We start from the raw sequence: 72,089 nt of genomic DNA, 5'->3' as shown, positions 1-72,089 counted from the left end.
TTAATAAAAAAAATAAAAAACCCAAAAAACCAAAAATAGCCAAATTATTGTAGCAGTAACCAAATTATGAAAAGTTGCTTGACGTAACTGATACAAAAAGTTCACCAATTTGAAATCTGAAACAAACCCATTACCAATCAGGTGACTTTGGTTTTGTTAAATGCATTTCCAAATTACTATACACAGAGAATTAACATCTCATCATTAACAGTTAAGACTACAACTTTAAAAAGAGCATGCTTACCCAAGTTCAGAGGCTAGCTTCTTTACCTTGAACAGGATGTACTGAACCTGGGCAATGCTTCCAGGCAAAGGTTGCCCCCAGGTTCCAAGGCCATTGCAATGGGACCCATGCTGTAGCTGCTGCCCCTTCCCCTTCCTTCCTTTCCCAGGTGGGGGAGGGCAAAATCAAAGGTGAGGGAAAAAGGGTGAAACTCTCTTGTCCTATGAAAGGGGTTAACAGAGAGCCTCTTGACTCAAGGGAAGGTAGTGGGAGAAAAGAGTGACCAGGGTTGTAAGGAGGAGTTCCAAACTCCTTAATGATCAATCACAAAACCTCCATAATCTGCCAAGACATGTTTAGCTGTTCTAACTTTCCCTTGTAACCTCCATGCAGGAAAATTCAGGGTTGTAGAGGGAAGGGAGTAAGTAAGCCTTAGGAAACCAAAAAGCAACTGCAGTTTTCCCCAACTGACAGAATTGGGCATACACTTCCAGATAGGGCGTCTGTCCTTGTCTTCTATGCTGTGGAAGGTGTACCCAGGTCCATGGCCTTGAACTGACCCAGTGGACTGCGAGCTTGAGAGTGTCAGGCTGAGTGCAAGACAGCTTCGTACCTGTCTGCCTGAAAAGCACCTCCAAGCCTTGGTGCTTGGAGAGCGACTCCGACTGCAGAGCAAAAAGTGTGTGTGTGGGAGGCTTACATACCTTTCAGTCTTGGCTAGAGAAGAGCTTGAGGTTAGGCAGTTTCCCCATATGGGCCACCAAAATTATGAGATTTAAGGGTTCGGGGTGCTGGACCCAAATATCACAACACATGGGTCCTGTCCAAAAGAATTTGACCCAAGCCTTCTTTCAGCCAAAGACAAGGTTTATTAGAACATCTGTTATATTGGGCAAACTCTTAAGGAATCTGAGTGTTAGTGCCAAGATATTGGCTAGATTTTAAGAATCTAAGCAAAAGACCTTAATTTTAAAAGGCCAAGGTCTTCCACCCCATCTGGGGCCATCTCCAGTTGTCCTGATGTGTATCTAGCCACTGGACCCAGATGGCTCCAGAAGAGAATGTGAGGCTGTTGACTTTACACAGTCCTCCCTCACTTAAATCCAATTGACTTGCATGTCATGGCATCACCTCCATGATGTCATGGTCCTTTTCAAGAATGAAAGACAAAAAACAACAACTAGTTGGGCAGGTCAGTTAGCCTACCCAAGGCTCAGTTTCCACATCTTTAAAATGGTAATAATATATAAAATTAGAGCAAGTAATAATTGTTCTGTTTACCTCCTAGAATTGTTATGAAAGTCAAAATGAGGTACTATACATACAATGTTTTGTAACATTCTTAAAGGACCATAGGGGCAGCTAGGTGGTGCAATGGATAAGAGCACTGGCCCTGAAGTCAGGAGGACCTGAGTTCAAACCCGGCCTCAGACCAAACACTTGACATTTACTAGCTATGTGACCCTGGGCAAGTCACTTAACCTCAATTGCCTAAAAAAAAAAATAAAGGACCATAAAAATGTGACACTTAATTGCTATCTTGAGATCAGGGATTTTCAATCTTTTTGAATGTGAAGCTTCTGTAAATTATCATTTGGTCAAGTGTTTCCATTCATTCAACATATTTGTTGAGTACCTACTCTTTATTTATTTTTCTATTGTAATCTGTATTGCATTAACACGGTAGGAGGAATAAAGGAAAAAACGATGATTAGCTGCTTAGTATGTACCAGACAATGTAAGCACCAGGAAAACTAATTAAAAAAATCTCTGCCATTAAGGAGTTTACATTCTAATACAGAGAGGCAGTACTTATGTATAAGACAATCCTTTCTGTGGAGGAGCTTATAGTGTACTTGGAGAGTAAGGCATTATATAATAACTGACATTATATAATGAGGTTCCAGTTCATTTGGCCTGTCCAATATACTCTGCTGGCTGTTAATCCTAATGGAAATTCAGTGAACTTGTTTCCAGAAATGCACAATGAAAGGGATGGGGTCCTTTGCCTTCCTCATTCAAAATATTCAGCAAATATTCCATTTCCTTTTAGGTTACTGTGGAGTGACAAAAGCCTTTTTAACTGGCTGATGACTCAGAACTGAATCTGAATACAAAAGATTTGAGCAAATGAAAGCTCTCTCTCTTTCCCGTTGGCTTTTGAGTGAAAAGGGAAAAAAGCCCCTAGAGGAGAGAGTGGGTATGTTGAGTCAGCAACCAAGGAAGTGGCAAAGACATATTGCCTACCATTGGCTGCCCTCTCTCCAACCAGCCACCATGTGGCAGTGAACTTACGGTGTCACTTGTTGTTATTGTTGTTGTTTTTGTTTGTTTGTTTCTTTTGAGTGTAATCTTTCTTCATTTTAGGTGAATAATATCAGAGATGGAATAGAGCAGGTTATGCCCTTGTGAGCTTTGAAAGGCCTCTAGTTGCTGGAGCTATGGTGGCTCTTCTGACCTTTATGATATAAAATGTATTTTTTTCTCATCCTTTACTTTTATTCTTGATTTTACCACCAAAGGTATTTGCAAACACTCCATTATAGTATTATAGAAAGAGTATTCAAAGAGGAAACAAGAGACTCGTGTTTCTCTACCAGATCTCTCACCAACTTCCTCCTTGACTTCAGCAAAGTCATATAACCTCAGATTCACAGAATTTCAGACTTGGAAAAGATCCTAGAAAATATCTAGTTCAAACTGTTGCTAAACAGGGATCACTGCTACAACAGCCCCCAGAAAGTGATCAGCCAGGCTTTGCTTGAGGATTTCTAGTATGTAAAGGGGAACCCATCAACTCTGGAGACAACTCCTTTCATTTTTAAACTGCTTCAATTAAAAATTTTCCATTGCATGGAGCTTAAATATATCCTAATTCCCCCCTTTTGCTCCTAGTTCTGGCCTCTGATCCCAAGTAGAACAATTGCAGTATGTTTATCATATGTTAGCCCTTCAAGTGCTGGAAAGCTACAGTTACCCTCTTTTCCTTTCCACTATCAACAATCTTTTCCTTTTCTCAATCCTCACTCCCCTTGACCTCTCTGCAGCCTCTGACACTGTTGATCACTCTCTCCTCCTTGATAGTGTCTTCTCTCTAAGTTTTGGGGACATCTCTGTCTTCTGGTTTCCCTCCCATCTATCTGACCACTCCTCTGTCTCCTTTGCTGGTTCTTCCTTCACATCATGCCCTTTAACTGTAGGTGTCCCTTAATTTTGTCCTGGGCCCTTTTCTCTTCTCCCTCTATACTACTTCACTTGGTTATCTCATCAGCTCCATGGATTACTGCAAGAGCCTGCTGATGGGTCTGTCTGCCTCAAGTCTTTCCCCACTTCAATACACTTTTCAATCAGCCACTAAAATGATTTTCCTAAAGCACGGTTCCAATCATGTCACCTCCTACTCAATAAACTCCAGTGACTCTCTATTACCTCCAGAAGCAAATTCAAAATGCTTTGTTTGGCTTTCAAAACCCTTTTTAAACTAGCCTCTTCTTATCTTTATAATCTTCCCACACCTTTTAACCAATACATACTCTCCAAACCGGTGACACTGGATTCCTGTTGTTCTATGAAGAAAACATTCCATCTCTCAGCTTTGGGCATTCTGTCTGGCTGTACCCCTTGCCTAGAAAACTCTCCTCTGCTCCAACTACTAACTTCTCTGGCTTCCTTTAAGTCCCAACTAAAATCCCACCTTCTACAGGAAGCCTACACTTATCCCTCTTAATTCTAGTGCCTTTCTTCTGTTAATTATCTCCTATTTATCTGGTATATAATTTGTTTTGTATATATTTGTTTGCATGTTGTCTCTCTCATTAGACTATAAGCTCCTTGAGGGTAGATACTGGTTTTTTCCCTCTTTTTGTATCTCTACTGCTTAGTACAATACCTGGCACATACTAGGTGCTTAATTAATGTTGATTGGTTGATTGATTGATTCTTCTGCCTGGACTAAATATCTCTAGTTCATGAAACCAAAGATCATTCACACACATACATACTACACATATCCTATATATAGGATATGTATACACACATACACATATATTGTATATATGTGTATGTATGTATGTGTGTGTGTGTGTGTGTGTGTGTGTGTGTGTGTGTGTGTGTGTATATATATGTATATACTGGTGCTCATTAATAGATATAGCCTATATGTAATATAATATTCATTATATAGGCATATATGTGTATATGTATGTCCTATTTTAAGTCAAGGGTCTTTTTATGCTTTACCATTGGGTCAGGGAGCAAACATTGTTCCAGATCACCTTCTTTGTGCCTCCCTCCTGAAGATGCTAGTTTTTCCTATTCTCAGTAATATTTAAGAAAATCATTCTGATGTATATACTAGACTTTGTCTAATCTAGCTAGGTAGCACTTCCTATCAACCACCAGTTGGCCATTAATGTGGGCCATAATTCTTCCCCCGTGAATCTCAGCATCTTTATTTCTCTCATTTTCTAAAAAGGTTAGGCTTAAAAGGTTGCACTACAAATTATGTATCTTTAACCATGAATCACAAAGTTATCAGTTGTTTTTAAGATATTTTCTCTTGATGCGATTGAAATTATATTCCTGGCTTTTTACCCTTTACTTTCTGTTCTATAATCATCTTAACCCTTTATGGGATTGAAGCCCATTACTGAGTACCTTCTCCCACCATCCATTCTCCAGGTTCAGAAACTAATCAGCTTTTCAGTAGGAAGTAAGTGTGTGTGGGGTGTGGGGTGTGGGGTATAGCTGCCATGGCAACAGATACCATTTGGAAAATGGAGATCTCTAATTTACAACTAGTTATATGTGTGCTTTTCAGTGAAGGTAGTCTCTAGGAAAGGAAATGTCTCGATGAAAGCCTCAGGTGATGATAATGATATTAGGATTTGCTTTTAAGATCAGGTTTTTATCAAAATGAAGTGAAGATTTATAGGAAAATAATTTTGCCTCAACGCTTTCAGTAACTGAATTAAAAACTTTATTGCCTCAATTCTCTCTATTTGGCTAGGTAGTAACTAGGAGAACTAGGCAGGGAAAATACTAAATTAGAAACACATGTATACCTGGAAAACCAAATATAGCTGGCTCAAGACAATGTGAACTATTTATCAAGCCACATTTTTCAGACCTCAACAATCTTTTTAGGCTAAACTGTTTTGTTAATTTTTTTTTGGATGGGCAAATATTGTGACTGTAAAAAACTAATACTAGTATATTTTTTGTTGTTGTTGAAGCAATTGGTGTTAAGTGACTTGCCCAGGGTCTCACAACTAGTAAGTGTCAAGTGTCTGAGGTTAGATTTGAACTCAGGTCCTCCTGACTCCAAGGCCAGAGCTCTATCCAATGTGCCACCTAGCTGCCCCCAGCATATTCTTAATATGCTGTTAATAATAAGGAAAGGAGTGTTTCTTAGGGATCATAAGTAAATCCTTCCAAATCTCTCTCTTTTTGACCTGGAGGGATTTAACTTTGCTTCAGTTTACCCATTAGATAATTAAATAATGCTAATAAATTCTTAACTATTATGCTCCAGAGAATGATTGCTTAAATATTTTTGGAGCCTTTTGAAATTACAACCTTGTAAACAAAGAATGACCTTGTGACGTATACTTCCTTGACTTCAAGTATAATAAAAACAAAGGTTAGAAGAAGATAAAATTATATAAAATTGCCCCCCCCCCCCCCCCCCCCGACTCCAAATCCTAATAGACATGGACTATGGATCTGTCTTCTTCTATCCCTTCCATTCCTTAGTCTCTTAGGGTACTTTATTTTAACTACTTGTAAGATAAAAGATAGTAGGTTAATCAAGTAAACTGAAGTGTCAACTACCTAGTGAATTTTCTCTCCCATATAAGGAATAGTACTCTTTGAGGCTGATACTGACTTGTGGCTCTTTCACTTTTTACCTAGTGGGGCTTTTTTTTTTTTGGCTAGGCAATGGGGTTAAGTGACTTGCCCAGGGTCACACAGTTAGTAAGTGTTACGTCTCTGAGTCTGGATTTAAATCCAGGTCCTCCTGAATCCAGGGCCGGTGCTCTATCCACTGCTCCACCTAGCTGTCCCCCTAGTGAGGATTTCTAATGAGACTTCTTTGGCATGTCCATAAACTGTCCTATAGGCATCAATAGAGCATGGTCCTGGAACTGGGCTAGTTTATTCCTAAGCTAACAGCCACGAAGCTAGTTGCCCTCTCTGTCCAAAGCATGAAGTTGTTAAGCCCAGGAAAAAGAGAACATTTTAGTTGGTGTTGATTTACCTACCTTTGGTTGCCCACTGGTGAAAGATTCTATTTTGTTGCCCTTGATTAAAAGCCACATTAAGTTTAAAACTGTCAGCTAAGCCCAGAGATAACATTTTCATAATGACTTTTAATGAACATGGAAGAAATTGTTTCATAGCATTTATAAATTTGATTAATGATCTTTTCTATTCCCAGAACCAAAATAAATGGGCAGCTCATTTGCATGGTTAATTGCTGTCAAGGTAAATTTTCTTAGAGCACATATGATTAGAGCAGACATTTAGATAAGGGTGCAGGAAAATTCTCTACAGAGCGATCCCAGGAAGGAATCTGAAAATAATTACATTTTTATTTGGAAAAATAAAAGGGAATTTAAATCTATGAAGTTTTATCGTTAATTATTAGACAAATGAGTGGCGTCCTTGATCTGGAAAGACGGATAGATTTTAACGATAGTTTTGCTGAATTTGCATTCTGGGGCTTTCCCTTTCTTACAGGCAATGCTACTAATGTGGCATTTACAATATGCTACCTTGTAGTACCAATTATTTTCTTTTAAAAGTATGTTTTTATTGATGTCTTCCATTTTTTACATTATCATTATTATCCTCAGTATTTCTTTTCCTGCCCCTCCCAGAGAGCCTTCACATATAACAAGTAATAGTTTTCAAATAGGAAAAACAATCAGCTTAACTGATTGATACATTGAAGAAGTCAGAAAAAATATATAATGTATAACACCTGTAGATTTCTCACCTCCATGAAGGGGTGGCTTGAGGGTGTCCTCTCATATCTCTTCATTTATCATGCTCGATTTGTATATATTTTATTACATTTGCTTTTGATTTGTTGTTGTGCGATTGTTATTTTCACTTGCATTGTTTTAGCTATTGTTGGTATTATTTTCCTGTCTCTGCTTATTGCACTCTGTATCAATTCATGTAGATCTTTCCATCTTCTTTATAGTTATCACACAACTCATTTCTTATAACAAAGTAATATTCCATTACATTCATGTAACACAATTGATGGGCACCTGCTTTATTTCCAATTCTTAGTAATTACAAAAATGATGTTATAAATACTTTGGATTATATCAGAACTTCATTCTTATTAATGGCAAGACTCTGATTCAAAGGATGTGAATATTTTAGTCACTTCATTTACATAATTTCATATTGTTTTCAAAGTGGACGTGCCATTTCACAGTTCCACCAAAAATGTATTGGTGTGCCTTCTCAGACTGCATTGCCAGTTATAATTAATATCTTATCTTCTAATTTATGGGCATGCCTCTTAACTCTATCTTAGATCCCCTTCTCCTTTCTCTCTATTCTTTAACTTGGTGACTGCATTAGCTCCCGTGAGTTAAATTATCATGTCTTTTCAGATGACTCCCATAAGTATATCTAGCCCCAGTCTCTCTTCTGAGATCCAGTCCTGCAACTACATTTGTCTACTGGGTATCTAAAACTGGATGCCCCAGGTGTGTCTCAAAATCAACATGTTCAAATGAGAAATAATTTTATTTTTCTCCAAACCCATCCTTCTTCTAGACTTCTCTATCTCTACTCTATTTCTTCTCTATTTCACCACTATTCCTCCTATTACTAGAGTTTGTCATTTTTGACTCCTGTCACTCACTTCATATTTCCAAACCACTGCCAAATCTTGCCATCTTTATCTCTACAACATCTTTCATACCCACGTCCCTCTCTTTGCTTATAAAGCCACTGTAATAGTTCAGGCTCCCATCACTTCTTCCCAACTATTGCAATAGCTTACCTGCTTGGCATCTGCTTCAAGATATAGAATTTCTACCCTTTTTCCACACAGTGGCTAAAATGATTCTTCTAAAGCTCAAATAGACAATGTCAGTCAGTCCCTTTATTCAATAAATTCCAGGGGCTCCCTATCACTTCTAGGAGCAACTATAAAATCTTCTTTTTGAATATTAAAACTCCTCATAATCTTGTCCCAACCTACCTATCCACATTACTCCCCTCTACACACTTTACAGTTTGGTCTTGTACTCTGTTCTTCACTCATATATTCAATCTCCCACCTCCATGTCTTTGCACTGCCTATCCCTCATGCTGGGAATGCTTTCCTTTCTCATCTATGTCTTTTGGAATTCCTTGTTTCCTTCAAAATTCAACAAAACTCCCACTTGTGCATTAAGGCTTTTGTAGTCCTCTCAGCTTCTAGAGCCTCTCCTTACTTGTACAATGTTACCTTATATCCTCTTAGTATGCATTTTATAAATATCTCCTGTATATGTACAATATGGGCTTTCAATTATACCTTACATTATGCCATTTTCAAATAATTACTATATTTGAAAAAAATTATTTTATACCACGAGATCTTTTTAATCAGTATGTATATGTGTGTGTGTGTGTGTGTGTGTGTGTGTGTGTGTGTGTGCATGCATGGGCATGTGCATTTTGTCTCTCTCATTAGAAGGTGAGGTCCTTGAGGGCAGAAATCATTTTGCTTTATGTCTTTGTATCCTTAGGACCTAGCACAGTGCATGGCACATGGTATATGATTAATGACTATTTTTTTAATTGATTGATCAGAGAATTAGCTCTGGTGTAGGGTCTTTTCATCTAGATAGAATACAGACAGACAGGTGAGGAGGAAGAGGAGGAGCACAACTACAACTACAATAACAACAACAATCAATTAACAACAGCTAACTTTTACATGGCATTTTAAGGTTTGCAAAATATCTTATACTTATCACATTTGATTTTTACAACACCCTATGATATAGATTCACTTCATAGAAAGAAGTCTAATAAAAATAATAACATTTATAAGTTACTTCAATGTTTGCAAAGTAGTTTACATTTATTATCCCATTTTATCATAACAAGCCTGTGAGATCGTTGATATTATTATGCCTACTTTACAAATGATGAAGCTGAAGCAGACAAAAGTTAAGTGACTTTACCAGGGTCACATAACTGATAGGGTCTAGGGTAGGATTTGAACTTGGGTTTTCTAGACTCCAAGTTCAGTCCTGTATCTCAAATCTTTTTTTAAAGTAGTATTTTTCCCCAATTACATCTTAAGACAATTTTTAGCATTCATTTTTACAAGATTTTGAGTTCCAAATTTCTCTTTCTCCCTCCACTCCTCTATTCCAAAAATGGTAGGGAATTTGATATAGGTTACATATGTGCTATCATATAAGACATATTTCCAGATTAGTCACAGTTGTGAAAGAATGAACAGAGCAAAAGGTAAAAGAATATGAAAAAAGAATAAAGTGAAAAAATATTCTTTGATCTGTATTCAGAGTCCACCAGTTTTTTTTTAATCTGGATATGGGTAGCATTTTCCTTCACGAGTCCTTTGCACTTGTCTTGGATCATTGTGTTGCTGAGAAGAGCCAGGTCATTCATAGCTGGTCATCACACAAGATTGCTGATACTGTGTACAGTGTTTTTCTGGTTCTGCTCATTTCACTTTGTATCAGTTCATACAAATCTTTCCAGGTTAAAAAAAATTCTTGCATTGAGTAGGAGGCAGGATTAGAACTCTTTTCACTCTAGAGAGCATTTTAACTCTATAAGGTTATGGTTAAAGAGCTGTAGATCTGGAGACTGAAGATTTTTATTTTAATCTCAGCTTTGCTAATTACTGTCTGATTTCTGAAGTTCCTTTCAGCTCCAAAGAATATGAATCTTAGGTTCTTTGAAATTGTCAGTGCAATTTGGAGAGGGTCAGTGGTCTGAATTCAAGTCTTCCAGTTTTTCCTGGAATCTGGGTGTTAGTCCTCCTGTCCTCTCTTTGGTTCAGCTTCTTTTGGCTCATCTTATTTCTAGGAAAGAATTGCACTGCATTGAGGCAGCCAACTTTCTCTCCCTGCCTTGTCACCAGGAGGCACTGAGGCATTGTACTCATCAATATACTAGGGTAGCATGTGTGTTGAGCAAGGGTCCCCAGTAGCACCAGCTCATGGGAATGGACAGACGCATGAACTGGATGTCTGTATGTGTTCAGTGTGGAAGACCCTCCTGGGAGAGAGATAAACTATGTATGGAACCATGAACTCAAGCTATGGGTCTGGGTTTCAGTGCCAACAGATATCTCAGAGAAAGGGAAGAGAAGAGCTAGAATAGAATAAGACTCTGATGCTTTTCAGGTCTCTACTACAGGGTACCTCTCTATCACTCTTGTTTATAGTACCATGCCCAGAGAAGGTAAGTTTTATGAGGACACTTTGAAAGAGATTGAGAAATCCTGAGAATCATAGAATCCAAGCTGAAAGTGACTTTACAGATCATCTGCCTACAATGGTGGTACAGTGGTAGAAAGGAAACAGAATTTTGTTTCTGGGTTCAAATCTTGACTCTGTTAACTATTAGTTGTGGGGCTTTAGATACGTTATCTAACCTCTCTGGGCCTTGATTCATCATCTGAAAAATGAGGGACGTTAGACTAGATTACGTATCAGCTTTAAAATTATGATCTAGTACAACTCTTATCTTATAAGTGAGGAAAATTAGGCCTAGAGAGGTGAAGGGACTTGTCCCAGGTCACAGAGTAGCAAATGGCAGAGTCGGTACTATAGCTATTCTCTGTCTCTGTCTGTCTGTCTGTCTGTCTGTCTGTCTGTCTGTCTGTCTCTCCTTCTGGCTGTTTGAAGTATTTTCTCTTTGACCTCAGAGCTCTGGAATTTGACTATGATATTCCTGGGAGTTTTCATTTTGGGATCTCTTTCAGGAGCTAATCAGTGGATTTTTTCCAATTTCTATTTTACCGTCTGGAACTAGAATATCACGGCAGTTTTCCTTAATAATTTCTTAAAATATGGTATATGCTCTTTAATCACAGCTTTCAGGTATTCTAACAATTCCTAAATTATCTCTTGAGCTATCTTCTAGGTCAATTGTTTTTCCAATGATGTATTTCACATTGTCTTCTATTTTTTTCATTATTTTGATTGTGTTTTATTGTTTCTTGATGTAATTAGCCTCCACTTGCCCAATTCTAATTTTTAAGGAATTATTTTCTTCAGTGAGATTTTGTATTTTTTTTTCAATGGGACAATTGTTTTTCAGGAGTTGTTTTTTTTCCAGTGAATTTTTGTACTTCCTTTTAAATTTGACCAATTGTGCTTTTTAGGGAGTTCTTATTTTCAGTGATTTTTTTGTGCCTTTTTACCATTAGGTTAATTCTGGTTTTTTAAAGGTGTTATTTTCTTCAATATTTTTTGTGCCTCTTTTACCAAGCTGTTAATTCTTGTTTCATAATTTTCTTGCATCACTCTCATTTCCTCAATTTTTCCTCTACCACTCTTATCTCCTCCTTTAAGAAGAATTCTTGTTGGGTTTGGATCTAATTAGAATTTTTCTTTGAGGCTTTTTTTTGGGCAGCTTTTTTCATATTGTTGTCTTCTAAGTTTATGTCTTGGTATTTCCTGCCACTGTAGCAACTTTTTAAGGTCAATTTTTTTTGGTTGCTCATTTTCTTCTAGTCCATTTCTTGACTTTGAACTTTATGCCAAGGTTACACTCTGCTCACCTGAGAGTGGGGAGGCACTATCTCAAACTTCAGGGCTTTTTTTTTGTGCTGCTGTTTTCAGAGCTAGTTCTAGGGGTATGCAAGTTTTGGGTGCTTTCAAGGTGGTGTGATTCTGAGAGAGATGTGATCGCTGCTGTCCTGGTTTGTGCTCTGGTCTTTGCCCAGGAAGGGCACCTCATCCCCTGAAGCTACAAGCTCTTTTCCCTAGAACTTTGGCCAGGGCTCCTGCTCTCTTGTGACCAACCACCAAGACTCTTCTGCACCCTAGAACTATGACCCACAACTGTATATTGTCAATAAAGTTGCCAAGTAGTGTCAACTGTACCCAGTGCCAGCACTTTAATCTTTCTGACATTTTCTGACCCTCTTAACATCTCTGGGCTGACAGCTGCAGCTGCTGCTACTGCTGTAGCCACTGTTGCTTGGGACAGGCTTCAATCCCACTGTCACTGACTTCTCCTTCCAAATTCTTAAGTTTCCTTAGGCCAGAAAAATGTCTTACTTTGACCTTTTGTTGTCTCTGTTACTCAACAATTTGATTGGAGGTGTTATTTTAGAGTTGTTTGGAGGGGAATATTGGGAAAGTTCAAATGGGTGGCTGCCCCTAATCTGCCATCTTGGCTCAGCCCCTATCACCAGGTATTTTTCATGAGAAATGACCCAGGATCAGAAGCTGTAATTCATTTTATGTCCAGAGGAATTATTTGCATTTCTATAAGTTTAGAGTGCTAATTAACAAGTCAGTTTGAACTTATTGGAATTGTTTATAAATACCAAGTTATGAGCTGCTTGAAATGTTTTCTGTCTTTAAAAGAAATCTTTTGAATCTAAGATAATCTTCATGCCAAGGACTTCAATATAATTTTGTGAATAAGAGTGAAACATGGAATTATTCTATAGTGATTTTTTTCTACCTATGACCTACAAAGTATAGGAGAAGAAGAAGAAAAAATCTGAATTGTTCTTCCTTCCCCCCTTAATTCAAGATATGCATTTCCAGTGGAAAAAAAATGCCCTCAGATTCCATTGACAGCAGCATAGTTTTTCCCAATCTGAGTTTGCCACTTAGCTTTCTTTAGTTATTTTGTTCATTTTATTTCAGATTGCTTTCACACAGAGAACCCATCTGGATATACCAATGTCTCAATATCAAGCTGAGATTTTACTTTGTTCCTTGTTAAAATCAAAAGACTAGATTTCAAAAGAGTAAGTTTTGGGCTATTACATTAAATTATATGCTTATGATTGTTATTACATTGAATTACAGGCTTATGACTAAGAGGTAACATTGCATAGGGCATAGAGAGCTCACCTTAGGGTCAGGAAACACAGGTTTAGGTCCTTCCTCTGAACACACACTGGCTATGTGACTTTCGGCAAGTCATTTTTCACCTGTTCCAGGCAACTGTCTAAGACTATAGATTAAGAAAAAGGTACTGATTTACATTAATAGAAAAAAGCTATTTATTGGAAGATCCCTACACTGATGAAATCACAGTACAATACAGACTAGTAGTCTCTATTGAATTTGAGGAAATAAAAAATCTTCATGTACTAGAATAGGCAGAGGTGACAAGATCCTCATCCTTATCATCACCACCACTATGACCACTATCACCACCATCATCATTTTTACCTAAAAGCCTAGTCTATTAGCCATCACAGGGATGGGAGGGAGAAGTTGTGGCAATGGTGCAGTATGGGAGTTCTATCCAGGGTCATGTACAGTTTGATTAAGAGGACAATAGAATAAGTGGCTTTCCTTTGCATTCTAATACAGCAAGAAGGCAAGATGCTTTGTAACAAAAGAAATATCAGTGCCTTATTTGCTGAAAAGACTTCAGTACAGATGGCATTGGTCACTAAGAAGGATAAAATAAGAGTCCTCTTGAAATGAACTAAAAACATGAATACTTTCATTTTGTACCAATACTCCATGAGAACAGAACTAAAAACAGATTCTACTTTTTAAATAGAAGTTATTCTCAGCTTCATGTCACATAACAATTCAAGTACATGGCAACCCCCAGCACTACTCGTTCAAATCAGTCCTCAGAGACTTACTAGCTGTGTGTTCCTGGGCAAATTACTTACCCTCTGTTTGCCTCAGTTTCCTCAACTGTAACATGGGGATAATAATAGCACCTACCTCACAGGGTTGTTGTGAGGATGAAATGAGAATATAAGTGTAAAGTGCTTAGCACGATGCCTGGCATATAGTGGGCACTATTTCCATTCCCTTGAAGCCTAGATAAAAGGAAATAAGAAAAAGCACTACAGCCAACATTTCTAAGAAGTCACTTGGTGGGGGAGAGAACATTTTGGCTTTAGCCCTAGTTTCCTCCCCACCAAAGCCTTGGTTAGAGAAGGATATGGCAAATTCAAGAAGTCGAGGGGACTTTTATTGTGTTGCTGGCATCCTCGCAAGATCCCTGGAATTGTTGACACTGGGAGTCAGACAAATGGGACACAGATTCATAACACTACAAGGGGCTAATAAGTTACATTATTTCTAAGGAGAAATTCTTAAGAACACCCACAAAGGTAAGAAAAGGATGTTCAGCAACCTGGAGATGTGAGTTACTCTATTGGTACATGTGTTTTATAAGCTCAAAGTCATTTTCACCTGAACTCTATATGTACTTGTGAGTGACTGTCATATACTTTTTTGGGGGATATTTTGTCCCAAACTTTCTTATTTTGACACCTTGATAAATACCCTTTCCTGTAGTGACTTAAGGCTGGCTGATTTTTAACTGATAATCTTTGGGAGAAACATAGTGGTAGGGGCTCATAAAAGAATTAGAAACTTTTCTCTCATATTTGCCATATGACTTTTCAGGGGTCAATTTCAATGTGGACAGAAGGTTGGGAGGAAATACTGATCAATGGGTTTTACAGCTGGGGCTATAAGTTAGAGAGTGTTCTCTCTCCAGATGTGTGATGCTTGCTCTATATTGGAGCAAGTGAATTGTGCATCTTGAACTTCTTTTGTCCTCTTTCCCCACACACTCAGTTTTTCTCCTTTTTTCCCTCCCCTCATCAAGGCCTGGACTAGGATTCTGTGAGCCCTAGTAAAAATTTAATAATTGTGTTCCCTGAATGTTACCATTTTTCATAGGATTCATCCCTTGACTATCACTCTTCTATCTTCATTTATCATACAATGTATATACAGAAGTCAGAAAAATGGTGGAGTTAAAGGTTTAAAAAATTAGCTCTCTCAAATGCAGTAAGAAATTATCTAGAATAAGTTAAAAGAAAACATTTAAAAGTGAAGAAAAAATATCATTGAAAGGCAATTTCTGTAGAAAACCATTTTTCTAAAAGAAAAATTTATACTATGTGTCATCTACTTGTGTCTCCACTCCAGTCTGACCCTGATGTGGGCTTATCAGTAGCTGCTAAGCCAAAGAAAACTTAAAACTAAAGGTGAGTATGGTGGACAATCACTAAATGCCTCCATCAACTACCACAAATTAGTTGTTTTAATTGCTACCATTAATTGCTACCAGGACTTCTATTCCTGGCTATGTGTTGAGACCTTCTTTAGTTAAAAAAAAGCTCAAAACTTAACTTCAAGCAAAATAGACAGTAATCACTAAGGGCCTTCACCATACAGTGCTGGAAGACTACCCCATCAATAGCAACTGTCAGTGTTCATTGCCCCTCAAAATGGGATGTTCACTAGCTATGTACTCATGGTGTGTGGGGGGTGAGGGAGAGAGGGAGAAAGGCAGAGTATAATAGTTTAGCAGAAAGATTCAAGGTTAGGTCTAAGTTGAGATTAGAATATAGTGGATCAGAACCTATAATAAAGCAATATTATTTGTAATACTATTTAAAAGTATATAATTCTCAACTCAATTTAGCATGCTATGGCACTCTCCTGCAATAATCCCCCCAGCAAATGGCACCAATTGGTTGGAAAAGCACCCCCTAGGGTGATGGGAATACTGCTAAAACCTCTGGAACACCACTTTCCCATGGTCTGGGTCTTTTATTCCTCAGGCAGTAAGGAAGGCAAACCAATAATTAAAACACTAGTTCCCCAGGCCATGCAAATCCCAAGGATAGTACCCCTGTTCTTTTAAAAATACCCAGCCCAGTCAAATAAAACATGTCTTGCTTCTACCAAACTGAGGAAATGACCCCCCCAAAAAAAAAAAACACAGTGAAGAAATACTATGGGGTAATAGAAGCTCAGGATAAAACTCCAAAAAATAATATTTCTGTTAACTGTCCTTTTCCACTACCCCACCTAAATGCTGAACGGCTCTAAGGACAACATTGGCTATTGGGAGGATAATAAAAGAAGTAAAGAAATTGATAAAGGATGGAATGGATTGACAAGAACTGAAGCTAGGAAGCCTTAAAATAGTAGAGTTACCATAGACAATAGAACAGATGAAAAAGAAAACAAAATGTCAATGATATAATGAAAAACAACATTAATTTAGAAGACAGAAAAACTGGAGGAAAACACGAACAAATTAGTATTTAAAACAGTAGATTTGGGAAAACAGGACATGGAGAGTTTATTTAAGAATTATGAAACTCCCCAAAAATATAAAAACAAAATAGCTGAATATCATATTTTAAGAAATGATAAAAGAAAGTTTTCAAGAATTATCGAATTCAGAAGAAAGTATAGACATAGAGAATTAACAGGTCACTGCCATAGAGAAAGTCTGGACATCAGAGACCAAATGATTGCCAAAATCCAGAGCTTTCAGGTCAGAGGAAAAAAAATTACTGTAAGTGGCTCAGAAGAAAGAGGTCACCTAGCATGGAATTCCAATCAGGGTCATAAATAGTTGATGTATAAATTGATTACACATCAACTACAAGAAAGGGAAAACTGAAATATGCCATATTAAAATGCACAAAAGGGCATGAAACTAAGAATAAATTAGCCTAAAATGTGGAGTACAATTGTATGGGGAAAAATAGAATTTTTAAAGAATTTTTGACTTTTAAGCATTTCTGCTGGGAATAAAAAAAAGAGACTGTGAAAGGTGATTAGAATAGATAAAAGAAACTTAAGAAAGTTAAATGAATTTGAACAATTTTAAAGAGCTAAATGATGATTATGACATATGGTGACAGATTATTTCTAGGGGTTACTGAGTAACAAAGAAAAAAATATGAACTTAGAACTTCAGAATAGAAGGGGAGAGAAGAAATAACTTAGGAAAAAAGAGGGGAGAAAGGAGGGGAAGGTACAAATTTTTGTATTCATATTACAGGAGAAAATTATTTTAAAACACTACATATAGTATATATTAATGATTATTGCTAGTGTTCATTTGTTTCAGTCATGTTCAACTCTTCATGACCCCATTTGAAGTTTTCTTGGCAAAGATAGCAGAGTCATTTGCCATTTCCTTCTCCAGCTCATTTTTCAGATGAGTAAACTGAGGCAAACAGGGTTAATGACTTGCCCAGGAACACATAGTTAGTAAGTGTCTAAGGATCAATTTAAATTCAGATCTTGCTGACTCTAGGCCCTGTGTTCTACCCACTGTGCCATCTAGATGGCCCATATATTAATTAGTAAATATTTATTAACTACCTCTTATATACAGGTACTTTGCTAAGCCCTGGGGAAAAAGAAGCAAATGACAATCCTTGCCCTTAAGGAGTTAACCATCTGATGGAATATAGTAATAGCATACATGTATTATACATATGTATATGTAAAATTACGTCTATATCTATTTCAGTAGAAATGAAATTAAAAAATCAGAGGGACTATAATAGGTTTGTGAGGGGCTTGAGAAGAAATATAGACTTGGGTAACAGGTAATGCTAAGAGGATGGAGAGAGGGAAGAAATATTTTTTACGGAAGTTGATAGAGGTACAAATAAGCAATAACCAGACTTATGAATGTGAATGATGGGATGAATTCACCCCTAAAATGCAGACAGTATTAGGATGGATTAGAAAACAAAATCTAACAATTTCTTGTTTACAAAAATTAATCAACAGACATTTATTAAATGCTTACCATATACCCCAGGATCTACATGTATAGGTACATTACAAAAGTAATGCAGTCCCTGTCCCAACAGCTGAGGGAAGCAATAAAGCTTCTTGAAAGAAGTGGTATGTGATCTGATTATTGAAGGAAGTCAGGGGTGTGAGAGCATTCAGGCATGAAAGATGCCCTATGAAAATGAGGTGAGAGTCGAAATGTCATATGCACAAAATAGGCCAGCTTATCCAGAGTACAGAATGAGTGAGGGAGAGTAACGTGTACTTCAGCCTAGAAAGATGTGGTAAAAGCAGGTTGTGTATTAAATGCTACAGAGAGGAGTTTGTACTTTATTTTAGAGAAATAGGAAGTGCCTGAAGCGTCTTGAGTAGGGCAGTGATACGGTCAGATTTGAATTTTTGGAATATCAATTTTAGAGGATATTTTTAAAAGGGGACATATTGGACAAAGGGTAACTATTGCAACAATTGTGATGAGGTGTGATGTAGGGCTGAAGTAGGGTGGGTGTATTGTAAATGGAGAGAAGGAGGAAGATGCAATAGATATTGAAGATTTTCAGTTGACTAGACTTAATAACTAGTTGAACATGATGGGAAGAATGAGTGAGAATAAAAAATTCAAGATTGACTCCTAAATTGTGAATCTGAGATGCTAGGTTTCTTTTCCTGAAGGAAATGGTGAAATTAGGAAGAAGGATGGGTTTAAAGGGAAAGATAAGAAAAAATGCACTTAAGACACAGATTCATACAGTTTTAAAATGAGGGGTTGGAATGAAACTCATGCAAAAAGCAGGAATTGCGGCTTGATCTCAGGCAAGGCAACATTAAAAATAGATATACTGAAGAGAGATAAGCAGAGAAATCACATTATGCTTCAAGGCACTATAGATATTCAACTAGTAGAAACATTAAATACATATACACACACACATATATCCACACACATACATACATACATACATACATACATACATATATATATATATATATATATATATATATATATATATATATCTCCACACATATACTATGTAAGCATGCAAAGGATAAATTAGCTAAATTATAGAAAGATGTAAATAGGAAATCAATAATTGTTTGGAACTTCACCCTTTTTTTTTCAGACTTAGAAAAATCTAATGAAAAATTAGCAAAAAAAAAAATTAAGGATTTCAAAGGAAATTTTTTTTTTGGTTAGGCAATGGTGTTAAGTGACTTGCCCAGGGTTACACATGTAGTAAGTGTTATGTGTCTGAGGCTGGATTTGAACTCTGGTCCTCCTGACTCCAGCACCAGTACTCTATCCACTTGCCACTTAGCTGCCTCCCATAGAAATTTTAGCAAAAATAAATGATAGGCCATTGGAAATCCCTAAATGGGAATTATAAAGAGCATATCTATTTTTCAGTGCTTCGTGGTACAGTTTTAAAAACTAACCATGTAGGCATAAAGAACTCATAAATAATTGCAAAGAGGCAGACATATTAAACATCCTTTATAGAATACAATAAATTAAGTTATTATCAATATAGAAAATATGAATAAGGGATACATTTAAATGGAGATTAAATAATTAAATCCTAGATAATGCATTTATCAAAGAACAAATAATAGAAACAATAAACAACCACATTAAAGATCATAATAATAATGAAACAACAAACCAAAATATTTGGGGCGTAGTCAAAATAGTTCTTAGGGATAAATTTGTAAGTTTAAGCACTTTTGTCAACCAAGGAAAGGAACAATCTATTTGAGCATTCAACTAAAAATGATGACTTATCTCAACTCCTATAGAAGCTCCAACCCTGATATTTTGTGCAATATTTGTGGTGGAAACTCTGACATGATAACAAGGGCCTGGTGGATTTCTCCTTTCTTTGGATTATTGTCTCCATTCCCGACAATTTGGGAACTTCATTATCTAGCATGATGTCCTACCCACTCTCTCCCTGTTCTCATCATCCTTGAAAGAAAGAAATGCAAGACACAAAGAAAATAAAAACAAACAGGACTCACAACAGAGATTATAGAAAATAAGATAGTGGCTTGTGAATTTTCCTTCTTACCTGAAGCTTATAGATATATAGTTTCATTTACTAATAGTAAAGCCTGGGTAGGGCTACTAGTAACTGTTATTTTTATGACAGTTGCTTGATGTGCATCTTTTATGAAACTCTTGGCGGCCTCAGTAAAAAGCCCCTGTCTTCACCCTTCATCAGCATTCCTCTGCCACTGGTCCAGCATAGCACTTCAATCTGTCTAAAGTTCCCTGTGGTTCCCAGAAGATAGCGGTGATTCTCAGTCTCTCCCCTACTGTTTCCATCTCTGTGATCGTATGCGTCATTACTCTTTCTATAATTCTGTTATAGATGTCAGTTTGTTGCTCCCTATTGTCCCCTCCCATTGCCATTCTGTTGGCATTCTTATTAAATTAACTCTTCGGGTAAACCCTACCCTCATAGAATATTCTGTAACTTTAAGAGATACCTAAAGTTGCCTTGTGCTGGCAGGAGACACTTGGCCTCCCAAACAAGGGACCCTACTGTGAAATTTTCCTTTTTGAGAATTGTAGTTCCTATCATACTCTGACCTCATGTCCCAAGCGATCAGCAATACAGTGTCACTTTGATCTTACAAATGAATCTCTGGTCTCCATATCAAATTAAATCATGGTGAAACTGACAGTCTAATGTCTTTCCCTCTGTACTCAAATGTTGTGCTTATATCAGCACTTGGCACTGGTCTAAGCATTCAGAAGGACTTTTAGTTTTCATCACTTGTTTAATGGTTCTTTGGGCTCAACTTTCCCTTGGGGGCAACTGAAAAGGGTTATTCAAATTATGCAGCACTGTTTTCTATGTCATTCAGAATAAGGGATAGGAATGACTGCTGTGGGGAGGCAGGAAGGAGAACAGTAGGGGAAGGAAAGTCCTTCATTCATACTGAGGTGAATAAAATTTTGCTTTCCCAGCTCCATTTTTAATCTATTTTTCATAGTACAGAATTTCAAAAGATATGTCTTGGCTATTTCAGCATGTCATTGCCAGTTTGATAAAACTGTCACTGTTTTTGAATTACTATGAATTCAGTTATGAATTACATGTGAATTACTATTAACCATTTATCAATGTTTTAAAGAACAATCAAGATACACATTAATATACATCTGTTTACTGATGGTAAGACTTAGGCAGAATGGTGGACTAGTAGAAACTATTGAATTTGTAGTCAGGAGATTAAGTTGGCTAAGTTCTGGTGCTACTAATTGTTACTCTTCAACCTTGTACAGGCTAGTTTTCTAGACTCTCTGGATCTCATTTTTCTTATTTCCAAAATGAGGAGGTTAAACTACATAACTACTTAAGCTCTTCCAGCTCTAATTTCTTAAGGGTAAGATGAATTTTGTTGTGATATAATTCAGAACATAGCTATTTTCTTTGATTCTTCAAAAAAAAAATTCCAACTATTTTTCATTGTGATGGGGGAAATCCTTGACATGGATTACTAAAATTCCAAACTCACATTTATGTAAATTAAGCAATTGATTCATATTCTTTTTTAAAATTTCCATTTAAATAGAAAGTTGAGCTGCCTAGGCTTTTACAAATTAAAAAAAAATAAACAACTGTTTAGCATAATACAAGATATTGAACTTATTATATGGCAGAAAAATAAGTAATAAGCTCTTATGATATGGATAGAGGACTGGATTTGGAGTCAGGAAGAGCTGGGTTTGAAGCCTGCTTCAGATAATTGTTAATTATGTGACCATAAGAAAGTCATTTAATTTCCTTTAGCCTCAATTTTCTTGTCTGTTCTTGAGGATGATAATACTTTTAATTTTCACCTCATGAAGTGTTTGGAAAATCATGAAATAATGTATATAAAATGTTTTACAAATCATAAAACATATAAAACCAGCTATTATTATTATTATAATTATTCCCATTATCATTACCATCATCATCATCATCATCATTGGTATAATCTGGAAAAGTACATAGGTAGTTCCTATTAGACTCTGAAGACATAGAAGCTATGCACTTAAGTTGCAGAGGTCTCTCAGGTGCCTATAGTTGTTGAGAAGACAGAGTCTAGAAGCAGGAAAAATAATTAGGAGGCTATCATAATAGTTCAAGGGAAATAATATGAGAGCTGTGGGAGTGTTTAGAAGCAGATGGATTTGTGAGATGTAAAGATAGAATCAAGACTTGTCAACTGATTGGATATGGGGGATTAGGGAGAAGGAAGAGTCAAGAATGACTTAAGTCTTAAACTTGGCTGCTTGGAAATATCATGTTATACTCAAACGAAATGCAGAAACTTGAAGTAGCAAGAGAAGATAAATGAGTTCCACTTTGAACATGATGATTCTGAAATACCAATAGGACAACCATATAGATAAAGAAAATAGAATTTGAATTCAGGAGAGAAATTAAGATTGTACAGCCAGATTTGGGAGTCATTTGTGTCAAGATGATGACTGAACTCATATAAACACATGAGATCACCAAGGGAGAGAGTATAAAGAGATGAAAAAAGAAGAAGGATCACAACAATTTTTTGGTGGGAGGGAAAACATGTTTAGGGATAGGAGATGGATGTTTTGAATGAGTGGATATATTTCCATGGCAGTTTTGGGGTGATTTAAATAAACAGACATCTTTGTACATTGGATTTATGCCCAGAGTGACCTTTGGTTTTTGGAAGTATGGGAAGAGTGAGGATTCTATACTGAGTATTTACTGAGTATTGCCAAGCCTCACAGAGGCATTGTGACACATGACAAGTGCTAATAGGTACCATATCTGAATGTCAGTTTTAAGTCTCTGGCAGTCACTGGATGAGAAAAGAGTGTGCCCAAGGGCAAAGAGGTAGATTGTGAGTGGATCGTGACACAGAGCCAGAGCATCAGAGTATGAGTATAAATGGTTATGGACTACTACAACGTTTGGGGTGTTCAACCAAACATGGATCTGAAATCAATGATCTTAAATTTCATTTCTTTCCCTTTTCAGGGCTAGTAAGTGGTATAAAATGAAGAAAGGCTAGTTTAGCAAGAAAAATAACAACTTAATCCTGAATAGCCAAATCATCCAATGGTGTAGCACCTGAGAGCATCCTTCAAGTCTCCCAAGGTTCTTCCCCTTCACTCCACATTTCATCTTCCAAGAAGTAACCCCTAGTTCAGATTACTCTGTGGGTTTATATCCACCCCAAAGCTATTAATCATTGTCTTCTACTGACATGTTTACTTTTACTAGTCAGCCATAGGACATAATTCAAAGCAGAGACATTTAATGAAATAGCATTGTTAGAAAAGTGTTAATTAAATGTTTTCCCCATAAACCTGGGACATGGTTCCTCCCTTTTTCCATGAGATAAAAGGAAACCATCAGCAGAAAGAGTGGGCATATCTTCACCTGAAACATATGAAGAAGCATGCACATAGAGAACATATGTGGCCAAGAAACATACATTGTTAGACAAATGTAGAGGTAGCATGATGGCCAAGCAACATGTATGGATGGATAATTCATGTCTCCAATGTCTTCTGGCAATGATGTCATTGCACCATTCCTATGTAGCTCACTTTCTGCCAATCTAGGGTGGCATGCAATGTCTTCTGGGCTTTACTTCCTGATAATTTTCCATGACTGCTGTATGATAATGCCTGCTGGTCATGTGGTTATTGCTGGTCACTGTAAAGTGTAATTCCACAGAGTATGTAGCTATGGAAGTACTTTTGGATTCTAGCTTTTGGCTTTATTAGGACTCCTCAGCTAAGTTGCTATCATTTCCCTGCAAGAGGAGTGTGCTATTTCTCTTTTAGCCTAAATGTAGGATGCTTTAAAATAAGGGCTCTTTTAGCAAGGCAGCGCTCTTATATATCCAGTCATAGACTAGAGAAAAATCTGGAGCTAATTTTTCTCCTTTCAAAGCAGAATTTGTCAAACGTCAAAGTCTTAGCTGTGGAAGACTTTTTATCTCCAAAAGAAGGGTATTCACCTGAGGGACCAACTTCTTTGGAATCCTGAACAGTTGATTGAACCAGGTATTAAACCTATATTTTTCCCATCTCTACTATTAACCAAGAGCAATCTCTATTTCCAGTCTCTACCTGACTTAGAATTAGAAAGTCCTTATAATTCCCATTTAATACCTGATTTCCAAAATGCCTCCACTTTTTACATTTTGAGAGGTTGATTTTTCAACAAAGTATAAAGGATTATTTGGACTTAAGACTCAGTTTTCTCAAACTTAAATTCTCTTGGCCTTTTTTGCAGATGAGCAAGAGAGTAAAAGGCACAGAAATAAAAGCCGCTATGTGAAACCCTTCGATGTTTTGTTTTAAATCATTCTATAATAATAATAATAATAATATTAATATTAATAATAATAATAGTGACAATTGCCAGGGTTCACATAGAGATTTAAAACACTTTACAAATATTATCTCATTTGCTTCTTACAAGAACCCTGGGAGGCATAAGATATAATTATCCTCATTTTATGGATGAATAATCTAAGACAGACAGAGGTCAAGTCAATTGCCCAGGGTCACATAGCTAGTAAATGAATAAGGACAGTTTTAAACTCCGATTTTCCTGACTCTGAGTTTAGGGTTCTATTCATCATTCTACCTAGCTATGTACACACACACACACACACACACACACACACACACACACACACCCCTAACACCAGGCCTTTCTAGGATTTCACTACCACCCTATCATAGAAATGTAACATTTTAGAGTTCTAATGAAAGGTTGGTTCACTTCTGTGAAGTTTTCTCAAATGTTTGCTGAGGGAATACCTTCTTTTGGGGTAGGGAGCTACATTAGATCTAAATGCTTCTTACCCAAGAGCTAGAAAATGAAAATAGTGGCCTATAGAATGAAACAAGTTGTTTTGGCCTGAGGCTAGGTGACCTAACAGGAAAAAAAAATGCTAAGAAATTGAAGGACATGTACAAAAACCATTTAAATGGAAGAAGGCTGTTCTCTTCCTATTTTTAAACATAAACATATGGATCACCATAAAAAAAGGAAATAAGTATTGCACATTTTATGGCTATGTAAAGGTTCAGCAGATTTGTGCCAACATAGATTCACAGGTTTAAAACTGGAAGAGAATATAGAAATGAACTAGTTTACGTCCCTTATTTTATTGGAAACTGATGGTCAAAGAGCTGATATGACTTCCCTAAGGTCCTATAGCAAGATCGTAGGAGAACAAAGAGTAGAAGAAGATTTGAAAAAGAGAAGATAGGAAAAGAAAGGACTTGGAATCTGGAGATCTCTCATCCCTATTCTGCTGTTGTCTAGCTGTGAGAACTTGAACAGTTCATGTCCCCCTCTCTATGGCTTATTTTCAGATGGCCAGGTTATCAGATTTAGGATTAAAAGAGATTTTAGAGATCACCAAGTTTAACTATCTCATTTTACTGTTGAAGAAATGGAGGCTGAGAGAGGTTAGGTGCTTTATCTAAAGTTACCAGAAGCAGTAGGTAGGAGGCCTGAAATTTTAAAGCAGTCCTTTCTGAATCTCAATCTGGAACTCTTACCACTATGACATCTCATCTCCAGTCTGTGAGAATATTGCTAATAATTACCAACCCTACTCTCGAGGGTGCATTAAAAGCATGGATGACTCAGCCATGTTCATGAGTATAAAATGCTTTCTAAGGGATGCATACTTTGCCCTTAAGAACTTCAAGCCTGCGTAATAAAAATAAGACACCATTTACTGCTCTTGTACACATTAAGGGTAGACATAGGGGAAGGTGAGATATCCCAGCTCTTTTTTTCTAGCTTTAATGCTGGGCTGAATAATCATAATTTCTTCCAAGTGCCCTTCTCCTCTCTCCTTTTAATCTTTTTTTCCCCCCCGTTCTTCCTTGACTCCAACTTCCTGTGCTAAGCTTGAATTAGTAGACAGTGGAGGCCAGTGGCTGATTTTATTTCACTATTTTTTTTCCTGTTAATAAATTCTGTGAGGGTAAGGATTTTGTTCTTTGTTATACACTGTTTATCACATTGTGCACTCTAACGAACTAGAGAAAGCTGTATATATATATATACATATATATATAATAATATGTAATATATATGATATATAATGTAATATTATTATATATATAACATTATCTTGTGTATTTAATAATAATAATAGCTAATATTTAAATAGTGCTTTAAGGTTTACAAAGCATTTTACAGGTATTATGTGTTTTATCACCATACAACTATGACAGCTATGTAATATTATTCCATTTTACAGATGAGGTAACTGAAGCAGCCAAAAATTGAGTGATTTGCTCAGGGTCACATAATAAATGTCTAAGGCCAGACTTGAATTCATCTTCCTGACTCTAGGTCCAGTGCTCTCTCCACTGGCTTGGTTGGTTGGTGGTTGTCTTTAGTTCTTGAAGAGAACCAAAATGACATCACTATGCTAGAGTCAAGTTACAGTGTGTCCCACTGTGGCTGATTATAGCAATACAAGCTTGGAATGCTTTACCACAAGTTGGGCACAGATAGTCCATGTGAACATTTGGGTGGATTCTCTAAATTTGTGCACGTATCCTTTCTTTTGAGCTATTTCAATTCTGCTTTGCTTATAGAGCATAGCATCTTCTCAGAGGTCACGCCATGCTGGGTGGTTCTATGCCAGAGTCTCTCATGTCACCCAATTAATTCCAAAGATCTTAATAAAAACCTTGAGAGTGCCCTTGTATCACTTTTTCTGACCACCATATGAGTGTTTGCCCTGTGTGAGTTCAAAGCCTGAGGCAAAGAAATCCTAAAATCAGTTACTTAAGGCTTTACAGTTAATAACATAACAACATTCTCTCAGCCATCTATACTCCTCTACTCTTCTCTCTCCTTTGCCGATCATGTCCAATCAATCATCAAGTTTGATTATATAGCTATCCAATATTGATTTCCTTCCTTATCTTTCCCACCATCACCACTCTATTTCAGGTGCTCACTATCTCTCTTTTAGAGTCATTCAATAGATTCAAAATGCTTTGTTTCTCTCTCCTCTATTCTATCCTACACTCTGATGTCAGATTTACCTTTCTAATCACCTCTTTAATTACTCATTCTACTGCTGAGAAGCCTTCAATATCTCCTCATTGGCTACTGAATAAAATCCAAAATGCTTGGCCCAGCCTTCAAAGATTTTTATGGTGTGTCTCAAAGCTATCTAGCTGACCTTATCTCGTAATATACCCACCTCATGTACTCTCTGCTTAAGCCATTAAGCCATGGACTTCTGTTCCACAGATCAAATGCCTATGTCTGGAATGCTTCTTTTTCAGGACCAAGCAAATACAATTGACTTCATGATTTTCTCTAGTGAAATTAAGCTCTTTCTCATATAAACTCTCATCACACTTTATTCAGACCTTTCTCTCTTGAAGATGAAGACAGTTTAAGCCTCAGGGTTTGGGGATAAACTGGCTTTAGCTGTTACATGTCAGAGCAATTCCTTTATACTAACCTTCTAAAATGGAGTCTTCATTACAGAGCCAGACTTTTTTTTCTTTTTCAGATGAGATCCAGAAAGAGATAAACCCAGGTCAGATACTGGAATGGTGAGAGTGGGCTTTGTTTCCTGGATAATGCCTGTATTTTGAAGCATAATAGGATTAACTTCATATATCTAGGCCTTTGTTGCCTCACCCACAAACTAGATAATAAGTGAGGTCTCTTTCAACTTTAAATGCTCTGATTCTATAGCATCATTCTGCACATGGTAAAAAGTGGAAACTATGTGAAATTATCTGACTACTTTGTGGTCTATCGAAGAGTGGGTAACTCAAGGAGATAGAAGCCATCAATCACATTTGCTTTCCCAACCAGCAATGAGTCTTGGGATTTCTTTTCTCAATAAGGAAACTAGAGTGATTAAATCAGCCTTGTGAGTAAATGATTTTTCCCCTACAATGGGGACTGAAATACTATTTTCCACTTTTTTCATGAAATTCAGCTTAGTTGTAAGTCTGAGAGTCCCCAGTAAGGATAGTGGCACCACCATACTTCTATTCTAACAACATAAGTCCCAAAGTACCTCATGAAGTAGAAATGACACTAATTGAAGACAAATAAAAAATGATCTGCTGAACTACATCAAGTGTACACAGAGGAATTCTCTGTTAGAGGTGTCATAATCTTGAGAAAACTAAGGGACTTAGTCTTATGATATTTGAAAGAGGGGAAGATAAAAAATAATTGCAAAGACTCACTGATAGTGTTCCTGTTCCAAGAGGTAAAGGAAATCAATAACTACCAGTTCCTGCGTCTACTTTTCAATCTTTACAAATTCTTTATCTCAAGGGCATCATTGATGAAAATATGGAAAAGGAAAAAGAAGACCTTTACAAATAATATTCTATAGTGAGTCACATTTTTACAGTCACAGTTGACTGATAGTTATAGAGAATAGAACATTTAACTATTGATTTCGTGAGCTACCAATTGTCTGCTGACTAGAAAGAAGACCTCTTAATTCTCTCTTCTCTGCACATACAGTGTCACAATCCTAGTTTAGATCCATTTACTGGAAATTCTACAATGGTCTCCTAGTTGCTCTCTTTGCCTCCATCTTCTCCCTTCTCCAGTCTATCATCAATGTAGCTGCCAAATGGTTATTTCCCCAAACAAGACTCTGACCATGTCAGCCCCATTTGGCAAACTTCCATGGCTCTCCATTGCTAAAAATAAATAAATAAATAAAAAACCTTCTCTTTGTCACTTAAAGCACATGTCTGTCTCTTGGAATCTCTAACCCCTTTAAAGTCTCAGCTGGAATGCTATCTTTGACAAAAAAGCACTTATTGATTTCATTAGTACTTCACTCCCTGAAATTACTTTGTATTAATTATGTACATATTTTGCATTTATTTATGTTTACTTGTAAATTCCTCCTCTTTCCAAGAAGTAGATAAGCTTTTTGAAAGCTGGGATGATTTCATTTTTGTCTTTGCACATTGTCTAGCATATCACTTGGCAAAAAGTAGGGGTTTACTAAATATTTGTTAAGTATGAATTGAACAAAATTGCATAAAGCAAATTTTCAAAGCAAAGTTCATGGATGAGAAGAAAATAACCTTAAAGCCTCCTCTCAACAGGACATTTATGAATGTTAAGATTAATGATAGGTCTAATAACAATAATAATTAGGTGGTATAGTAGATAGAGCTCTGGGTTTGGAGGCAGTAAGACCTAAGTTCAAATCTGGCCTCAGATGCTTACTAGCTATGTGACTCAGGGCAAGTCATTTAACCTGTCCTGGCCTCATCTGTAAAATGGGATTCTTGTCTGATCTGACATTGTACTGTGTGTTTAAAGCACCAAAACCTTTCTGAACCTTCAGATGGTAGCCAGAATTGCTCAAAAAGGAATTCCCGAGCAATAAAAGGAAAAGGAGACTATTTATACAGTCATTATAGAAGTCTTTATAGAACTTTCTAATAATCTATAGAACATTGTAGAACATTCTAATAATCAGTGGTTGCATTTGGGTCATATAGCTAACTACACATTGTGTATATCTGATTGTACTTCTAAATCTGTACAAGTTTAGTTAGATTCATGCTTAGTTACAATAAATTGTCTCTGAATGTTTTCTCTTCTTCTCCCACCCCTACCTTATGTCCTCTGCCTCTAAGGGGATTCCCTGAGTTTATTGCCTCTTGATTACAGTCTTTTTGAAAGAATCTTGCCATTTGCTGTTCCTGACTCAATCAGTGAAGAAGCTTGGCTTAAGCATGTACTCTGGGCTAAGCATAGTCCTAAGTTCTTGAGGTAATACAAAATATCTGGGGTGATCAGGGCCTGAATGTTCGATCCTGATATGAAGCTGGTGCCTGAAGACCTGGACTAGCAAGCCTCCTAGCTTGGGTCTTCTGAATAATTTAAGTTCTCTGAATAATTGCTAAACAGCTGAGAGACTTGGTGGGATTAAGAGCTATTGTTGCTATTATTGGAATATATCACTTTGTTGAGCACCTAAAATAGAGTAGCAACAGGATTAGAAATAGTTGCAACACATAATTTTTGTGAATTAGAATCACAGGATGGTGTGTTTAGCAGGGAAAAGGATCTGTGCATGAAGGACAAAAGATATGCATAGAGGAGACTAAATTTGTCGTCTTCTCAGTGTATCTATAAAGCATCAAGATTAGACATCTTCCTTATTTTAATTAAAGCTGGAAGTGACCTTGGAGATCATGTTATCCAATCCTTGGTTTTATAGAGAAAACTAGTGTTAAGGGACTTGATTTATTTTCGTTTGGAAACAAAAGTATTTTGTGGCCAGATTACTTTAATTTGGTTTAACCCTCTCATGTCAGAGTTTAAAAAACAGAAAAGTTGTGATTTTTCTAAGGTCACGCAACTTGTTTGGGATAGGGACTCAGTAAAAACCCAAGTCCAGGGACTTCTCTATTCTGCTACTACTTAAATGCAACCAAAGGAGATCCAGGATCTCTGGATCTCTTGACCTCTCAAGGCTATATCTAATCTTAGACATGTCTATACTCATTTACTTAAGATAAAGAAAGAACAATCACAAACCAAGGCTCTGGCTTGCCTAGGCAGGAAATGTACTTCAGTTGCTATATTGAAACGGTCATATGGCAGTTGGGGTAGGGACTGGGGCCAGTCAACCCTTCCCCAAGCACTTTCTTGGGTAGCAGATTCAAATATTCTTGACATGATTCACAATTGCAAAGGAAGAAAGAGGTTAGGGTAGAGCGTATAGGGAAAAGATTAACTCCCTTTTATACACCCACTGAGTCACTGGCTCTTTTGGCTCTGCTGCTAACAAGGGGATGCTCTTTATTTCCAAAGTGCAAGTTGGAATGAATAATACATGATTGTAAGCAGGCCTTACAACTGCTATATGATTGACCAGACCTAAGCATGGTCCTTGGAATGGCCAATTCAACCTTGCTTCATAGGAATATAGGAGAGGCAATTTTGTGTAGGGTATGGATAAAGAGTTGGACTTTAGAGTCAGGAAGACCTGGGATTAAGTCTGGCCTAAGACAAACACTATTCAGCCTTGGACACTTACTAGCTGTGGGACACTGGGCAAGTCATTTGACCTTGTTTGCTTCAGTTTCTCACCTATAAATGCAATGGAGGAGGTAATGGAAAACACCTCAGTATCTTTGCCAAGAAAACCCCAAATGGGGTGACGAAGAGTCAGACATGATTGAAATGACTCAACAACAATGACAATGTGACAGAGGGCAAGTTGTTTCAATTTTCATTGTTCTAGGCCACTGTCTAAGACAATAATTTGCAAACAAAATAGCACCTGTGAGTCTCCTTATCTTAGAGTTTTGTATGCAATGAAATCAATTCAATCCTTATCTATATACCGCCCCCCTCTACACACTTTGCTATACACAGATACACTGTCATAAAACTCTTACTTTCTCTCTCTCTCCAGAATTTCTCTACCATACCATAGAAATCTCTTCACCTTGGAAGCTCATTCCACTCACTACTATCCTGAATTATTCCTTATGTTGGAAGTGCCCTCTGCCCGGTGGCATCTCTCTTTGATTGATTGATTCCTCCTCAAACCTCCATTGAAAAGAGGATATATAGGCCTTCATGTCTTCATTTCTCTTTAGGCCATATTCCTGACTCTCCACAGTGCTGTCTCTACCATAGTTAGATCCTGTCTCTGTCCTAACTCTCTACCTGTTTTCCACTTCCTTTTATGTGTTATTTTCCTCCACTTAGAACTTAAGCTCCTTGATGACTGGGACAATCATATGTATGCATGTATGTATGTATATTCCCAGTCCTTAGCACAGTGCCAGGCACAGTTAGCACTTAGCAAATGCTTATTAACTTGACTTGACACTTAAATACTCATAAATATATAAAACAATAAAGACTATTGACATTTGTGTTTGGGAAAAATCTGTGAAAAGTATTAAAAAATTCAGAGCTAAGCACTTGATGTTCAATAAATGTAAAATATAATAATCAACAGGAAAAAATGATAATTGCCCATAAATCAACAATGACAATATTTATGGGGTAATGTTTGAAGCTACATTTATTTTTGTTAAATTGTTTTTCAGGAACTGAGGTAAAAAAAAACAAAAAAAAGAAAAAAGAGCTGCTGAAGTAAAAAAAAAAACACCAAACAAATGGAAATTCTTAAATGGAACAGGAATTTAATTAGAGCATGCTTTTGCCTGCAGCAAAGGTATAGTTTATTTTACAGAATAAATAATGAAGTCTTCTCTTTAAAGAGATACAACTTTTACAGTGTTTTGAAAATAAATGAGGCTTCATAAAAATTTACATCTAAAACACAGAAACAATAAATGCCACCATTTAAAGCATGTATCTTTATTAAGAATGCCTAACATGCACTTGGAAACAGTATTCTAATTATGATCTCAATTGAATAAACCCTTTTGAGAAATAACTTAGCAATTACATCTGCTGTATTAACATTTCTCTGGTTAACTTTTACCTTTTAGATAAAAATGAATCAGAGGCATAACTTAATAATTTGTGCATTTCTAAAAGATTTGTGGGGACTTTGAAATTCATATTCTAGTTCCCTATGGGCACTTTTGATGCAGTGGCAGGAGCACTGGTTCTAAAGTCAGAAGAATCAACAATTAACAAGATTTATTAAACATCTACTACAGTCTAGGCAGGGGAGCCAGTTGGCACAGTGGATAGAGTGCTGTGCCTGGAGTCAGGACGATTCACCTTCTGAGTTCAAATCTGGCTTGAGACATTCACTAGCTGTATGATCCTAGGCAAGTCACTTAACCCTGTTTGCCTCAATTTCCTCATCTATAAAATGAGCTGGAGAAGGAAATGGCAAATCACTTCAGTATTCTTACCAAGCAAACCCCCAAAATGGGATCAAAAAGAATCAGACAGGACTGAAAACAACCTGAACAATGACAACAAAATGTGCCACTATGCTAAATACCTGGGGATACAAATATGAAAAAAGAAAGACAGTCCTTAAGTTTGAGGAATTTACAATTTAATGGGTGAAGAAAACACACAAAAGGAAGCTGAAAAGGTGGGGTGAGGGAGGTATCCTACAGAGAGGCAGAGTGGGAAAATCAATCAAGAGAAGGTCGAAATTAGTGTAGCTGAGGGAGAAAAGAGATGTCAGAATTGAGCTTTCTCCTTAAATGGAAGTTTGGAACTCATGACTCTACCCTACAGTTAGTGTGGCAAAAGGTAATCCTAAGGTGGAACACCAAAGCTGATGAGATGTTATAGAATGATGAGGTTATCCCCACTATGACCTTCCTGGGGCATTGTGAAGTCAGTTGGAGAAGTGCTGAAGTAGAGCAGCCAGGTGAGAAATGAGGTCGAAGAGAAGGGAGAAAGGAAAGAAGGAGTCGGAGGAGGAAGAGAAAGGAAGAGTAGCAGTCTTTATCGGGTTTAAAATGGGTTGTGCTATTTACAAACTGTGTAGTCTCTGGGTCTGACTTTCCCTAATGTGGGAATTAGACTACATTCCTTCCATCTTTAAATTGTGTCATCCTAAACTACTCCTTGGGGAAAAAAAAATTAGACAATTCTTTTGGAAGCCCAGTAACTCAACCTGTCAAATACATACATACTTGCTTGTCAAACATGAGTCAAAAAGTAGTAAGGGATGAAGATTAATATTTTTTTTATCTATGTGTATAGTATCTACAATATCTATAACATATGGTGTACCTCCTTCCCTCATCTCTTGCCAAGCTTAGGCATTCAAAAAACAAATAAACAAACCTTGGAAATGGACTCTAATCCAAATTATTTTTCAGCGTATAATTATGTATTACTTTAAAAGAAATCTCATTTTAGGAGTGTGACCTACATTTAACCCAGTAAACTATTCCTGTTGCTGCCACCATCATCAGAGTTATTAACATAGAGTAAAAATATGATTATATTTTATTGAGCTTGTGGAGGATGTGTGTTAGTTCCTTTGTCTTCCTGGCCTCAGTTTCTTCATCTGTAAAATCAAGGGTCTAGCTGAAGATGGTTTCTCAGATTCCCTTCTAATTGTAAGTTCTATGATTCTATGACTTCAGTGTTTCTTAAATTAACTGAAGACATTCTATAATATGTAAAACATTCTGTTATACTCTTGGCCAAGTCATTTATCTTCTCTAGTTCTTATTTTTCTACAAAATGAGGAGATTGAACTGGGTGATATCTGGAGTCTGTATCAGCTTTAGAATGAAGTGGTTCTATGCTGTAGTCATGGATTCCTTCCCTGAGTGGGTTGGGCAATTCGATTCTATTCCATATATTAATAGCATGTATTTAGTATCCACTACGAGCTCAGCACTAGCCCAGGAGAGGTGTCATGGGGAATATAAAAGTGTGACTGTTTCTTTTTCTCATTGTAACCCTATTGCCTAGAAGACAGTACACACTTATTAAATACCTGATCTTATCTGGGGTGTCTGATTGCTCCTTGACCTTAAGGAATTTACTGTCTGGGGATATAAAATTAACAAACATGAAAGAACAAAAAAGACAACTTAATGTACAGAGGAAAAATTGTATGATGCCTCCACTTCCAAAGAAGTCGAGAGAAAAGGATCATAGTAGGTGTCTTTTCCCCCACCCTCATCAGCCATTTTGCATTTGAATGTGACATGTCATTAGAGAGAAGATAAATTCCTATAAGCCCATCATTAGTTATCTTAAGGAAGTGGAAATGGGCTAGCTTTACTTTAAAAAAGGATAATATTTTCCTTTTTTCACAGTGCTTAATTTGGGGACTCTGCTATTTGAATTAGAAATTAGGCCTCTATCATTTCAAATTTATCTCAGAGGATTGTAGCTGTAAAATATCACCCTCCCTGTTTTACACTTCCCCTCTCCTCTCAGTCCTTGGCTAAGGCGCTCCCGGTATTTCTTGTATTCTCTTTGTACTATGGTCAGGGAAATTTCCATAGGTATTGTCTTCCCCTCAGATTATAAGTTACTACAAAGCAAAGAAACATCTTTCTACTTTTTTATGTAACTTCCCCAGGGCTCAGTATCCATTGGGTGCTTAATACATATTTGATGACAACATACGTTAGATTGTTTCTCTCACCATGTACATACAGCTGTTGCACAAATCTTACAAATATGAAAAATAGATTTTTTTTTCTCATTGGATACAAGCTATAAATGATACAAACTAAAACAGGTTTTTTTTGGCATGCCTGAAAATGGTTATTAGCAATTTTAATGGACTACAGCTTGGATTAGAAGAGATATAATGTCTGTCAATCAGCATACACTCATTAGTATCTGATTACATTTGGTATTGGCTCCTTTTTGGGAGTCAATAGGGATTATGAACAATATTACAAATCTCTGCTTGGTTAGAAATAGCTGAATTGTGCTAAACTTTGTGTCCTGGAGGCTGCCACTGACATTAAACTGTCTTGCATTCCAAAGAGAAAATCTCATCCCTGAAATAAGTGTAAAAATACTCAGCAAACCAGCCATGAATGAAAACTAGGGGACAATAACACAGCAATACTTTAAGGACATATGATTTCATCAATGCCTGGATGCCTTCCAGTAATGCAGATGCAGCTCAACTGGGCCTTTGTAGACAGGCTCTTTGCATCTATGAACTGTTACTACTATATAGTGAAGACACAGATATTAAGTCAGGGGGCAAAGTAGGGACTTTTACATTTAGTCACAGGTACCAGTGCTGCGATTGGTAGATAGAACCCTGGGCCCAGAATCAGGAAGACCTGAGTTCAAATCTAGCATCAGATATTTACTAGGTGTGTGACCCTGGGGCAAGTTACTTAACCCAGTATGCCTTAGTTTCCTCAACTATAAAATAAGGATAATAATAGTACTTAGTAACCTGCACCTTGAGGCCACATGTGGCCATTTAGGTCTTTGGGTGCAGCCTTTTAACTGAGTCCAAGTTTTACAGAACAAATCATTTTATTAAGGGGATTTGTTCTGTGAAGTTTGTATTCACATGAGGTCCACATGAGGTCTTCATGTGGCAGGCTCCCCACCCCTAACTTCATGCAAGGAGGTGGGGCAGTGGATAAAGCACTAGGCTTGGAATTGAGAAGACTCATCTTCATGAGTTTAAATCCAGCCTCAGACACTTACTAGCTGTTTGACCCTGGGCAAGTCACTTAACAATGTTTATCTCAGTTCCTTATGTGCAAAATGAGCAGGAGAAGGAAAAGGCAAGAAAACTCCAAATAAGGTTATGAAGAGTCACAGAATTGAAAAATGACTGAACAACAATGGTATTTACCTGGCAGGGCTGTTGTGAGGTTCAAAATAGATAATACATGAAAAGTGCTTAGCATAGTGCCTAGGACCTATTAGGCATTGTATAAATGCTTATTCCCTTCTCCCTCCTTTTGAGACGAGTTGCTTGAGTCATTTGCATAATCTGATTTAGTTGCCTAAGGGAAAGATGAACCCAGAGAGAGTGGGAATGCAACCTCTCCCCAGCAGAGGAGTATTTCACAAGGCTCAGGAGATTTGTTTTAGAGGCTAGAAGCAACCAAGGTAAAAAGTTATCTCTCCATGGGCTAGTTGCTTAAGATTTGGTCTCCTGGATATGACACAATTATAAATATCTGGTAGAGAACTGTAAGGAATATATAATGATGAAGATAGAGACACCATTAGGAAGGGTCAGCAATAGTGATGATGATGAGGAGGACATATAACAACTGGCAAAATGGGAGGGGTGCTGCATTGAGAGGGAGTAACATCTGCAGAGAGTTGCCAGTGAAAGAATGAATAGTGATACATCCACAAAAGATCCTTGGAAGGGAACACCAATGTGGAGGAATGAACCCAGGCCTCACCTCATTCAGGGGTCCCACCAAGTGCAGTAGTACACAATCATTGTCTCTGGGAAAGTTTTGCCCTCTTAGGGAATGAAAAGATCTTCACTCTCTTTGGGCTCTGATTCCAACTCCTTTCTGTATTTTATAATTTGTAATAAAGTTATTCTCTTTTTAAGCTTCACCTGATCCTTGCTAGAGAAGTTCTCAATTTCTATCTGAGTGGGGAAATGAATCAGAAAAAATGAGAGGAGCCCTGGTTATAGTAGGATTCTTTGTGTCAGCAGGGAGACTCCAATGCAAGCCTAATTTTTTTAACATCTCTGTGCTTTCATTCAAGTAATCAACATTTATTAAGCACCCACTATGTGCCAAACATTGTGATAAGCACTGGGAATACAAAAAAAGCAAAAGGCAGTTTCTACCTTCTTACAGTCTACTGAAGACCTTACAATCTAATGATGGAACTCCCAGTGATGTAACTCCTTCTACTAAGGTACCTTAACATCTGCTCTGCATCTTATGGGTTTGAGATTTGCTTGGGATCACTGGTAAAATTAAGAGACTAACCAGAGTCACAAAGCCAAGATGCCAGGATCAGGACTTGAACCCAGGTCCTCTTGATTCCAAGGTTGGCTATCTCTCCAACCTGACTCTCAAGACAAAGTATAGACTTTATATTTTACAGCTTATTAATTGGTGAATAGCCTTTCCATCTTTAGCTAAGTTAGACCAGTTCTCAAAGCTTATCCATCTTGATAATTGAAATATATGTAAAAATGTGTGACTTGGATAAAGGTATAGAGGACACATTTATCAAATTTGCAAATAACACAAAGTCAGGAGGGATATTGCATATACTGTATGACACAATTGACATTCCCAAAAGATCTTTACATGTTAAAATATTGTGCTTAACAAAATAAAATGGCATTTGGCAGAAATAAATGTAAAGTCTTAAGAATGTATTCCAAAAAAAATTATAAGTACTAGGTAGAGGAGACATGGTTCAATAGCATTTGTCTGAAAAAAGATCTGAGTGTTCTAGTGGATTTCAAACTTGGTATGACAGGTAGAGTGGGAAGACCATTGTTCTGTCACTTATCTTTTTGGCCTTTGTTAAATGGGTCCTCTCTGGGACCCATTTTCCTCAGCTGTGCAGGAAGTAGGTTGGACTATGGTCTGTTGACAGTCTAGGTCTAAACTATAACTTGGGAACAGCAGTGATAAGCCACACAGCATAGTTAATTCAACCTTAGGCTTCATTAAGGGAAATATAGTATCCAGGGTGAAGGAAGTAATATGCTGTTCATTGCATTCTACTCTGGTCAGAAGTTCAGGGTACCACATTTTAGGAATAATAATGATAAATTGGAGATAATCTAGAGGCAGGTATGTGCTAGAGCCAGTTTAAACTAACTTGAAAGACTGTTATTAAGTTTCCAATGCATTTATACTTGGGAATTGACAAATGCTGCAAATCAGGGCTTGATTCATTGTTACTGGTTATATAGACTTAAGAAAGTGATGGAGAAAATGTTAATAATGGAGATTAAACTTAACATTGTGTCATGCCAACATTTGTCTTTCCAGGGGCTCACTTATTAAATGTTTCCCAGCACCCCTGGTGTACAAGGACTGATGCTCAGGGGTGACAAGGATGGTGAAAAGGTATGAGATCATTTCATCTGATGGTCAGTTAAAGAAACTGGGGAGACAACTTAGGTTTGGATAGCATAACTATTTTCAAGTATCCGAAAGGGAATCATGTAGACATGGATCCTTTACCCAAACTTTTGCTACTTGGCTTGAGAGGGCAGAACTGGGATCAGTGGACTGTAGTTACAAAGAGGAAAATTTAGACCATGCAAAATTAAAGCTATCCAAAAGTAGAATGGTCTCAAAAGATGGTGGGTTCTCTCTTTTTGGAGGACTTTAAACTAAGACTTGAAGAGAAAATTTGGGACACAATGTAGAAGCAATTACACTAGGATCAAACAGTAATTGCAGTATGTGGTCATGTGTTTGCCACTCTGCACAGCTGCCTAAACAACCTTCCCAAGGCACATGTCAGGTCATATCACTTCTCAGCTCCCAAACCCTTGATATCTTCTCATTGCCAATGCATAAACACAAACTTCTTGGACTAGCATTAAAGTAACATCAGAATATAGGTCCCACCTTCCTATTGAGACTTATATTTCATATTAGCCTCCACCATGAGCTGTGTATTCCACCCAAAATTGAATGCTAGCTATTGTCTGAACTCCTTCCCTCTTCACTTAAATTATGCACCCTCCTCATTTTCTCCACCTTTCATAATTCTTCTCTTTCTTGAAAGCTTAGGTCAGATATCACAAGGTGTCAAAAGAAATGTAGTACACACAATATACTAGGGAGTTAGATTTGAGGCCAAGTTGTGAAATGGTTTACAAGACCAACAGAGGGGTTTATATTTGATCACTGGAGTTCATTGAGTGGGGAGATGTCATGGTCAGTTAGAACAGTGCTTTAAAAAAATCAGGTTGGCATCTGTGTGGGCATGATGTGTAAGAAGAGAGAGAACAGATAAAGGGACCAATGAGGCTGCTATTGTAATTGACCTTGATGATTATAGAAAAAACATGGATAGACTTGCATGAAATAATGAAAAGAGAAATGAGCAGAACCAAGAGAATGTTGTATACAGTGACAGCAATATTGTTTTAAGAACAACTTTGAATCAATAAGTCACTTTGACTAATATAAATACCCAAATTAACTACAAAGGACATATAAAGGAAAATGCTATCTGCATCCAGAGGAAAAAAAACCTGATAAATAGAAGTATGCAGATATATAAACAAAATTGATAGTAGCCATCTGTAGGGCAGGGAGGGGAAGGAAGAAAAAAAAGGAAAAAAAAGGAAGTTACACGATAACTTCATTATGTGTTTGAAAGGAATAGCAAGTTGTACATAACAGATTTCCAGTTTCATGTACAATCATCTTTTTATTATGCTATGTTATGGAAATGTTTGTTTTATTCCATAAATTAAAAATAATAATTTTTTTTAAAAAAAGAGATGAAGAGGTTCAGGGTGTGTAACTGGAGAGAAGAGGACGAATTCTAGGAATGTTGTAGAGGTAGAGACAATAAGATTTAGACACATGGGGTGAATAAGAGTGAGTGGAAGGAGTTGAGGACTCCACAAAACTTGCAAAGGCCTGTGTGACTAGAAGGATTATCAGAAATCTCAGAAAAGTGGTGAGTTTTGGGGAAAGAATAAAGAGTTCACTTTTGGACATAGTGAGTTTCAGTTGATCATGCAATATAGATAGTTTGAAATATTCAATAGCCAATAGCCAATGGTTGAAGTAGAATTGGAGTTCTAAAGAGAGATTCCCAAGGATAATGAATATATCTTCAGTAGTGCCTTGTATATAATGAACATTTTCCCTCAGTGCTTAGCACAGTACCTGGCACATAGTAGGCACTTAATAAATAAATGCTTGTTGACTTGATTTGACCTTCTTCTTTGTTTCCATGCCTTTGTAAAGATTGCCGCCCATGACTGCAATGTGTATTTTTCTCACCCCTGTCTCTTATAATGTCTAATTTTCTTCAAATGTCATATTTTCTCTCCTGTTTCAGTAGAATGTAAGCTCCATGAGGGCAGAAAATATTTAATGTTGTCTTTGTAGTCAGTGCCTGACACGATACATGTCACATAGTATGAATTCAATACATTCTTATTGTTTGGTTGATTAAATATCTAGATGATAAAGGCATAGAAAAGAGCAGAGCACTGTATTAGGAATATAAGGCACCCCTTCCTCCTGAAACCTTCTCTTTAAATTGATGATTTTAAATACTTGCTCTGTTATGTGCTACTTGTATTAACTCAACAATTTTTTTTCCATCTTTCTGGACCTCTGGTCCCCTATTTGTAAACTAAGGAGATTGTGCTAGTTATCAAATGTTCTGATATATTTTTTTAAAGTGAAAGAAGGTGGGCTTTTACAAAGTATCTAACAAATATTTTTCTGATCTCCTTGTGAGGAATACTAGAATGAAATCACAAGATAATTTGTGAGAAATATAGCTTAATGACCACACCACTGTTTGGATTCAGAACTAGTTTAATGAATAGACACAAAGAGTTATAATTGAATCAGTGTCAACTTGGAGATAGTTATCTGACAGAGTGCCCCCAAGATCTAAGATTAGTCCCTTGCTGTTTAATATTTATTTGAGGGATTGGATAAAGACATAGATAACATGTTTTTAAAAGCTGAAGGACTATTAGGAAAGAAAAAAATCTTCACAGACTCAGATGATGGGGTGAATTGGACAAGATGAAATTTAATATCAACAGATGTAAAGTCCTACATTTGGTTCAAAAATCAACTTTACCATTATAAGATGGAGAGAGTATAGCTGGATAACAGTTCCTGCTAAAAACAGCCTTTAGGTTTTTAAGCTTAGTATGTCAACACTATGACATGACAACCAAAAAAAAAAAAGACTGACATAACCTCATTAAAAGAGGTATTGTTCTTAGGAGTAAAAAGGTAATAGTTAACACCCCTCTCTGGTCAAATCACATATGGAGTATTGTATTCAATTCTCCAAAATACACTTTATGAGGACAGTGATAAGCTAGAATCAGAAGATGATGATTAAGATGGTAATGAGATTGGAGACTATTCCATATAAGGACTGGATAAAAGAACTGCAGATATTTAGCTTGGAGGAGAGAAGATTTAGGGACATATCGCAGCTATTTTCAGTTATTTGAAAGGATGTCATGCAAAGAGGGATTAAATTTGTATTAAAGGAAGGATCAGGTACAAGTTATAATGGAGTTACAAAAAGGCAGTAGACCAAGGGATCATATGTCATGATATCATAGATTTAGAGCTGGAAGGGATTTAAATGCTACCTATTTCAACATCATCATTTTTAGAGGCAAAGAAATGCAGACCCACAGAGTTTAAGTGACTTTTCCAAGGTCATACAGGCCATTATAACAAAGGCAAATTTGAACCCATCTTTGGACTCTGAAACCCATGTTCTTTCCACTGTACCATAGTGCCTTTGAACCAAAGCTGGAGCACTAACTTTCACAGATGCAAGAAAAAGAATTTCTGCTTTATAGAGGAAGTTGGATGAGAGGTTCCCTTATACTTGTAAGATTATATTAAGTTTACTAAATGTGGCTGTTTTTACATGATCTTAATGAGTCAATGAATAGTAATCCAATAAATATGAGGATGTGTTAATTCCTCTTTTTGTTAGTTTTCCTGCCAATTTTGACTGATGCATTGGGATGACAATTCTTTACTGTAAGTCATTATTTTAGGCAGCTGATCAAAAAAAAATGTGCCCACAATGATAGTTTCTCCTTGGACACTTTTCTACCGGGAATGAAATCTTGTGAGATTAATGACATGTAAAGTATCTGGAGGGAGTTCTACTTGTTGACACCATATACAATTAATAAAACTGCACAAGAGAGGAAAAAAAGGGGAATTTTTGAATACCAATGAAATGCTCAGGACCTGGGAGGACTAAAATGATGAAGACTGACGTTTACTGAATGCCTGTGTAATTTAAAAATACAATTTTACCATATCTTCATCCCAGAATCTTAATATACTTTAGAAATAATACTTAATTATGCTGTATTATACAACAGATTAACTATAGACCTATCTACCCCAAATTTCAGGTGGGAAGGGAAAGGGACACACTCCTGCAGAAAGCCATCATTGAGAAGCAGTCTGCTATGTGAAAAAATGAAGGGTAGATTATGTACTAGCATGATAGACAAAAGAGGAACTGTCCCACTAACCGACTAGATGCCACAGGACCACATGTGGTCCATCAGGAGGCCAAAGACTCAGTGGGATGAGTCAATGGTCTAACTATTTGGACAAGGAAGGAAATGGTGAGCACAGCATTACTGATCCTTTGATAACAGAAGGTAGCATCTGTTTTACTTCATTCTAGGAAAAAAATCATGTTTATCTCTAAGTATTTTCAAAAGGTGAGCTAAGCTTTATATTTAGAACACCAATTCCTGAAATAGCAAACAAGCTAATGATGCAATACTCAGTGTGATATTTGACTTTGTGACAACAAAAAAAATTTATAAAAGTAATATCAGTTATCTATATCTATATCCATCTATCTATCTTTCTATCTGTGTGAGACTGTGGGTGTGGTGGAAAGAGCATTGGAATTGGTATCAAAGAACCTATATTCAAATTTCATGTCTGAGCATTGCCACATATGTGATCTTGGGCATATCATTTGACTTCTCTTAAGTCATTTTATTTTTCTGTAAAATGTGGAAGTTGGACTGAGCAATCTCTATGGTCTTTAAAAGCAATGGCCTCCAATATGAGGTGCATGGCCTCACCTTAAGAGCTATGTGCTCAAATGATCAGTAGGCAAGATGTATCCAATCCCATGCTCCTCAAAATATCTAATAATAGGGCTTGTCTTCAGCAAAACACACCTACCCCTTGTCCCCCAACATTCCTTCATTATTCCTCCTCATTCCCCCCACTATGCTAGCTTTTAACCTCCTTTTTCCAAACTAAGAATTGGCCCTTTAGGAAAATTATAACCTAACAGCAGCAGATACTGCTGGGAAAAGGCCCCAGACCCAGCATAATTATTTTCCCTATCATATCACCTCTGGCTGTGGCAGGTGTGTTGCAGGGCAGTGACCTAGAATAAGAATCCAACCATTTCCTCTTTTCATTTTGGGTGGGGCAGAGGAGATTGTATAGGATGAGTAGGCATGAATGTGTTGCAGTCTGCATCACATATATCAGTATATCTTACTTCCACAAAATCTACTTATTTTACAAACTTTCCTTTAACTTTGAGGGTACCACCATCTTTCCATCACCCAGTGTCATAACCTTGGCATCATCATTTCTCACTCTTCCTCAGCCTATGTAACCAAACATTGGCCAAATCTTATCAAATCTTGAAAATATTTGACATCTCTTCCTTCTTTTCTACACACACACCCTTTACCTTTATTCAGTCCTTCATCACCTCTTGCCTGCACTATAGTATAAGAATCTCCAAATTGGTTATTCAGCCTCAAAATCTCTTTTTTCAGTCAATATATCCTTTGCCCCACTGCCAAATTGGTTTTCTGAAACACAGGTATGACCATATTACTCACCAACTCATTAAACTCTTATGGCATCTTATTGACTTTAGGATCAAATATTATTTTATGTTTGTTTGATCCTCTTAAATTTCTATATTTTTGCACAGTCATTAGCATATGCTTTTGTTGTTCAGTCATTTCAGTTGTGTTCAATTCTTTGTATCTCCATTTTGGGGTTTTCTTGGCAAAGATACTAGAATCATTTCCCATTTCCTTCTCCAGCTCTTTTTACAGATGAGGAGCTGAGACAAATAGGGTTAAAGGACTAGCCCAGGGTCACACAGCTAGTAAATGTCAAAGGCTGGACTTGAACTTATGAAGATGAGTCTCCCTGATTCTAAGCCCAGTGCTCCATCCACTGCACCACCTAGCTGCCCTAGTATATACTATAGGTTTATATTCAGGGTATATGGGGTCTTCAGTGAGGACTAGTACCTCTGGTGTAAGAGTGTTTTGAGCCCTTTTCATGGCTGCCCATCCACTTTTGGTGTCCACCTGCCACCCAACTCACATCTGTGGCTCCAAGAAATTATAACATGTGCAACAGCCACACCCCAGTAAAATTGTTTTACCAGACAGCCTAAACCAAGTTGAGGGTAACTAACAGCCCTCAAAACCATTAGTGAATTAGGGGAATATCTACCCCAAGCACGTGAAGCTTCCTCCAATGGAATGGGAGGATGAGAACAATTTGTTCTAAGTACACGAAGATGGCTGAAGCAGGCACTGTTGAGTGCTTGGAGCTTCGTCACGCATAGAGGACACCAAGATTATCAGCAGATCTCAACAGTAGATGCTGTAGCATCTTGGGTCATTGCCAGTCATCTTGATTTCTGTCTTGCCATTGGACTTTGATAACTCTGAAAGAGAGATGAGGCTGACAATTTTGTGCAACTCTGCTTCACTTAAATCCAATTTATGTACAAGTTAAGATATCACCCTCATGATGTCATCGGTCCTCTTTGACAAACAACAACAACAACAACAACAGCAACAATTTATACACAAGAAAACATATAAATATATTGGAGTGTGCTCAAACTTTTTTAATGAAAGGGATTATGATAAAAAAAAATTGGAGACCACTGCCTCATAGTTTTAAATCCTCTGATCCAGTGTTTATTCAGAATTATCTTTTGTATAAGGCAGACGTATAATAATCTGAGGCCTATGAAAAAAGACCACACCAAAAAACAACTTGAAACATGTTATGTCACTGTTCTTGGGTGTAATTCTTGACTAATTGAAGTTTCTCCCCATGCTACCTCTGCCTTCTTTATGCACTTTTCCAGAAAGAAATATCCTGTATAAATTAACTGCATCAAGTAGAGAAGCACACACAGGCTCAATCCATGACAAATGGACCCTATAACACTCAGGCCTCTGAACTGCACTAAGTAGCTACATTCGGTGGTTTTAATTCCTGAAGGAATAGCGAGAGATATTGATCTTTTGCTTGGTTGAGCTGAGAAGAGCTCCATCGGTGCATCTGATAAAACAAATTGTTTTCATTTTTCTTCTGGATGTCTTTAAAAGATACAATCAAGAAAATGTATACACTTCTTATGTATACACCTTGTAGCATTGCTCACCATGTTGCCAGTATGACAGACTGCATTGATAATGCACTGCTCTTTATGATTTTTTTGTGTGTAATCAGTAAATAAGATTGCCAGGATAGCTGTCTTCAAGGACAGTCTCTCGCAACATGTGTTTGTATAACCATCTTTTCTAATCTTTGCTCCCCCTGTGACTTCACTGGCTCAGTGAGCAAAACAAGGCACCAGCCAAATCAGATATGAGCGCTCAGTTGGCCTGGTAAGAATAGTTGTGAAATTTGTACCTCATAGGGAGGTAGTGTAACATAATGGAAAGGACACTGGACTAAGAACATTGTACATGAGTTCTAACCTAGTCATTGAATATGAAATGCTAATGTTGGAAAGAAAGACGGCATGGATTGAGGCAGGAAGGCATAGATTAAGATTCTGTCTCTGACATATGCTGGTTATATGTTCCTGGGGAAGTTGTTTAACCCCTTAATGCTCCAGGCAACTCTCCTCTATGATGCAGAACAGATGTTGACCCACATTGTCACAGGATGTCCTTCACAAGGAGTTCCCTCTGTGGATAGTCCAGTTTTACCCCTTTACTTTTGCTAAACTGCTAGCCCATCCCCTTTCAGGGCATTTACTTCTATCTTTTATGTAATTTCTATGTAATTATTCATTGGTAATATTACAGCTTACTTATGTTCCATTGTTCTTTGGGTGACAATCAACTATAATTATTTTATAATTGTGGTATTTGATGACTCACTTACCATATGGTAACACTGAAAGAATATTAACATTAAAAAGACTGATCTTTGTTTCAGGGAGAAGTGTAGGTTCATTAAGGTCTTTCAAATGTCCCAAGAGACAGTGTGGCATAGTGGGTAGAAATCTGGCCTCAGTAGGAAGAGCTGGGTTTAAGTTTTGCCTCTGACACATGATTTAAGTGTGAATCATAAACAAGTCACTTAACATCTCATTGGTCTAAACTATAAGTTATAGATCCAATATGCACTGTTAGAGGGAGTTTCCACACTAAGAGTTCACCATATGGATAAAATCATAGGTCCAGCCATGATGAAAATGATGATGATGATGATGATGATGATTTCCCAAAGACAGTGCAGCCCATTTTCCTCCTGTTTAATCTTGCTTCTGACTCACTGTCCATTCAAGTGACTACTCCAGATATAAATAACTATGGACTATCCATCCAATTGCACATTATGTTCTTGGAAATAGACACTCTCCCACTGATGCTATATATTTGTAAATGGAAAATGCCATGATCTCAGATGAACTGATGTTGCTGTTGATCCAGAAGTCAATAGATAGATGTGTGATGTAAACAGACTATAGCATATTGCCAAGGATAACTGTTGTTGTTGTTGTTTGTCCTTTGCTCTTGAAGAGTCCCATGACATCAGGAAGGTGATGCCATGACTTGCAAGTGAAATGGATTTAAATGAGGGAGGGCTGTGCAAAGTCACCAGCCTTACTTTCTCCTCTGGAGCCATCTGGGTTCAGTGGAAAGATATAGATCAGGATAACTGGAGATGGCTCCCCAAGGATGACTGAGTGAAAAGTAGGAGGACATTATAAAGTTCACATATTTTTGGAAAGGGAGATGGATTTAATTATGTACTGTGAGTTGCTGATGCACTAGTATCCCAAAAATATTAAAAGAACTGGAGAAGGGGTTCTTATATTTTTTTGTGTGTGTCTTGTATCTCTTTGGTATTTTGGTGAAGCCTATGGCTCCCTTCTCAGAACAATGTTTTTAAATGAATAAAATAAAATGGATTACAAGGGAAACAAATCATATTAAAGCAGTTCTAAAATATTTTAAGAAACAAGTTCACAAACCCCAGTTTAAAAATTAGACTAGAGAAATAATTAATTATGTGGAGTGCACTAAGACTTTTGGAACACTCTGCACATATTCAAACAAAATAAATTCACCCACTGAATATGTATGAAAATGTATATTTCAGCCTACATTTCTTATCCATTAACTCTCTGCCAAGATATGAGAAGAAATATAGTTTTCCATCAGATGTTCTCTTAGGTCATGTTGGATTATTCTATTGAACATAGTTCTTAAGCCTTTCAAAGTTGTTTTACTTTCTATTACTGTATATTAATTATTGTATACTATTCACTTTATATTATTGTAGTCTTTGTATACATTGTGCTTTTATTTCTGTTTCATTCTCTGTCAGTTCATAGAAGCCTTTCATATTTCTCTGAAGCCATTACTTTTTATGGCATCATAATATTCTACTATCTTCATATATAATTCCCTAGTTAATCAGTACCTATTTTGTTTCTAGTTCCTTGCTATAACAAAAATTGCTGCTATAAATAAGTTTGTATATATGAGTCCTTTCTCTTTGTCTTTGATCACTTTGGGAGTATGTTTAGTATTCCTTGATTAGAGGATATGCATAGTTTAGTGTCTTTGAGTATATTTCCAAATTGCTTTCCGGAATGTTTGAACAAATTTATTGCTCCATCAAAAATGTATTAGTGTATATATTCTCTTACAGACCTTCCAACAATTGCCAATTTCCTTTTTTCGGTCATCTTTGCTAATCTGATGGCCATGAGATGGAAACACTGATCTTACCTTAGAAGTCACTTTCACTGACCCATATCATATAAAATTGAACTGCATTAACTGCATGGTGATTGGAGCATGGCGTCAAATACTGGGTTTGATTTCCAGCTCTGCCACTTATTAACTCCGTATGAGTAATTTCTCATTTTCCTTTTTGTTTAAAGAAGATTAACACGAATACTTATAGTCCCTAATAAGTGTTAGTTGATTGATTTACTGACAGTTATTGTGAGGAAACTATTAAAAAACTTCATATTAGTGTTTGCTGTTGCTGTTGATGTTATTGATGGCTCAGACAGTAGATATAATTCCCATAACACCTAAAACTAATAAAATAAAATAAAACTAAAAAAAAATTCTCAACCTCAATTCTCACTGGTCCCAGAGTCCGGAGGACTTGAGTTCAAATCTGGCCTGAGACTGTTATCATTATTTGTCCTTCATTCTGTTGTGTGACCCTGGGCAAGTCACTTAACTCTGTTTGTTTCAGTTCCTCATCTCTAAAATGAGCTAGAGAAGGAAATGGCAAACCTCTCCAGTATCTCTGCCAAGAAAACCTCAAATGGGGTCATAGAGAGTCAGATATGAGAGAAATGACTCAACAGCAAGAATGACAACAAATGCAAGGAATAGTTTTTCTGAACATATTCACCATATTCTAAGGAGAGCTGAAACATAGTGGGATGATTGGACCATGGGCTAAGGACACGAAAAGATCTTAAAGGTCAGCTAATTCTAATCCATTTTCTAATTGAGGAAACTGAGGCTTGGAAAGGTTATGTGTCCTGCCAAGAACACACAGGAGATGTGTGATCCTACCTATCAGACCACTCCTCTATTTTCTTTGCTTTTTTTTTTTATCCAAGTCACATCCCAAAACCTTGCATATCCACCAATGTAATGTCTTGTCATCTTCTCTCTTTATACTAGCACCTTTTGTGATCCCATTAGCTCACATCATTTAATTATTATCTCTATGCAGATATTTTCCAGTTCTCTATATATTCAGCCCTAATTTCTCCCCTAAGTTCCAGTATCACAACACCAAATGCCTCTTTGACATCTCAAACTGGATGGCGCATAGGCATTTTAAATCCACTATTTCCCAAATATAACTCATTATCTTTTCTTCCAAACTTTCCCTTCTTCCTAACTTCCCTATTATTGTGAAAAAGACTGTTATTATTCTAGTCACCCAGGCTTGTGACTTAGGTATCATCCTTGACTCCTCTCATATTTGTCCCACTATTCACTCTGTTGTGGTCTTGCTGTTTCTACCTTCACAACATCTTCTTGTATTGCCCTCTTCTCTTTACTCACACAGCCACTAGCCTGGTGAAGAATTTATCATCTCCATCCTGGACTAGCTCAATAGTCTTCTAGTCGGCCTTCAAATCTCCTTTGGCTCTAGTCTAGTACATCCTTCACTCAGTTGCCAAAGTGATTTTACTAAAGCAGAGTTCTGACTGTGTCACTTTCCAACTCAATAAACTCCAGGGGCTCCTTATTATTTACAGAATAAAATATAAAATAATCTACTTAGGATTTAAATTTATTCTGAGCTTTTCCTCCTTTCACCTTTACAGTTTTCTTGCACATTAATCCTTTCTGTGTATTCTAGGTCCAGTGACAGTGGCCTTCTTGCTGTTTCTCATGCATAGCACTCCAGCTCACATTTCTGGGCTTTTTTATTCCTTCTTATCTCCACTCCTTGGCTTCTCTTGCTTCTTTCAAGACCACTCAAATCCTACTTTCTGTGAGGGATCTTTTTCAGTCTTGTCTCTCTCTGTATGTCTCTCTGTCTATCTGTCTGTGTCACTCTCTCCCCATCCCCTTTCCTCCCCCCTTTGCTAATGCCTCATCTCTAGGATTAATATGTAATTATTATTATATAATCATTTGCTCTTAATGGAAGGGGAAGTGTTTTTGCCTTTCTTTGTATCTTCAGCACTATGCACAGGGCCTATAGCACATAGTAATCACTTAATAGATGGTTGTTAATTAATATAATTTATCCAATGTTTATAAGGCTAGACTTGGTCCTCTGATTCCAAACCTAGTCCTATAAACTTTGGGTAGTTTATAGCTCTTTGTAGTTCCTTCTTCAATCATTGAGATAATAATGTGATTTTGGATATTTTGGTTTTTACATATGATTATGTTGATTGTTTTCCTAACTTTGAACCATCCTTGCATAGTTGGTATAAATCCAACTCGTTTGTGATGAATGATTTCCTGGATGAATCATAGTAATCTGTTTGGCAGGATTTTATTTAAAAATTTTGAATCAATATTAATTCATCATATTGGTCTACAGTTTTCCTGGTTTAGTTACCAGGACAATATTGTCTCAAAAAAGGAGTCAGATAGGGTGCTTTATTTTTTGATTTTTAAGAATGATCTTTGTAGTATTGATACTAATTGTCCTGTAAAATTTGACAGAATTATGTGAATCTATAAGGAATTTTTTTGGTTTAATACAGAAAGTTTTTTTCTTTTTCTAAGATTGTACTATTTAAGAATTCTATTTTATCTTCAGAGTATTTTATATTTTTGAAGTTATTTCTCTATTTCTTTTGTGAAGTCAATTTTGCTAACACATAAATGTGCATACACAGTATGTTCTGATAATTTTATTTCTTTTTTATACTTCACCTTGTGTATTTTCTGTTTTGTTGATTTTATTTTCTGTCCTCTATTATAATCAGATTGGCAAATAATTCATCAGTTTTGTGAATATTTTCAAAGTGCTAGCTTTTAATTTCCTCCTATTTACGTATTTTTGGTTTCCAGTTTATTGATTTCCCTTTAATTTTTATTATCTCTATTTTATTTTTTTATGTTTGTTTATTAGGTGTATAATTTTTTAAAAACACATTCAATATGACAATATTCTTTTTCTATTTTGTTTTTACATTTTGTAGGGATACGATTTTTCTTTTTCTCCTGAGGATTGATTTAGATGTGTCGGTGAAATTTTGGTATGTTGTTTCACATACACACGTAGACACACATATACTTGTTTAGTCTATCTTTGGTTTCTGTATTCATTGTGGTGTCTATTTTGTATTCGCTCTTCTAAACAGTTTCTGTTACTGCCCTGTAGATCTTGCCCTCTGTTCCCCATTTCTTATTGTGCCTCACTATTTAAAAGCAATTTCTGATTGTGACAGAGAATGTATTGTCCAATGTAACGTCCAATATCCCTGATTATACAATTCATGATTAACCTATGCTCCTTACATGGTCATTCCCAGTTGCCATAAACTCTCCTCTCTGTGTCCATGCCCTTCTATTCTTTTGGATGTCAGTTGCCCCCAGGATCTTATATTCTCCTTTTCCTGAGGCAGAATGAATGTTTTCTCCAAGCAGCAAGTCCTGGCAGATTGTACCCAGTAAGGTCCTCACCTTTTTATAGAATATCTTTCTTCCCCTAGTGTACTGTTTATCAGTGGCAGTCCTCTTACCATTGAAATAAGATTCTCTCTTTCTTCCTGATTCAATCCTTCCCTTTGCCTTTTCACCCATTCTCCTGACTTCTTTCTTCTTGAGTTATTTTCCTTTATTTGACTTGATTAGGGTACATCACAAACCTCTTTACCTTCCTTATCTCTCCCCTTTTAAATTCCCTCCATTTCTATAATTTATTTTTTACAAAAAAACATTGATTCACTTGTAGGTGGAATGTTGTAAGATTTATTCCATTGTTTCTGGCTTATTTTGTCACTGTCTCTTCTATTTAATTTCTCCTTTTACCCTTGTTTCTTTGTATACTTTTACTTTCAGAAAGAAATTTCAGCACTCTGTAGTTTTTTGTCCTTGGTGACTGTATTTATTTACATTTTAAAAATTAAGTTAAAATTATTTGTTACATTTTAAGTTCCAAAATGTCTCCCTCTCTGTCTCCCTCCCAACCCTGTCCTACCGAAAGTTACCATTTGACACAGATTTATAAATATATAAAACCATACTATATGTACTTCTAATTACCAGTTCTTTCTCTGGAGGTAGTGACTTCCTTCATTGGTCCTTTCTAGTTGATTTCAGCATTTTTAGTACTCAGAATAACTTGGTTGTTCACAGTTATTCTTCAAACAATATTGCTGTTACTATATACAACTTTCTCTTCATTAGGCTTACTTTGCTTTTCATTATTTCAGCAAGTCTTCCCATGTTTTCCTAAAATCAATCAGCTCATCATTTCTTACAACACAGTAGTATTCCATCACAATCATACTTGTTTAGTCATTCTCCAATTAATGGGCATCCTCTCAATTTTCAGTTCTTTGCCACCACAAAGAGAGTGGTTACAAATATTTTAGAATATATATGTCCTTTTACTTTTTCATGATTACCTTGGGAAACAGACCTAATAGTGTTATTGCTAGGTTAAAAAACATATGTAGTTTTATAGCTCTTTGGGCATAATTCCAGATTGCTCTCCAAAATGGTTAAATCAATTTCACCAACAGTATATTAATGTCTTGATTTTTCCACATACCCTTCAACATTTATCATTTTCCTTTTTTAGCCATTCTGACAGGTATGAGATGGCATCTTGAAGTTATTTTAATTTTCATTTATCTAATCAGTAATGATTTAGAACATTTTTTATGTGACTATATATAGTTTTTATTTCTTCATCAAAAAAAGCTTCCTGTTCATATCCTTTGATCATTTAGCAATTGGGGAATTACCTATTCTTATAAATTTGGACAAAGTTCTCTATTTGAGATATGAGACATTTATCTTAGAAACTGTCTATAAATTCCCCCCCTCCAAATTTTCTCCTTTTCTTCTGATCTTGGCTACATTGATTTTAATTGCACAAAACCTTTTAAATTTAATGTAATCAAAAGCATCCATCCCACAACTCACAATGCTCTCTATCTCTTGTTTATTCATAAATTCTTCTCCTATCCATAAGTCTGATAGGTAATGTGTTCCATTTTCTTTTAGTTTTTTTTTTATGATATCTCCCTTTATATCTAGGTCATGTATCCATTTTGACTCTATCTTGGTAAATGGTGTGTTACTGGTTTATACCTAGTTTCTGCCAGACTACTCTCCAGTTTCCCCAATAATTTTTTTTTTATCAAATAGTGTATTCTTATCGAAAAAGCTTAAATCTTTACATTTGTCAAACATAGGATTACTATAATCATTTACTACCATGTATAGTATGTCTATTCTGTTCCACTGATCCACATTTATTTACCTTTTTTTTGGTATATGTATCATCTAGCATGTTTGAAAAGCAAATAACTTGACCAGGTTGATTTCTTTCTAGGATTGCTTTGATCAACTCCTTCTCATTGGATTTCTTTTATTCATTAATGGTTAGAATCAGGTTTTCAGGGTATGACACCTTGGGTTGCATCTTGAGCTTCTTTGTTCTTTGAAACATATTGTTACATTCTCTCCTGTAGTTTTGTGTAGTTGCAGGATAGTCTTACATTGTTTGGCCCTCCTTTCCCTTACATTTGAAGATCCTTGGTTGCTTGCAGAATTTGTCATGGGTTATTGGAATTGTCAAATTTAGCCACTATGTTTCTTAGAAGTTTGCAGCATAGGTTCCTCCTCTTTGCTCCCATGGATTCCTTTAATTGGCACTTTGTTTTCTGTCTTCAGAAATCCTGACCAGTTTTCTTGTATTATTTCTTGTATTAATTATGTTTTTTTTAAAAAATATGTTCTTTGGGAAACCTATAATTCGTAAGCTGTCTCTATACATCCTTTCTTTGAGTTCACTATGTTTCTATGGAGATCATGATTTCTTTTAATATTATTGTTTTTTACATCTGTTCTTCCAATTGGTCTTTTGCTTCTATGTATTTGCGTTTTGTTTCTTTGGTGAGATGTATGGATTCAAGTTTTTCTATTCTGTCAATTATTTATGCTTGTAGGCCATAAATTTGGCTTTCATAAATCTAATTTCTCTTTGAAATTATTTGGGAACATCTTTGTGTGATTCCATACTCTCTTCAAAATCCACAGGGTCCTCTTCCTCATCAAGTATTGATTCAGCATTCTTTGTTTTGTAATATTTATTCACAGATGCCTGGACTCATTCAGTTGATCCAGAGAAAGGAAATGAGTTTTCATTACTATGCACTTAGTATGTGTTATGCACTGTGCTAAAAGCTGGGAATATAAATACAAACAAGAAAAGTAGAAAGACTGTTCCTGTTTCCAGGAACATATATTCTAATGGGTAAAGATGATACACAAAAAATAAGCTGTGAAAGTAGGGAGAGGGTGATGGAATATTGGGATGAAGTTACCCATTTATGGGAGCATGGTTTCAAGGATTGGAAAGTCAGAAACAGGTCCAAGAGGGAAATAAAGGCAGATAGATGAGGGTCCCTCCACAAAGTTGAGACTCCAGAAATAATTCACTCATCATAGAGGTGGGGATGCTTTGTAGAGGCATATTGAATCTGAGAAGGTAATGGCAAAGACCATATTTACATTTGTTATTCTTTTCTTTCCTGTTTTAGTTTATTAGCTTATGCTTAAAGTCTTTAACTGAGTTTTCTTTCTCTTGAGATTTTTGGTAATATCATTTCCCCCTTTATATTCCCCTATTGCTTACTTTCTGGTTCTTTTCCCTTTGATTTTGGTTTTCCTGGGGCTAGAGCCCTCAAAGCCATTTCAGCCTTGTCTGCTGCTAGTTCATTGTGTTTTTACCTTGCTAGGGATCTTAGTGTTCTAGATGTGGAAAATAGCAGAAATTGCTCTATCTCTTCTGCATAATTCCTGATTTGGGAGAGGTTTGAGAATTTGTGAGGATGGGAGAAAATGTTTAGTCTTCCACTTTTTGGTCACATGACCTAGAAGTACCCATTACTTTTGAAGGCAATCAATTCCATTTTTTGCCTAACTCTAATTAGGAAGTTGTTTTTCCTTTAAGTGAGCCTCACTGTCTCTGCAATTTCCATCCATTTTTTATTTGTGTGCACTCTTTGGGGGACAAGCAGAATAAATCTATCCCTCTTCCAAGGGATGGCCGTGTGTATGTATGTGTGTGTGTGTGTGTGTGTGTGTGTGTGAGAGACAGAAAGTACCTGCACATAGAGGAAAGAATCATTGTCCCAAATTCTCTAGGTTGAGAATTTCACTGTAACTTAATCATTACAGCAGTCTTACTGCTGAATGTTGGCTAGGATGCATCATTCTGTGTTTGCTAGAATAAACTTTATGTTTAAATGGAATTTTCATAGTAGTTTGACCCATATCTTAATTCAAGTTATTATATATTGTATTAAATGGTTTATCAATTTTGTTTTTTTTTTAGTTTGTTGATGTTCCTATATATATCCATTCAAAGTGAAAACAAGCTAAGGTTTCTTAATTCCATTTCTGTTCAAAATGACCCTGTTAAGGAGATACTTTTTTTTTTGGTTTACTATGGTATAACTTAAGCACCATTATTTTATAATTCTATGTAGCTTGGAAATTTCTCATTATCTCTTCTAATAGTTTGGAAGATAGGTATAAGGATCCATTTTCCTAAACCTTTGACTGAGACATTATTTGTCTTCAATAATGTTACTGCAAAGCAAAACAAACACCACCACTTGAAGACACCCAGCTCCCTTCTTATTTATTTAGAGGTTCTGCACTATTCATTCATGGAGCCATAAAAAGCACCTTTTAAGATCTGCCAATGAACTTTAATTACACTTCATCTTTTTCCTTGAGTGCCTCCCATTCCAGACCCCTTCTTTTTTCCCCTTGAGGATAGTATTACTATCTTTAACTATAACTTGTATATCTCTGATATAAAATTTACTTAAATAAAAATACGTTGTATATTTCTTTTGTCATTTTGAGTTTCCTTTCAGCATTTAAAAATATTTTATTTGGCAGTTGTTTGTAATTATTCTTAGATCTTTCCTTGCTTTTTTTTTGCTTCTCATTTATTATTTGTTCTTACTCTCTCCTTTCTTCTCCAACCTCTACCTCCCATCTCCAGATGTTCTGCTCTGCTTTTACCCTTTTACTTGTTCCAGATTTTTTAATTTAAACTCCCTTTTTTGCATTTTGTGTATGGATAGAGAGCTTACTATAGATCTAGGAAGACATGAGTTCAAGTCCCTCTCTGATAAATAAAGACTATGTGACCCTGGATATGTCATTTAACCTAATTGTGAATTAAGCAACTATACATTTCCAATAAAGTGTGGACTTGTATTGAAGAGAGAGTTTTCTCCTCTGGAAGTTACCCAAACCAAAGAAATCATCAGTCCATTCTCTACCTCTATTTCTCCCTGGCTCTATCCTAAGCATGCTTTTGTTTTCTGCTCATTTTAACTTTTTTGAATTCTTCCTCCTTTTGTTCTCCTCTTCTTACTCTTTTATTTGCTTCTTTTCACTTATCACCTCTTTCCACTATTCTTATTGGGAAGTAAGTTAAATTTTGTAAAACAAGAAGTAAACTATGAAAGCATATATCAAACGCTTCTGAAATATAGCTTTTGTCCTAATAATTCCTATTCTTTACATTTATCATTTTTCTAATGATCAAGCATAATAATTTCACACACTAAATAAATACTTTTCAAATGATACACAATCTTCCAATGATTACTCACTAACAAATTTAATCAAGCCCACATCTGTTTGCCTTAATACACTGTGAATGTTTTCCTAGAAACCAATGGAATCTGTTTTGTCTATTACTCATGAGACTATTGTGGAAAAAAAGTCTTTTACAAACATAATAAGATTCACTTTCTTCTTAAAAAAAACACCTTGATGACTTCCTAAGGGACTAAAAGGATTTGGGTTATTCTAAAGTACCTATAGAGATCAAATTCTGTTACAATAAACTTCAAAAGACTTTTCAAACTGCTTTGGTGTCCTAGCATGTTATCATTTCAAACAATACTTGAAATAAATGGGCCATGGATTGAAGTTTGAGAATCTTTTCATTATAATGATTTTCATCTTAATAACATTTGAAAAAAGACTTATTTGAAGGTAGCACAAATACTATTGAGGTGAAAATACAGCCATTTTCACATAATGTTTGGTCAACAAATACTGTATTATAATAGCATTGTTAACATGTAAAGCATGAGGAGCCTTCCTTTCATGAGAGGTCCCAATAAATTTCCTCAGATTCAAGGAAATCTGTGAATTAACAATTACTCAGAACCAAAACACACAAGCTCTCACTATTGTATCAAGTGTTACAGGCCAAATAGTGGGCACATTAGTTTAAGATGAATATTTAATAAAAAGTATAGCAATTTAAGTTACAGGAAAAGATTCCTCTTCCCCACTCCCCACCATGCACATGTCATGTATACTCTCCTATAGGTAAACATGCCAACAGTAGGGGAGGACATATAAGTAGGAAAATCATGTTACTGGGAACACCCATGAAGGTTTTACATATAGGGAACACATGTAGATAAGCAACATGCATGTGTCCTTTTACTGATGTCATTGGACTGCTTTCTGCTAGCATGGTATCTGTTTCTCTAGTGTCCTAGTGGAACATAGTGTCTCTATTTTCCACAGTGTGATTCTATTGATCTTGTGGTCACTGAGCTGATCTCTGAGGCTAAGTGGCATAATGAAAACATGGGATTTGGAGTCAGGAAGACCTGATTTGAATCCTGCCATAGACAGTTACTAGACCTGTGTGACCCTAGGCAAGTTATTTAACCTCTCAGCCCGAGTTTTCTCTTTTTTAAAAAATGAGATTAATCATAGCATAGGATTCTTATGAAGCTCAAATGAGATAAAGTATATAAAGTAATTTTGCAAACCTTAAAGTACTCTTTAAATATAAGTAATTATTATTACTTTTCGGTATCATCAGGGTCTTCTGTTTCTGCTACAATCTAAAAGGGACTAATTGGAAATAAGCTTCACCTCAACCAAAGTAAAGCTCTTTTACTGGATAATAAAGGGCTATGTATAAGCCACCACACACAAAGTCAATAAAATCCAGTGAAATGCCTCAGACTAAGAGCAAGTCTTTTCTTTTAGTCTCTTTAATCCCAGTGTTTGCTAAAGGCCTTGGCCCTCGTCTGCCCTCTGATTTGGAGTTAGAAAATTCATTTAAATTCCCATTAAGTCCCTGCATGATAGTTTGAAACCTTACAATCCATTTTAAGGCCTTATCCCTATCCACAGGAACTAGATAGGGGGCAAAGATCCCATTAGCCTCCATTATGCTCTCCAATTGAAATATAAATGCATGTAGACTGAAGGAAAAAAAAGTTTTTTGTAAGTGAAGCAGGAAGGGTCATTTACCTTTGTCACTGATCCATATTTCTGCCTATTTTTATTTATATTTGCCAGCAATAAAATTATCCTTTTTTTGCTATATTCTAGTCAACAAAAATTTTTCTTATTTCTCTGCACACATTGTAACTAAACTCCATTTTTAATCTTTCAAGGAAACCTTGACTTTTGCCCACTGCTTCCTATCTGAATGGCCTCTTCATCTTGCTGAGGACAGTTGGTTCCAGCTCAACTCTAGTCAGCTGTGATCTCATTAATCTTTTTTCATTTAATTTATATTATTTTTATTCTAAGAAATGGCAGGAATATATAGAAGAACTATAAAATAAAGATCTTAACATCACTGATAACCACAATGGTGTGTCTGTGTCTACTGATCTAGAGCCAGACATCCTAGAGAATGAAGTCAAGTGGGCCTTAGGAAGCAGTGGTAACAATAAGGCTAGTGGAGGTGATGGAATTCTAGCTGAGCTATTTAAAATCCTAAAAGATGATGTGTTAAGGTACTGTACTCAATATGCCAACATATTTGTAGAGCTCAACAGTGGCCATTGGATTGGAAAAGATCAGTTTATGTCCCTATCCTAAAGAAGGGCAATGCCAAAGAATGTTTAAATTACTTACCAATTGTGTTCATTTCACAGGCCAGCAAGATTATACTTAAAATTCTGCAAGCTGAGCTTCAGCAATATGTGAACCAAGAATTACCAGAAATGCAGGGTGGTTTTTAAAGAGTAAGAGGTACTATAGACAAAATTGTCAACATTTGCTGGATTATGGAGAAACCAAAGGAGTTCTAGAAAAAAAAACCACACTTCTGACTACAGTAAAGCCTTACTGTGTGGATCACAACAAAATGTGACAAATTCTCAGAAAGGCGGGAGTACCAGATTATCTTATTTGTCTCCTGAGGAGTCTGTATGCAGGCCAAGAAGCAACTATTAGAACCAAACATAGAACAACTGATTGGTTCAAGATTGTGAAAGAAGTAAAACAAGGCTATATATTGTCACTGCAAAGCACATCATGAAAAATGCCAGGCTTGACAAATAAAAAGCCAGAATTAAAATTGCTGGGAGAAATATCTCAGATTTGCAGATGATACCACTTTGATGGCAGAAAATAAAGAGGAATTAAGAAGCCTCTTGATGAGATGAAAGAGGAGAGTGTAAAAGCTAGCTTGAAGCTAGCTTAAAAAAACCCAACAAGATCATGACATCTGGTCCCATCATTTCCTGGCAAATAGAGGGAGAAGAAATAGAAGCAGTGTCAGATTTTATATTCTTGGGCTCAAAGATCACCACAGATGGTGACTGTGACCATGAAATTGAAAGACACTTGCTTCTTGGAAGGAAAGTTATGGCAAATCCAGACAGCATACCAAACAGTAGAGATATCACCTCTCCAGAAAAGATCTGTATGGTCAATACTATGGTTTTCTCAGTAGCAATATATGACTGTGAGAGTTAGATTAAGGAAAGCTGAGTGCTACAGAATCATGCTTTTGAATTGTGGTGCTGGAGAAGACTTTTGAGAGTCCCTTGGACAGCAAGGAGGTCAAAACAATTTATACTTAAAAAATTCAGATTATTTACTGGAAGGACAAATATTGAAACTGAAGATTAAATACTTTGGCCACATAATGAAAAGACTAGACTCATTGGAAAAGAACCTGATGCTGGGAATGATTGACGGCAAAAAGAGAAGAGAACATCAGGGAAGGAGATCAATAGATGGTGTCATGGAAGCATTGAACATGATCTTGGACATACTTTGGGAGATAGTGGGGGATAGAAGGCCTGCTGTACTGTGGTCCATGGAGTCATGAAGAGTTGGACATGAATGAATAACTGAACAACAACATTTGTAAATAAGTTTACAAGCAAGAGGATCATATATGAAAATGCAAATCTCTATTATGTAGAGTTTGCTTTTCATTTTCAGTATACAACAAATTCAGCATGTAATTTTCAAAGCTGCCCCCAACTGTCTGAAATCCCTTTTGACTTTCCTTCTGTTTTCTTCTCATTTAGGAGGCTCATCTCTAGCCCCATTTTACATCCCATTTGCATTCTCAAACCTAAATGGAAAAACAAAGCAAAACTCTCACAAGAGAAATGTATAGTCTAGCAACAAAACAAATTCTCACATTGGTTATATCCAGAAATTCATGTCTCATTCTATTTTTTCAGTCTATCACTTCTCTTTTAGGAGTTGGGTAACTTGTTCTATCATTGGTATTCTTGAATTGGACCAGGTCATTTAATTGGTCAGAGTTCTTCAGTCTTTCAAAGTTGTTTGTTTTCACCACGTTGTTATTATTACAAACTACCCTTTGTAATGTTGTTTTACTTAAAGTTATACTTTTATAGGGCCAATGAATAATGTTATATAGGGAATGCATTTACATACTGTAATCTTATGATCTAAAGTAGTGATTATCATTAGCGTTTTCATCAGCAATCCTTGGCATTCACAGTTCAAATTTGCTTATGAATATCTGTGCCTTTTAGACCTTAAACCTTTTTATGCCTAACAGAGTTAAGTACTGTGCTACTGTAATCTCTACTACTCATGTAGTAGAAGTCTAATAAATAATTGCTGTTTAATTATTGTTGTGATCATAGTCCCACTCATAGATAAAAGAATTTTAAATAAAAAGATCATAGATTTAGAGATAGAAGGGATGTTTGAAGACATTTGTCCAACCTCCTCACTGTACAGAAGAGGAAACTAGAGCCAGGAGAAGGCTACCTTCCATCTGTTTTGTGCATGTTGATTACCTATGTTGTTTCTCCATTTGAATGCGAGATTCTCAAGAACAGGAACTATTTTTGCTTTTTATGTGTAGACCTGGCAGTTAGCACGCTGTCTGAGGCTAGCAAAAGCTCACTAAATACTTGTTGACTGATTTATTGCCTAAGTCCCCAAAGCTATTTACAGGGAAAGGATTTGAAACTAGGTACCTTGGCTCCAGAACCAATGCTTTTTTGATGGTTTCAGGACTCCTTGTCTTCCCTCACCACTATTCCAAAGAATAAATACAGAAAGTCAAAGAGATCTACTGCTCCTCTTTTGAGGAAATTGATAGGACTGGAAGGCATGAGCAGAGTACTGCCCAGATACTATTTGAGGGGATGAGAATATGACATTACTTATGGAACTTACCTTAGCAAAAAAGAGAAGTGATATAGGAACCCTTTGAAACCTTCTAGTTTTTTTTCTCAGTTAAACACAAAATTCTTATAAGTGACCATTTATGACAGAGTTAGACATGAGTCTAAAACTTGGAAATCAAACTTCAGAGAACAGAAAGATATAATGCAATGGACATAAAAATGGGAGGTAGCTCAAGAGTGAGTGGAAGATTCAAAAAGTCAAAATTATGACCTCTTTATCACAAATAAACCAGAGGAAGAAGGGAGGAAGAAGAAACTAAAGAAACCAATGAGAGTACGAAAGGAACACCTCAATTTTTATAATACCATATAAAAAAAAGAGAGAAGGAATGGAGAGCAATATAGCAGTATGGAAGAAACCTGATAGAATAGACTTAGTGTGGCATTTGAAACAGTTTGAAAGACATAATTTCTGGGTAATTTAATCATTTAAAAAATAATGTCAGCATTTTATTTATTTTTTAGTATTTTTATTTTTTATTTTATTAATTTATTTTGATTTATCAATAATCACTTCCCTATGCTTTTGAGTTTAAAATTTTTCTCCCTGTTCCTCCCCACCAACCTCCCCAAGGCAGCACACAATGTGATATAGGCTACACATTTACATCCCTATTAAACATATTTTCACGTTAATGATGTTGTAAGTAAAAATTAAAACTAATAGGAAGAACCATCAGAAAGAGAAAACAAGACTCAACAGAAGAGAAAAAATAGCAATTCAACTTTCATAGTTCTTTCTTTGGATGTGGATAGCATTTTCCACCACAAGGCCTGTAGAGATGTCTTAGATCCTTGTATTGCTGAGAAGGGTTAAGTTTATCAATATTAGTCATCACCCAACATGGCTGTTATTGTGTATAACATTCTCTTGGTTCTGCTCACTTCACTCAGCATCAGACCATACAAGTCTTTCCAGGTTTTTCTGAAGTCAGCCTGTTCATCATTTCTTATAGCACAACAGTATTCCATTACATTCATATACCACAGCTTGCTCAGCCATTCCCTAATTGATGGGCATCCTCTCAATTTCCAGTTCTTTGCCATCATAAAAAGAGGTGCTATGAATATTTTTGTACATATGGGTCCTCTCCCATTTGTATGACCTCTTTGGGATATAGCCCTAGAAGTGCTATTTCTGGGTCAAAGGGTATACACATTTTTATAGCCCTTTGGACATAGTTCCAAATTGTTCTCCAAAATGGTTGGATCATTTCATAACTCCACCAACAATGCATTAGTGTTCCAATTTTCCCACATCTTCTCCAACATGTATCATTTTCCTGTTTTTTCATTTTGGCCAATCTGATAGGTGTGATGTGGTACCTCAGAGTTGTTTCAATTTGCATTTCTCTAATCAATAATGATTTAGAGCATTTATTCATATGACTATAGATGGCTTTAATTTCTTCATCTGAGAACTGTCTGTTCATATCCTTAGATCATTTATCAATTGGGGAATGGCTTGTATTCTTATAAATTTGTCTTAATTCTTTATATGTTTTAGAAATGAGGCCTTTATCAGAGAGACTGGCTGTAAAAATTCTTTCCAGATTTTCTACCTTCCTTCTAATTTTAGTTGCATTGGTTTTGTTTGTGCAAAAACTTTTAAATTTAATGTAATCAAAATATCCATTTTGCTTTTCATAATGTCTCTATCTCCTGTTTGGTCATGAATTCTTCTGTTCTCCATAGATCTGATAGGTAAACTATTCCTTGCTCCCAGTTTGCTTATAGTATCAGCCTTTATATCTAATCATGAACCCATTTTGACTTTATTTTGGTATATGGTGTGAGATTTGGGTCTATGCCTAGTTTCTGCCATACTCTTTTCCAGTTTTCCCAGCAGTTTTTTTCAAAGAGTGGGTTCTTATCTCAGAAGCTGGGGTCTTTGGGTTTATCAAATAATAGATTACTATAGTCATTGACTACTGTGTCTTGCATATTTAACCTATTCCATGATCCACCACTCTATTTTAGCCAGTACCAAGCAGTTTTGATGATTGCTGCTTTATAATACAATTTAAGATCTGGAATTGGGCACCTTCCCCTGCATTTCTTTTCATTAGTTCCTTTGATATTCTGGACCTTTTGTTTTCCAAATGAATCTTGTTATTATTTTTTCTAACTCTATAAAATTTTTTTGGTAGTTTATTGGTATGGCACTGAATAAGTAAATTAGCTTAGGTAGGATTGTCATTTTATTATATTAGCTCGCCTACCCATGAGCAACTGATGTTTTTCCAATTATTTAGATCTGATTTATTTGTGTGAAAAGTGTTTTGTAATTGTGTTCATAGAGTTCCTGGTTTGTTTCAGGTAGACTCCTAAATATTTTATAATCTACAGTAAGTTTAAATGGATTTCTCTTTCTATCTCTTGCTGTTGGGCTTTGTTGGTAATATATAGAAATGCTGATGATTTATGTGGGTTTATTTTATAGCCTGCAACTTTGCTAAAGTTGTTTATTATTTCAAGTAGTTTTTTACTTGATTCTCTAGGATTCTCTAAATATATCATCATGTCATCTGCAAAGAGTGTTTCTTCTTTGTCTGTTCTAATACCTTCAATTTTCTTTTTCTTCTCTTATTGCTAAAGCTAATGTTTCCAGCACAATTTTGAATAATAGTGGTGATAATGGACATCCTTGTTTCACCCGATCTTATTGGAAATGCTTCTAGCTTGTCCCCATTACATATAATGCTTGCTGAAGGTTTTAGATAGATGCTATTTATTATTTTAAGGAAGACTCCATTTATACCTATGCTTTCTAGTGTTTTTTAATAGGAATGGGTGTTATCTTTTGTCAAAAGCTTTTTCTGCATATATTAAGATGATCACGTGGTTTCTGTTGGTTTTGGTGTTGATATGCTCAATGATGCTGATAGTTTTCCTAATATTGAACCAACCCTGCATTCCTGGTATAAATCCTGTCTGGTCATAGTGTATTATTCTTGTGATAAGTTGCTGTAATCTATTTGCTAATGTTTTGTTTAAAATTTTTGCATCTATATTCATTAGAGAAATTGGTCTATAATTTTCTTTCTCTATTTTGACTCTTCCTGGTTTAGGTATCAACATATTTGTATCATAAAAAGAATTTGGTAAGACTCCTTCTTCATTTATTTTCCCAAATAGTCTGTATAGTATTGGAATTAATTGTTCTTTAAATGTTTGATAGAATTTGCATGTAAATCCATCTGGCCCTGGAGATTTTTTCCTAGGGAGTTCATCAATGGCTTGTTCAATTTCTTTTTCTGAGATGGGGTTATTTAAGTATTTTACTTCCTCTTCTGTTAATCTGGGCAATTTATATTTTTGTAAATATGTATCCATTTCACTAAGATTGTCAAATTTGTTGGCATATAGTTGGGCAAAATAATTCCTAATTATTGTTTTAATTTCCTCTTCCTTGGTGGTAGCTTCACCTTTTCATTCTTGATACTAGTAATTTGGTTTTCTTCTTTTTTTTTTTAATTAAATTAACCAAAGGTTTATCTATTTTATTTTTTTTCATAAAACCAGCTCTTAGTTTTATTTATTAGTTCAATAGTTTCTTAATTTCAATTTTTTAATTTTTTCTTTGGTTTTCAATATTTCTAATTTGGTGTTTAGTTGAGGATTTTTAATTGTTCTTTTTCTAGTTTTTTTTTGTACCCAATTCATTAATCTCCTCTTTTTCTATTTTATTTATGTAAGCATTTAGAGATATAAAACTTCCCCTAAGAACTGCTTTCACTGTGTCCCATAGGTTTTGGTATGTTGTCTCATTATCGTCATTCTCTTGAATGAAATTATTGATTGTTTCTATGATTTGTTGTTTGACCCAATCATTTTTTAGGATTAGATTATTTAGTCTCTATGGCCCTTTATTACATATTAATTTTTATTGCATCATGATCTGAAAAGGATGCATTTAATATTTCTGCCTTTCTGCATTGGATTGTGAGGTTTTTATGCCCTAGTACATGGTCAATTTTTGTGTATGTGCCATGTACCTGAGAAAAAAATATTCTTTTTATGTTTTCTCCAGAGGTCTATTACACTAACTTTTCTAATGTTCTATTCACCTTTAACTTCTTCTTGTTTATTTTGTGGTTAGATTTATCTAGTGCAGAGAGGGGGACTTTGAGGTCCCCTACTAGTATAGTTTTGCTGTCTATTTCTTCCTGTAACTCCCTAACTTCTGTAAGAATTTGGATGCTATACCATTTGGTGCATATATGTTTAATAATGATATTACTTCATGTCTATGGTGCCTTTTAGCAGGATGTAGTTTCCTTCCTTATCTCTTTTATTAGATCTATTTTTGCTTTTGCTTTGTCTGAGATCAGGATTGCTACCCCTGCTTTTTTACTTCAGCTGAAGCATAATATATTCTGCTCCAGCCTTTTACCTTTATGTATTGTCACTCTTTTTCAAATGTGTTTCCTGTAAACAACATATTGTAGGATTATGGTTTTTAATCCATTCTGCAATCTGCTTTCTGTTTATGGAGAGTTCATCCCATTCACATTCGCAGTTATGATTATTATCTGTGTCTTTTCCTCCATCATTTTCCCCTCCTGTTTATGCTTTTCTTTCACCTTTCTCCTTTCCCTCCCTCACTAGTGGTTTGCTTTTGACTGTCTTCAGTCTCCTCCCTTTATTAGCTCTTTCCCTTTTCTTCCCCTTTACCCTTACTGCTTTTCCCTCCCTTTTATCCCCCCTCCCTTTTCTTTCCCCTTTTCCCTCCTACTGTTTGTAGGCCAAGTTAGATTTCTATAACTATTATATATTTTCTGAGCCAAATCTGATGAGAGTAAGGTTCAAACAATGCTCAACCCATCCCCCATTCTTTCCCTCTAATGTAATAATTTTTGTGTCTTTTCCTATAATGTAATTTACCCTTGTCTGCCTCCTCCTTTCTCATTACATTTTCTTAGATCAGACTAATCCATTTTTAATGTAGAAGCTGCAAGATCCTGTGTAATTCTGACTGTGGTTCCATGATATTTCAATTGCTTTTTTTCTGGCTGCTTGCAATATTTTCTTTTTTGTCTGGTAACTTTGGAATTTAGCTATTATATTTCTTGGCATTTTCAATTTGGGATCTCTTTCAGGTGGTGTGCAGTGGATTCTTTCTATGGTTATTTTACCTTCTTGTTCCAGGACTTCAGGGCAGTTTTCCTTTGTGATTTCCTGAAAGATACTGTCCAGGCTCTTTTTTTCATCATGATTTTCAGGCAGTCCAATAATTTTTAAGTTTTCTCTACTGGATCGATTTTCCAGGTCAGTTGTTTTACCCATGAGGTATTTTACATATTTATCTATTTTTTCATTTTTTTGTTTCTGTTTGATTCTTGCTCTCTCATAGAGTCATTAGTTTCCACTTGTTCAATTCTAATTTTAAACAGATTGTTTTCTTCTGTTAGATTTTTTTACTTCCTTCTCCAATTGGCCATTTGTACTTTAGAGGGATTTGTTTTCTTCAGTGTACTTTTTTTTCCAATTGGCCAAATGTATTTTTTAAGGACTCTTCTACCTCTCTTATTTGACTTTTAAAATCCTTCTTGAGCTCTTCTAAGAAGGCTTTTTGGGCTTCAGACCAGTTCATAGTCCCTTTTGATATTGCAGATGTAGGTTTGTTGACAATGTTGTGCTCTTCAGAATTTCTGTCTTGATCTTCTCTCTTCTCATAATATGACTCCATGGTACATTTCTTTTTACTCATGTTGTTTCTTTATTCCTTGGCCTTTAAAGAGATTGAGCTCTCCTGCTGGGGAATAGAGGGCACTGACCCAATCTCCTTGTGTTGGGAGCCTAGGTCTTGGTCACTGCCTTTGTGTGCTTGGGTCTCTTGGGCAATTTTGACCAAAGGGTATGTCTTCATCCAAGCTTGATTGAATGGAATTCACCTTAGACTAGAGATTCCTTGTAAGGTTAGGTGGGGTTGGATAGAGAAGGTTAGCTCAACATTCAGAGACTGAAGTCTTGAAATGATGATAAGGAAAAGAGGGAACTCTGAATCTCCCCAAATCATTAGTTACTAATAATAATTTCTCTCATTAGATAAGCTAAAGTATGAGCAAAGTTTTAGTAATAATTCTATAGAATTTGTATTACCACTTTTCATTTTGATGTGAAAATACGCATGTAAGTTACAAGTTATTGATGTTTTCTTGGTCACCCTTGTTCAGTATTGATAAATTTTGAGATTCTCCCCCTACTTTTGGCATTGCCCCTCTTTCAGATAACACCATACATTGGTCCATAACCACCCTTATAACTGTATAACCTCAAGGTCAAGACTTCTCTATATATATTTGGCCCAATCTGAATGCTCCTACCATCTTTGTTCTCTTTAGTGCCATTTCTCTATAAGTCATTCAGGGACTGTAATATTAGAATTCAAAAGCAGTTGTTCAACTGTCCTGGATAAAGAAAGGAGCTTATTAACTTGATATTTTGGAAATCTCCATTTTCTTTTTGTTTGTAGCACTTACATATTTATCCTTGAATGTCCTTGGAAAGACTCTGCTTTGTTATCTTGTCAAACTTTTTTTTTTAAACTGTTTTTTCCTTCCACTGTTTCTTTCTTATTTATGAGATAATTTTTTCATCTTTGCCCATCACAACTTCCTTGCAAGTGTTTACAAATGAGTCTACATTCAAATCTGGTGTTGCCTTTGGCAGTCATCTCTTTCCATTTGACAAGTAAGGTCATAGACAAGGCAAAAGTGAAAATAAACATGTTACAAGTGATAACAAGGAAATTATATTATTCTTAAAGTCACCAAATATTATTTGATATTTGGTGGTGAACAATGACTTCCTATTTGACAAAACTGGAAAAACTAAAGAAACAATTTGACAGAAATTAGGTTTAGTCTAATATCTTTCACTATATACTATCTTAAATTCTAAATAAATCATATTATAACAAATCAGAGAAGAAGAGCAGCTACCCTCCTCAAATATGGTCAAGAGAGGAATTCTGAAATGATAATAAAACATTAAATGGATAATTTTAATCACATAAAATTGAAAAAAAATCCTTTTTCATGGGCAAAATTAATGTCTCTAGAATTAGAAGAAATGCAATTAACTGGGAAAATATCTCTAAAGCAAATTTCTCTAATAAAATCTGATATCCAAGAAATATAGGAATTGGTATAATATATAAGAATAAGAGCTACTGTCATAGAAGCATGAACAATCAATCATATAAAAAATGCTCAAAATTAGTAATTACTAAGAGAAATGCAAAATAAAATAGCTCTGACTTTTTACTTTATACCCATCAAATTGATAAAGATGACAAAAGAGGAAAATGACAATTGTTTCAGGGGCTGCATGAGAAAAGTCACAGAAATGTATTATTGATCAGGCTATGAATTAAGCCAACCATTTTAGAAAGCAATTTGGAACTACACTCAAGAGCACACTGAAAATTAATAAACTATAGAAATATAACTACTTGCTGTGTATCTCAAAGAAGTCAAAGAGAGAGGATAAAGGACCCATATGCTAAAAATATTTACAGCAGCATTTTTTGTTTTAGCAAAGAAGTAGAGGCAAAGTAGGTACCAATTGATTGGGGAATGGAGAAAAATTATGGTATATGAATATGATAGAATAGTAGTTTGCCATAAAATGACAAATATAACAGATTCAGAAAAACCTAGGAAGGCTTTTATGAACTGTTGCACACTGTAGGAAGTAGAAGTGGGAAAAATATAATAATGTACATAAAATAATCTTTAAGGAGTTCATAATTGTAATGCAATGACACAGCATTAAGCTAGAAAATTGGTATATGAAATATACCTTCTACCTTTGGCAGACAGGAAATTGACTCAAGTTGCTAAATGAGATGTGTTTGCTGATATAACCAAGGTGTTGTTTTGTTTTGACTATACTTATTTATTATAAAAGAAGGCCTATTTGGGAGGACAGAAATAGGTCTAGAAAATAGTGATACAGATGAAATAGATGGGGAAGTAATAAAGTATCAATGAAATATTAAAAACTACACAGAAGAAAGTAAAAGAAAATTCAGAGGGGGACACAGATAATCAAAGAAGCTTTATTATTACCTGATTAAATTTAATATCACTTAATCCTAGGTAACAAAAATTCTCTATTTTGTATATAATACTATTTTTAGTTATTCTTTGTATATTGAAATGTTTATGTGTGTTAAATTCATATAAAATTTAAAAAATTTGAAAGTCCAAGTACCAGATGAGCCATATTTCTGAAATATAGAAATAACGTTTAACTGTGATTATTAGACCACATTTGATAAACTTTGAGGAACTATACCAGAAGGAAGAGGTACTAGATATGTAGACATGAACAAATGTTTATTTTTCAAGGAAGATGGAACTATAGATTTCATAAAATATAGATCCAGGAATTTTACACTATTCATATAAATCTGTTGAAGGGATCATAAAGAAGATGATTTGCAACCACTTAGAAAGGGAAACAGGATAATGAAGTGAGGGGATGTAAAAGAACTCAATTCCCTAATACCTTCTAAAATAATAAAATTTAAAAAAACCTTTATATTAAAACAAAACAAAAATCCTGTATATGGTCCCCTACATTAATGTCTCATGGCATTGAAGGCATTGAATGCCTTCAAGTCTTCATGCCTGGGAGGGTATGCTGGATTCTTTTGGGCTATGCCAGAGGAGTTCAAGCTCCTGTACATTCTACCATCCTGGAAGAACTTGGAGTACAATTCTTGTAGCAGGATAGGTCTACTACTATCTTTGGATCAAACTAGCTAAGTGTTGAGAAACTCATTACCATTAGGGTAAGTATTTGGTGGTGAATTCAGCTGCCATGGAAAACCATGGATTAAATAAATGGATTCAAAAACCTCATGTTGTCTCCTTATGCTTCTGCCATGATAGTTTCACAATACTGAAAGAGGGGGCAGAGAAAACCAAGTATCACACGAAAAAGGTGACTGACAAAAAAATGATTATTATCAACCCATAGACCTGATTTTCCAATTTTAGAAATCCTTTATAAGCAGTAGCCTTACAAGCATGGAAGGTATCCTTGATGAAGGTTAACTGAAATATTTAGAAAATGAAAGATCCAACTGTGTTGACTACAAAAAATTAACAGAGACAGATACACATTTGACTCAGTAGAACCTAATCCTTCCTTAAAGAATCTCTCCCCATGGGCTATCTCCCATGCATATGTCAGAATCATATAAGATTAATTGCAAAAACAGAACCATAGAGAAAATGTTTTTCAGCAACCCTCATTAATATCAAGTGAAATGTGATTATTCTGGTGATGTTGTAGAGTTGTGAGCCTTGGGATTCCTAAAGAATTTAAATAATGGGTCATATAAAGGGCAATGGAGAGGTATGTGGTGAACCTTCATGGGCTGCAATATATAACCAATGAAGAAGAATTGTGCAGGAAAAAGGTGTATGTCCTGAAAAGGCGGAAGGCTGGTAATCTAGTGAGAATGAAGGAAAATCGATGGGTAGCCTACCTGTTTCCTTGGCATGCATGAAATGCTAAGAGACCTTGGGAAAAGCCCTTAGAATGTTGAGAGGACCCCCTGTGGACAGTTTAGGGTAGGTTCCACTCTCATTGGATAAAAAGGCATGCGTGAGTTAGTGTACTTCTGGTCATAGTATCCCCACTTCTGGCAGGAGGTCAATGAGATCACAGGCCCAGTAAAGTAAATAAATAAAAAAGGCAAGGAAAACTAATTAGGGGAATAATTAAGAATCTCAAAGGGAAAAAAGCCTCTCAGATAAAGTGTAAGGGCATTAGCAGACAGAATAAAAGCCCAATAACTTTATGTAAGCTTAAACTAGGGCCTTTTTCCAGAAGCAAGAGGGGAACATAGATAAAAAATTACAATGACAAATGAAAAGCGTGTGTGCAGCCTGTTGACATCAGAAGAATTCTGCCAATCATCTGTGTTTAAATTTATTTATTTTTCTCAAAAGTTGGCATGTTCTACTCGTGATAGTTTGGTGTATTTATGAGACACAGCACAATTCTCGCTTCCTTTGAACTTTTCAGTATTAAAACCGCTGTCTATCCCAAGCTCCTTGAACTACTCAGAATCATCCCACCAGATTACAGGAATTATTATATATGCTGCTTCATCTTTCAGATGACAACTAACAGGGAGAATAAGGCTTGTAATCCATTCATTAATCCCATAGTTATACTAACTGAGTTTTAGACTCTATCTCTGATTTTTGAATTTCTGTACTAGACTGCAGAAAGCTCTGACATAAAGAGCAAATATGAATTTTTAAAATCCTAAAGAGAAACCACCAGAAGGAAAAAAAAATACAGTGAGAAATGAAACTGGATCTACCACAAGACACAATAAATTGGATGATCAACACTTTAAAGAAAACGAAGGCATATCTAGTATCAGTTTTTTAGAAATTCCTGACTCTGAAA

This window comes from Phascolarctos cinereus, unplaced genomic scaffold (genome assembly GCF_003287225.1).
Source record: "Phascolarctos cinereus isolate Bilbo 61053 unplaced genomic scaffold, phaCin_HiC Scaffold_1;HRSCAF=81, whole genome shotgun sequence".
Classification (NCBI taxonomy): Eukaryota; Metazoa; Chordata; class Mammalia; order Diprotodontia; family Phascolarctidae; genus Phascolarctos; species Phascolarctos cinereus.
This window is presented reverse-complemented; position numbering follows the sequence as displayed.